The following is a 71,410-nucleotide window of genomic DNA, read 5'->3' on the forward strand; positions in this document are numbered from 1 at the left end:
CCCTGGTCCTGTGCATCTTCAAATACTCAACTCAGTAACAGATTACAAAAACATTAGGTTGAAACAGTCGTTCTAATTTATATCTTCACATTACAACAGGACAGAAAATGACCTAAAAGCTATATGAAAATGTTCTGCTAAAATAGATCTTAAGCAGACCAACACAGAACAGATTAAAATGCCAGCTCTTGGTTCATATAGACCACCTACTGATATTTAAATCAGTAAGCAAGATTCTAACAGATGTGTAGAGCATTTTTCCCCTTTGTGTTATACCAGATTGAGTCTAGTGTTATCCCTTGTTTTACCTCAAAACCTGGCAACATCAGAGATCTGACCTCTGAGTCTGGTCGTTTATCAGAGCATTTTCAGTTTAACCTTTTCTGTCTTTCCACTTCTCCTAATCAGTTATCTTATAATAGCTCTTTAACCTGTACACACTATATGTCATACAGTGAAGGTAATAATTGCCTGTTTGAATGCCAAATGTAGTCCGCATATTCAAAAGCAGAGGAGGGACTTAATGACAAATCTTGTTTTAATAAATCTCCAGGCCACTAGCGAGGCTAATGAACTTAGTAATTACTCATCACTGGTTGGAGGAGTTTAGCCCGGGTGAGATGAGAGCAGTGGCTGCTGGGAGCTGCAGGAACGGCACAACAGGCAACAATCAACACAGTGTCTGCACAACAATCAATCAAAACTGTCAGGCCCTAAACAGTCACAGTAATTCGCTGGTGTTTTTCAGAAATGAGTACACCTTGTAAAATGTAGCTAAGATCACTTTCCCAAACACCTTCAAGCACAATATTTTTAAACCAATGAGAATTGTGTCACATGATTTATCACTCTGCTCAGAGAGGAATTATTGTTTTTAGCTAAGCAACTGTTTCATGAGCTCAAATTACTTTAGCCAGTCACAAGTCACTTCCCTTTTATAGTAAAGAGGGGTTCAATGTTTGCATTTTAGTTTTTACAGTCGTTGGGCTGTTACAGCTGAACAGTCCCTGTTACTTGTTTTGCTTTATTTTTACTTTAAAGTCACACATTTGATGTCATAAGGATTCATTTTGGTAGCTCAAGCAACATTTAAATATAACATGCATGATAAACTATCTCTATATCGATAAATCCCCAATTTTTCCTCTGGGGATCAATGAAGTATTATCTTAAATATATATCTTTACCCATCTATATCAATAAATATGTATATATGTATCTAACTCGATAGAGATAAATATATATCTGTAGCCATCTATATCAATAAATATATATCTGTATCCATCTACATCGATAAATATATATCTGTATCTATATATAGAGATAAATATATATCTGTATCATCTACATTGATAAATATATATCTGTATCTATCTTTATCAATAAATGTATATCTGTATCTATCTATATCAATAAATATATATCTGTATCTATCTCGATAAATATATATCTGTATCTATCTACATCGATAAAGATATATCTGTATCTATCTATATCAGTAAATATATATCTGTATCTATATTTATTGTTATATAAGTACCTGTATTTATTTTGATACATCTGTATCTATATCAATAAATATATATCTGTATCTGTCACATCGATAAATATATATCTGTATCTATCTATGGAGATAAATATATATCTGTATCTATCTATATCAATAAATAATTATCTGTACATGTATCTTTCTCACACTATTTAAATATGAAAAGTGAAACATTTAAATATGAGTTGTGGTGTTTTAGTGAGCATGTGTTAAAGCAGAGTGATATTTAAATACGAGTCAGAGCAGGGTGGTGTGAGTAACACTGGACTATTCACAGATGCTCCTTTCTGCAGAGCTCTAAATCATGTTTCTTAATTCCCAGAGCCACATCTCAATCATACTCCTTGCTAATTTGAGAGTCACCCTCATTTCATTTTAAACGATTCATTTTTGGCAAATTTGTAAATGGCCCCGATGTGTTCTACAATTTAGTCAATTACTGTTTCAGCCAGCAGGACTCCGGGGACCAGGAACATACATCGCCTGGAGGTACCATCTCAATAATTGTTTCAGAAAAGTTGGGAATGGATTGCTAACGCTCTGTTCCACTTATTGAAATGTCAATTGGAGCCGAGACCCTTTTTCTTCTCTTCTCACTCTTTCTCGGTGCAGTGCAACCGCCTCACCTTTCCTGCTCTGTCTGAGTGCTAGCATTGCTGAAAAAATAGAACTGAATTTAATGTTTTATATTCAATGCAAAAGTGTATTTATTCTTGTGATGATTGTTCTCACAGAGATCATTTACAAGCAACTCAACAGAGTGGAAATAGTTTAGACCAGCTAAGTGCTTTTTGAATTATTCCATGACTTGCAGTTTTTTCATGTCATTTATAAAATATGAAATAAGTTGAACTGTACCATACACTAAAGTTGCAATTAATTACTAATTAGCTGGATAGGATTAAGAGATGATAACAATCCAAATTAGGTCTTAATGGGTGCTAATTAAGAGAAGAATCCTTCTTTATGGAACCAAACAGCCTGACCCGCAGACCCCAATTAATTGAGTTATTATTAGCCGTTTCCCTGTTTTTGGCTCATCTGGATACTGTTCAAATGCAGGCACAAAATCTGTGACAAAACTGTGGGAAAATGTGCTTCTGTTTGTTTTGACACAAGGTCCCTCACCCATCCTCTGAGCCAATTAACCTGTGATGAGCCTGTTGGTACGACGCTGATTAATTAGAGCCTGGGAGGGACGCTGCAGAGAAGCCCTCAAGTAAGTGTTTAGCTGTTATCTGTTGCCTTTGTGTGCACCGAAGCACCAGAGCCTGCACTGAAATGTTTGAGTAGAGTCCTCTAAGTGTGATGCAGGTCATGCTTGTGACATATGAGTCAGAACGGCAGATTTAACCAAACTTTCTCCCATAGTGTATATCACAGAATAAACGTGTGCGTGTGTTTGTGGGTCAGCTGCATGTGTCTGTTCTGATTACTGGATGGGTAATTCTGCACTTCTGTGTGTAAGACCTTCAGCTCTGTTCTATAATTAACTTTTGCCTGCGCCCATCAGGTTCCATTCCACACTTGATGTGTCCACAGTGACTGTTACATGCAGCCAGCTTGCCATTCAGTATGTATTAAGCTGTCAGGGTGGGCTGCTCTCCCAAGCCGCCTGTCTTCACTGAACAACCCAGCCTATTAACTCCTATTGACTGTGACACACATGTCCCTCCAAAATGAGCGGTTCCGTATTGATTTTTCCTGAGAGCTGCTCACTTCCCCCTTTCATGCCGCCGAGGGTGAGATCTTTATCCTGACTGATTGTATATGTTCATCGTATCACAGCGCTGTTGTGCAATTGCCATTTCAGAGCCGCCTCCCCCCTTCTCCTCCTCCTCCTCCTGTGTATCCTGACTCCTTGTATGCAGCCAAGTCTCAATGAGACAATTAGGAGGCCTGACTCCCTCGTGTCCCCCTGAAACACTGCGGTCAGACGGAGCTGCAGCCCATAGACTCCCTCCAGCACACAACATAAGACATAAGACATGACAGCTCGCTCCTCTCCCCCCCACTAACACACCGCCTCCCAATCGATAGCCCTGAATAGGAGGGTGCCATATCCTCTCAGTGACGCTCCCTCTAACTGCTTCGGCCAAAATGAACTCTGACAGCGTGTATCGACGCCATATCAAGCGCCGCCATTGAGAGAAAAATGATTATCTGCTGGTGAAATCAGTTATTGGCATGTTGTGGAATAGCTTCCCCTCCCCAAGGGATTTATTGATACAGTTTATGGTGTATAAATATTTATCTAATATGTGTCTGAAATAGATTTGTCTAGTTTAGGAATACAGTGCGTGTGTCTGGTCTGGTCTATGCTTAGCCCATGGAGGGCTATCAAAGCTTTCTCTCTCCTCTGCCACTCAACCATGACTCTGCCGTTCCCTCTCCTTGGATTCTGTTTTTACAGGCAGCATGAAATTGCTTTGGCTGTTGCGACTCCGTCTTGAAGTCAATAGTAAAACATGTTGTAATTACATTTTATTGCCTCTCACTCTGGAAAATCAAAATGGCTTTACAGCGGCCATCATATTGTAAATGCATGTAGAGGCGCTACGTGTTGAACAGTCAGTGGAGGAGATACTCACACCCTTTACCCAAGCAAAACTAAACATGTCTTAATGAAATGTAAGTAAGTAAATGAACTAGTTTTACTTATTTACAGTGATCGCCGAATGAGGTAACACAATGGTGATTGAGCCTATGGCCCAATGATGAAAGCCTTTGCATTTGCAGTATTACAGACTGGGTGTCTTTGGCGACTTCGGTGAAATAATCACAAGCAGTGCCCAGTTAGTGACGCGTTTTTCATCAGCCAGCAGTGGTTGGTCTGCCAGAGAGGGTAGGCGGAGCTAAGTGGCTGCTTTTTCCTGTCTCTGCAAGTGTTGCGAGTAAACAGTAATCTACTATGGCTGAACAAACAAAGAAAAGATCGATGACTACAGATACAACTTCAAAAATAAGTGAAAATCCAAAGAAAAAGAAACCAAGTCGACGCTCAGATGAAGGCAAACAGTCTGAAAAGGAAAGCGACCGTCAGCGAGGAAAATCAAGAGTTACAACCGGAGCCAACCGTGGACGTCACACATGCAACACTGTCTGGATATTTGGGAAGTGTGCTCCCACAATTACCGTTTATCGCCATAGGTGGCGCCAAAGAGAGCAAAACTGAGATCTTCGAGATTACAACTTTAACTACACTTTTACCTGCTACAGGTAGCAGCTTATAATAATACACAGGCATTTGACATGACACGATTTAGTCGTCATTTGTATGTTACTTGAACTACCCTCTAGTTTAACACTGATGCAATCGCAGAATCAAAATGTTCCTTATATGTGGCGGCCATCTTGGTTTTTGTGCTTCAATGGTGCTTAAACTCGCCCATGTTAGAAGAAGGGCAAATTAGCAAAGCGGTATTTGAAGTACAAAACATAAGCGAATGCATTGTGTCGTTTTCACACTTGGTCAGTGATGTTATTGATTAATAATTTTTCTCGTGATTGCAGAAGTTACGTAAATGTAGAACAGCAATGGTGGAAAAGATGGAAAGGACAAACTATATTTATTACTGCCGCTTTACTCTGCCAAGAGAGTGGCTGCTCTTTTCTTACAGGTCCTGGTGATTCGAAGCTTGATCCAAAAGGCAACTGGACTAAGTTCTTGAAGATGTTTCACCTCTCATCTGAAAGGCTTCTTCACCTCCAAACAGATCAAGCTCTGAACTCTTCCCTTCACCAGAGATTGAAAAATCACCACGGACACTTCTTTTGGTGACATCCCTAACTGTGTCATGGGGACTTGGAAAAACACCTTGTTTTCCAACTTGCAGCTTTTGTCAGAATGAGAAGAAACATCTCTAACCAAACAGATCTGTCATCAGATTGTCCCTCAGCTGCTCCTCGCTGGTATTATGGCTCTATTGTACAGCAAATGTTTTATTGATCCTCCACCAGCTGAACTTGAGGTGACCTGCTTTGCAGCTGGGATGTTTGGAGGTGGGGAGTTCTGTCCTCGGCGTTTCAATCATGGAAGTTGAGCATTTCATATCCTCTTTGTCGGATGCGTCTCACTTCTGTAAAAGTTCATTACAGGAAATGGTTGTAGGGTCTCCTCCGTGCAAGGCTGAAGAAAGCTGAAAAGATTTTGTTTCCTGCTCACGCTGTTGCAGGACTCTTGACATGCAGTGTTATTGTGTGATATTGATTTTAGCAGACAGGCACATGGCACGCTGACTTTTTCTCCTTGGTGATGCACGACCGCGGCCTCGTGAAGATGACAGGCAGTCTCAGGTCAAATACCTCCGTCTCCCATCCTCTGCTGTGTCTCTATCACAGTCTGCTGGCTCTCCGGCTGACTTATTGACCAGCTCTCATGCTCGTTACTCAACAGAGGAGTAGTTTGCTGTGATTGATACCACGACTACTCTAAGACCCCCCCCACCCCTCCTCTCCAAATCCTATCTGTGGTTTTAAAGCCATGAGTGGGTTTCATTAATGGTCTCTCCTGTTTATGACACCATAATTAGAGTTGAGGAAAGACACCTAACAACCAGCGGTTCCACCATACTGAGAAAGTCAATAATGCAAGCCCAACAACTTCTCACACAATTGAGCCCTGTGGAAAATCTATATACTCTGCTGCTCTCTGTCTTTATGGTGCTGTTTGAGAAGAAGCCTCCTGATTTGTTGCTGTTTTGTCTTCCACTTTTAACTAATCCCACAGAATTGATTATTAACACCGGCGATATCATTTAGCTTCCAGCAGCCTCCGCACAATATCTGTTGTGTGGGATGTATACTCTGCGTGCGACACTGTTCAACCCCGGCGCACCGGGTTTGAGCCTCGTGGCCATTTACCTGCTTTCTAATTTGTTTTGTGCTCCACCTCATGTACATGCAGCGACTCCTGTAAAAACCCAACCAGGCTGACCGCTACGCCTGGGTTATTTGTGTGGAGCAGGTCATGGGGGATATTACATTAGATTGCTTTCCCCGGAAAATAATTCTGCAATGTGGTCTATTGGGGTTTTTCCTCTGTGTGTCTGTCAGGCGGGATCGCATGCAGTTACACAGAGAAAGGGAACACTTTGAATACACACAAATACACCCTGTTTTTTTTTACTCACACATCTGTCTTTTTAATTAAAACAACAACAAAAAGCAGCTAAGGGATTAGTGGTGCTTGCAAAAGAGTACGTGCAGTTGCAGGCTGCACCTTAGATGATGAAATAATTATATTGCTTTACTTTACAAGCTAGTTTCAGCTAAAAACTTGATCAGTGTTTACGCAAAGTCAATCATTCAGGAACCACTTTAAAATGATGTCCCAGTCTGTGCTCTGCTGTCTCTTTAACAGGTGAGTTTAACACAGAAGCTGTCGTGGTCGTTAAGTGCTCTGCAGATGCTGTTCCTACAACTAAACACTTGATGTCTGTCGCGGCGTGTATCAAAACATGCCTCAAAAGGGTCCACAAACAAAAAAGATGGCCACTTGTCGGAGTTGGAATTAAAATAAGATTCGAGCTGTCGAGGTGGGTCGTCGGTGTTGGTAACACAGCTCCTTGTTCTCAGTGGGGTCACGACTGTCATTTGATGGCTGCTTTAGAAAGCAACATGAATAGTTAATGTCAGAGCATTGACTGTGGCCCAGGCTTGAATGTAAATAAGAAGCAGGTGACTGGGACTCTGTTTCACGGGTCAGGCTCACTACAGCTCCGTTTCACGTGGCGTTGCTGTTCGCACGTCGCCTGTAGGACCCAGAGAAACATGTTCAGACGAAAAGTAGCATGGAAAAAGTCAGACCTCTTATCATCGAGTTGGTCTGGCCAGGCGTCACGGATGCTAGTGTAGGAGGCTACATCAGACAACACAGAAAAAAAGTTCTAACAGGCTAAATTTGCTAATGTCTTGAGGTAAGCTAACATAGTTGTGATTGTAATGTCTTTTCAGTGTTGTAAAATCCTGTCCTATACTTTTATAAGTGAATGTCCAGTGTTTGGTGTCTGAGAAGCATTTAATCTCACTTAATAGTTACTCTTACTGGACACACACACTAAACGCCTACAGCCATGCTAGCTAGCGGCTCTGAGAGGCTTTAGATAGACACAGCAGGGCTTTGAGCTGTATGCTAACATTAGAATGCTAACATACTCTTAATGACAATGCTAACATGACGATGATGATGCATGGTAGCCACCGTTTACTAGGCTTTCTTTGACAGTTGTGCATTGAGAATGCTAACATTTGCTAATTAGCACATTAACACAAAGTGCAGCTGAGGCTAAGGCAATATTATGGTTTCCAGGTATTTGGTTTCAAGTATTATTGGATGTAAGATGGTGCTAATGTAAACATCAACATGTCAGTATGATTCATCCTCTGGGGATGAAGAATGTCTACCAAATAATTCCACTTAAACACTGCCGATATATTTCTGTCTGGAGCGACAGTAAGGCTAACATCATTCCTCAGTAAAAATGCTAATAGCAAGAGTAACCACTCCTGCAAGTTTTAGCTTCTAGGTAGAAGTCAGGATGCTTTATGAAAGCGGTGTTAATGAGGCCAGAGAAAACATGTAGAGATGACAGCAGTCTAATGACTTCAGTGACAGTATACAGGCACTGGTGTAATCACAACTAAATGTCAGACACCATAAGGCCGCGTGCATAATGGCTCCAGATTGATAACTCCCTCTTGCTTTAATTAAGAAATGCTATTTTTGCTTAAAAGGTATCGATTGTAGTTTAAAGGAAGGGCAGGCCATCAGAGTAAAAAAGTGAAGAGAGGGCGCTGAAGTCATGACAGACTGTGTGGGGAGGGATTCGCTCTGAGAAACAAAAGGCAGTCGGTTACTTACATTCCTGCATCTTACATAAGATGAAGTTATGATAGTTACCACTCCGCTGCAGACGCCGGCCATTAATCAAAGCAGTCAGTCGGGAAGCTGTGAAGCATTTTTCTGAGTAACTGAATCCCCCAGAGTGAGGTGCGTCACTCACTTTGCCGGGCAGCAGATGAACCGGTGCAGGTAGCAGGACAGTGGATAGTTATATATCATGAATAAACTAGGCCTCTGAGAGCAGAGCGACAGGCTCAGCCTCACCACGTTTCCCCCCGGAGACCCCGCACCCTCTGGCTGGCCTTCTGGGGCGATTAAATGTTATCTCCTCGGGATCCAGCATGTGCTTCTGTAAACGTAAACCAAACGTGGCTCATATCGGTTCACCCTTGACTGGAAACCTAACCTCGGTGACTGAATGAACCAGGATTATAATTAAATCATCAGCGCGTCGCTTTTACCGTGCCTGCAACTCTAACCACAGCAGGAGAGGGGTAAGAGGAGCGTTGGTCTGCGGGTCGGTGATGACAGCGTAACCTGAATGGTGGAGGATGGCAGGAGCTGGTGGGGCAGCAGTTCCCCACCCAACACCTGCTTAGACCTTATCTGGATATCTGTGCGATCGCTCTCTTAGTTACTCCTACATTACCCTTACTTACCGCACTCCTTTTAAACATTGTTCATTACCTTTGAGAGTGAGGGTGCAAATATAGTTATTAACCTGCAGATTCCTTCCACATTCTCCAGCCTCCATGTTGCCTTCAGATAGCGAGTGATCCTAAATCCCCAACCTCCCAAATACGGTGCTGTTCCTGGAGTCATGTCTCCTCCATGTTACCCTAATGCCTAGTGGCTTGTTGCACTGCATGTGTAATGACTGTGGACCCAGCAGAGCTTATCCTGTTCAGCAGAGGATATTAAGGGGGGTAGTTACAAAGGCCAGACTTTAATTTGACCTCTGCCTGCCCTCTTCTCCGGTGAGGTGGCTCGGGGAAGCAGGCCGGTGGTTTGGGCAGTTGGTGATGAATGACTGTATTTGGTGGGCAGATTGTTACAGTTCCACACTAATTGAGGGGTCAACACAAAGAGCAAACGTGGTAATTGAGTCACTTGACTGTAGCCGTGGAGCTTAGCGCGGCTCTTTTGACCCTGCGGTCTGCCCGCGAGTCGACAACAGAAAGCTCTACTTTTTTGCCTTTCGTGTGCCATCAAAAAGATATTAATCTCTTGTGTATTAGTTCTTTTTATACAGGTCTAAAGTCAGAGGTAGGTTTATAGATCTACAAGTGCTTCACGGTTTTTCATGAGAAGAGGGTCTAAAAGCTGACTGCCCTGCAGAGATTTGTTTTTCTTTTCTTTAAAAGATGGATTTTATTTCGACTTTATTTGGATAGGACAGCTGAAGACAGGCAGGAAATACTGGAAGGGGAGAGTGTGGATGACGTGTAGCAAAGGTCGTAGTGGAACCTGGGGTCCATCATCAGGTCAATGTGCGCTTTTGTAGGCAATGTATTATGAGGACTGTCCTTATGAGGCCGATGACGACGTGTTTGAAAGCAGGTGCGCGCTGCTGACGTAGGTGAGGACAGCGGAGGAGCAGCGGAGCAGCAGCCCCGCCTACTCCCCGAACAAAGTTTCCAGAGCTGTATAGACAGAGAGTCGCATCAGTGGAGGTCCAATATGCTCCATGATCCACCATTGCGATGTCGCAACTCTCTCTCTCTACGGCTGTGAGAGTACAGTCACTCACTCACTCACTCACTCACTCACTCACTCACTCACTCACTCACATACAGACCCATGTGTAGGGCTGACCCCGGCAGTCAGCCAAAACACAGCAAGGATCCTGAACGCCGGCATATTTAACAGCAGAGCAGCTTCTTCTGTTGGTCTGAAGCAGACGTTCACAGATATGGAAACTTCAATGACTGTAGTGATTGTTTTAGTTACGTCTCCTCTCGCCGATCTTCCTCTACTCTGTTGTTGCACATTTTAAAAAGCGCCAACTGAAGATAATTTTCATGATCAATTAATTTGCTCTTTCCACTTGTAAATGATTAACTGTTTGGTGTATAAAACGTCAGAAAATAGTAGTAATAGTCGTAATTTCCCAAAGGCTGAGGTGACCTCTTCAAATGTCATATTTTATTTACCCTAAGATACATTTCTGGCACAGATTCACCCACTCGCATGTGCATGGAAAAAGAGCAAGTCTGAGGAGGATAAAACTCCAGTAACACTTTCAGTGTAAGAATTTTATTGTGAGACCATCGTATATGAGGAAGGTCCTGATGAAGGCTACCAGCCAAAGTGTGCTGGTCTTACAATATGGTACACTACAAGTGTTGCTGGAGTTTTCAGTTCTTCAGGTCATGGTTTTAAACCCGACAGAGTACGAGAGAAGCTCGATACAGACAGTCGTTGGCATTTTTGATTGAACAAATACTTAAATCATTGATTGATGGTCAAAATAGTTGACGAATGTGGGTAATTCATTAATCATTCATTGTTTTGGTCCACCATTAGATCTAATGAAGTTCATAAGACTGTGTGCTTGGTGCTGTACAAACCTTTATCTGCATTATAACAGTGGTATTCTTCCAGAGTAGCATCCTTTGTCATGGCGACAGGAGCCTGTGTTTTGGATGGACTTTAATGGATCTGTTGGCCTCTGCATTCGCTTTGCTCCTGAAACCTGCTCTCAGCTGCGACCGGGGCGGAACACCATCCATTTACACCTAATGGCCATTGCCTTTGTATGTGGTGAGTTGTGAACAACAGTGTTTGTGTGAGTGTGTCTGTATCTCTGTGTGTGTGTGAAAAGCTACAAGGACAAATGCATTCTGCGTTTAATGAGTGTGGGCCAAAGGGAACGTGGGTAGTTAAAACTGAGAGTTGGCGAGACTATTTTGTCCCTTGTTACCTGACTCTTCTGTTGCACCTTTAAACTGCAACATGCCACTAAACTACTCTGATGGTCTCGCAGGACGGACGTGGATGCTGCTGCCCTGCGCGAACGGGATTGATGGAGTACATTAAACTCTGAGCTTCATCCTGCTTAGATGCTTTTGCACTCTAAATCTTTGCTGCCATATCACTGCGGGAAGACGGCAGACTGTGGAAGATTTATCCCCGAGATTGTTGGGCTGTCATTTAAACTGTATGTGTGGATGATATGTGGGTTAACGTGTGTGTCTGTTTGCTTTATTGAATGCATGAAAGCAAAGATGAGATTTCTTTGTTTCCCCTGCAAATCCCCCAAAGGTCCGTCTCAACGTCCACCGCTCTCCGCTCTCTCTCCTTGCTCTTGACTGAGATGGGATTGTTTTAATGCACAAAAATGTGGATGTATTAATTACCATTTGCACAAACAACACAGCAGCTTCATTGATATGCTGCCGCTGATCAGGCACGAGCTTGGCAGCGAGACAAAAGGCTGAGGCCACCAGGGGCTCGCCGGCACCGGGGACACGGGACCGTCCTGCCTCCTCCGTCAATGCAGACGCCCAACAAAAGCGGCCTGTCATTCACCGCACTCTAGCGTTTTTAATTAATTTTCACTCGGCTCTCCTCGGAGTGCGTGTGCGGTGATTTGACCCCCAGATCTGCTCATGAATGTAGCTTTCTCCTCAGCCCGGGCTGTCAGGAGGTCAGCGGTGGCGGCTCCCTGAGCAGGAGCCCCTTTTACTCCAGCGCTGGACTCAGGAGGTTTTGACCATTGTCCCGACCAGGAGAGAGCGTGTGTGTGAGAGCGGTTGTGGGATAGAGGTCAGTAAGGGAAATGGCAGTTCAGTTGGACTTGTAATAGCATGCTAAACATGATAAACAGTATTGATTCTGAACAGCGCGGCCTTGTGTTAGCATTTAGGAGTATGTGACCCTTTTCTGGCAGGTACCAATTGTCTTCATCACGGCTGCATCATTTAGAAATCAACCTCTTGAGCTTCAGAAGGACATAATGTGGTGCTTTAAGACTCCACAGTGAAGAGTTTATGCATGAGTACAAATCTGTGCGGCCCGTGGATAAGCCGGATCAGAGTTGATCAAATTGCGCTTGTCTTAAAGCCGCTCTGATTTGGATTAATCCGCAGGAGTGGTCACACGAGCTTGTTCTGTAAATCTATAGGTCCTTATGTCTCCACCTTGCACCCCCTTTGGGCTTTGTGATCCTCCGAGGCTTTCCAGGATGAAAAGGAAGTGGGACTAGTTATTTTTGTTGAATGTGCCAACTGTGTTCAAGGGGGCTTTTTAAATAAGTGCCCTTGACCTTTTCTTAGGTTTATCCCAGCCTTCTTTTTACCCCTCTTTTGTCTCCGTAGGGGGCAGAATTTAGTCTGATTAACTAATGGTTACAGTGTTGTTAGAAATGAGGATTTTTTTTGGATGACTTCAAAGCCTCGTCATCATGCTGGTTGAGCTTTGTCATGGCTTTTCTAGGAGGAGATTAGACCCCTAGTCCACCTGATCTGCTCGCTTACATCTCAACGATGACCGTACAAGATCTGCTTTCATCATATCTTCCTTGGTTTCCGCTTCCATCCCTTTTTCCAGACTATCCACTGAAAAGTTGTTTCGTTGGTACGAGATTTTATCCAGTCTTAGATCAGAACAGATAAAAACAGTAGGTACAATTTTGGCTAATCTAAGAAGGCATTATTTCAGCGAGCGTTTGAATCTGGCCCTTGTGTCTCGCTAAGATGTCCTCTGGTCTCTGGAAGCATTAGATCTAATGGTGGACCATTTTGCTCACAATTAATAGAGCTCCCCGAGAGACCAGGAGCCTATAGACTTGTGGAAATACTGTAGCAGCCTTCAGGCAGCTGGCGAGATGTGACTTTCTTCCCCGTCACTCACATTTGTCGTAATGGCACGAGAGCCTCGCTGGCTATTCCCCGATGCTGTGTGTGTGCACGAGTGTGTGTGAGCCCACTGCCCCAAGCATGTCTCATTTCAAAGTGCTGTCACTCCCTGCTTCCTGGCATCTATTAACACCCACCATTATCATGCTAATCTACATTGTATGATTACATAAAGTAATTTATGCACACTTCTTTTGCACGGCTGTACAGGGATGCATGCTTCTATTGTTGAATGTTTCAAAAAGGAGATTTCGTGATCGTCCGCTTCCTTCTTTGGCCTCTCTTTCTGCTTTCTTGCACTTTTCACACTTCGTCTTCTTACTTTATCAACACAATCTGCGAAAGCTCTCACGGAGTCGAAGGCCTCTGCCTACTGAGAAAATAATAGCTGGAATCACCGGCTGAGCCATGCTGCTTTGTTCATGAAGAGGCGATGAGTTGAGATCACTTTCCTCACAGTCCTCTTTAGCTCCATATCGGAAATGGTGAGAATGTGTTTTGTGTTGAAAGCGCAGGGCAAGAGATGAGCTCTCTTCCTCATTTATTCACAGCTAGTGGAGTAATTAGGAATGCAGAGGGCTGTTAAATTAAAACTGAATTGCACTTATTAACATTTTAACTACCAACCCCACCCTCTTTAGACACTAAACAAGGACAGTTTCAGCTCTAATATGCCTGAAGAATCCCGCTGAGGGGACTCTTTATGCATCTCTAAGACAAAGACGTTCTTTAAAGTAAGATCTCCCTTTTGTTTAAACAACCAAGCATTTAACATTCAGTGTAATATGCCAAGGCTTCCTCCATGCTGTCAGGAGACGCACCAGCAGAGCTTCTCAAACTCTGTGCTTAATGGAACACTATTTGTGGTCAGATTGGATAGCTAATGGTGGTCCCTTTGAGGGTAACTCTCCAAATTAAATAGCATGGATTCACATCTGTCAGACAAAACCAGGAGGCTCTTTGTAATCAATGACCCAAACCAAGAGAGGCTCCACGGGGGGGTCCTCCGCTATGATGGCAGCGAGCGTAAGGAGCCACCAGGGACGGAGGCAGCTCACCTGCACTAACAGCCACTGTGCTGGGCTCGTGGAGCAGCCGAGAACCTGGGAGGGAGCACCAGCAGGGTTAATGTACATTTATAGAACAGGTCAAACTACTTAAGCCAGGCACTGATTTATAATGCGGGAGTGCAATGTGACTAAACTGTAAAGGGAATTCTTGTTTTTCTGTGCAAACATTGCCGTCGGTGTTGTGTTAAAATGTTGAACCCCATTAATTTTATCACTCCCCCTCTCTTGTTTCTCTACGTCTTTAAATTTTGTTTGGAGGAGAGACTAGCAAGGCCTCCCGCTGTTCTGGAGAATTTCCTCTCGTTGTTAATTTTCCCCGCTCCATATGGCGCCACAGACACTTCACCTGCAGGCTGTAGCAGGCCGCGCGGCAGCCAGCAGACATCCTCGGGCTCAGGCTGTCATTTACACAGGCCTGTGCATCTGTCTGAGCAGAACAGAGCGCTACGGAGAGGAGACAGCTCTTCCCTTCACCTCACAGCCTGAGTCCGGCACCATCCACCTGACACACAATCACATGTTATTTCTGACATACAGTGAGAGATGAAGGCGGTGGCAGGTTAAGACAACAGCTCATATCGTCACCACCAGTTGGAAAAACAAGCTGGAGAATCGCCAGAGAGGTTGTGCCAAATGTGTGCGTGCGTCTCTCAGTTTGTCTTGGAGCGTGTGCATGCATGCGTGCACACGCGTGGGTGTGTGTGTGCTTTCAGGGGGCTTGAAGTTTGCCTATGGCAGAGCCATGGAAGAAAGGGTTTCATCCTGGCTTGTCATTGATTAGAGAAGGGTCTTTAATTCCATCCCACCCCATGTTGTGATTCATTTGCATTCTGTGTCAGGAGGTAATGGAGTTTTGCTCGACGGTTTGCTCTGAAAATCTTGAAGATGTGGTCTAATGTGCATGCAGCCGCTAGCAAAGAGCTTTCTGATTTATTATGTCTCTTGTGTGAGCTCGTTTTTTTCCCCCTTCTCTCTTGTCTTAGGGTAGGACTTGTGCTTCAAGAGAGAGGAGAGGTGCAAACAGTGTGAGGACCCCCGAGATATTTGTCGAGGTTTTTATTCTGAAGAACACATTCACATCCAAAACTGAGATGAGTGTGACACGGTTGCTTCTGATCACCTGTTCACTGTACGTGTTCAGCAAACAAATTGCTTCATGCATTAATCAAACAATTAAACCATCTAATGCAAGATTCAAGATTTAGATATGTTTAAGTTCCAGAGTTTTATGATTGTGGAAATTAGACATTGTTTAATTTGTGCACTTTTATTGTTGAACCCTGATCATTCTTTGAGTCTTCATTCTAATTTCCAGCAGCAAAGGTTGTGACTCTCTCCCTTGTCATTCCAGCACGTGCCCTTATTTCCCATGAATCCTCACAGATTCCTGCTCGCAGAGGTCTGATTTTCCCATTATGTCTGAGATGAGATGTGAGGTTAGGGGAAGCTGCTGGTGGCGCTGGATTGGCTGCGAGTGGTTGAGTTTTTCTGAGCAAAGTTGGGAAAATGTGGTGATAAAATTTGTCAACCTCTGGGGGAGGCCGCGTTCAGGGTCACGGCTAAATCTGCGCGCCGCGGGCAAAAGGCTCGCCCATAATTCCAGCACAGACGAGCGGAGAGCTGACCTCAGTGCAGCTGAGGCCGAGACACACCGATTCCTGCCCACCTGCAGGATCGTCAGAGGGATAACAATGAAGGCGAAGGGTTCTTTCTCTTCTTTTTCTCCCTTTCTTCTTACATGTCTGTGGAGACACACGGACGTCCTTGCGCGATGACCGTCTAACATCTTCCCTTCATTCCTCCTCAAAAGAACGTAGCTGTTCACATAACTGTGTGCAGCTTTTAAAGGAGGAAATGGAATTTTTCAAGGCGTCCCCTCAAATACTTCTTCCATCAGAGAAATAACTCAATAAATATCTAAGATGACAAGCATCGCACTCTCACAGTCTGCATCCGTTTTAATCCCCATATTGATTTTCTATTATATTAAAGTGTTGCATCAACATGCAATCATGTTAATACATCTTACCTATTGTGAGTCACGGCTCATTCACCTGATAAATATGTAGATTAACATGTTTTATAGTTGATAGCCAACATTAATCTCATTTGGATGTCTTAAACCAAATGAAATGAGAAAGTGTGGCGCGTCGCAGTTTGGAAAGAGTGCCGTGAATTCATCTCTGAATTAAAAAGGAAATAAGCAGGGCACAGGACTTTTTTTTTTTTATTACAAATGTTAATGAAAAATGTTATTGACTTGAACAAATGGAGAATACACCTGGAAATGTATATTAAAACCGCTTTCCAATTTCTCTCTCTGTGTAGTTTGCAATTATAGTTATTTCTGCGATAGTGGGGGGATTAATTTTGCGTGCAGACTGATAATGTTAGCCGCGTAAGAAGAATGGATATTGTGTTGGATAGGGGGTCTCTGGGTATTTACAAGGAGTGGAGAGAGCAAAGCTTTATTTAATTGAGAGGATGAATCAATAACAGCTGTGGCGCTTTGTCAGAGGAGGCCTTGTGAAATGAGCAAGTAATTTACTGCGGACAATCCGAGGCAGTGGATAGCTGATTGAAGGAGTGCATTCTGGGTATTAGATGCAGGTGGGATATCTTAAAAGAGGTACAAATTACAAGGACAAGCATGCACGGTTAACTGCAGGAGTGACAGAAACTCTGGTTGTTTCTTTGTCACTCTTTGAAGTGCATTAATGCCTTTAAATCCATAATTAAGAATAAGGGCTTTCAGCACGCGTGTTGGACTTCACACTGATTCATTCTGATGCAGCCATTAACAGCAAACCTCCAGTGTGTGTTCGTGAAAGTTTTTTCTTCTTCTTATACTTTGCAGAAACTCTGTTGTCTCTTGAGCTGTGCATCAGTAGAGGCAGAACTGGCTTTTCCCTCACTAGTTACATCTTACAATCCAGTGTTTCTGCTGCTGCTGGATGTTGTTAAATGTTTCCTCAGATCTCACTTATGCATCATTGCTCCCACGCCATCGCAAAGATCTTTTTTTTTTTCTTTTTTATAAATCAATCTTTAAGGTAAATTAGTCTCCCTGCACTCTGGCAGCCATCCCAGTATGTAAATTCATGTGCTAATTCACAACATGATTTCATTTCAACTTCCAAGCAAATGAGATTTTAATTGAAAATGAGATCTTCCATAGAGTCTCTCGCTGGAGATGTGCGGCAGGGGAATGATACTTTTCACCGATTGTTTTAAGAGACAAGGAGACTTTTTTTCTTTTTCTTCTTCGAGCCATTTACAAAAAGATTGTGTGTTTTATTTCATTGTTTCCCCCCACAACCTGCAGGTTAGTGAAAATGCTCTGTGAAATTAACATTTAGCTTCAGCGTCCGCGTGAGGAGGCGGGCTATTAACATGTGTGTATTTTCATTATGTTAATGGTGTTAACACATGCCCACAGATTGCCACCAGTGGTGCAGTAATTTTGTCTTGCTGATCATAAAGTGTCCGAGTGGGTCATTTTGATTATGACACGCTAATTACATATTGCCATTCCCCTTGTGTATCCCCCCCTCCTAAAAAAACTCAGACCTCCATCTTTAATGGTAAGCTTTTATGAGTTGGAGGAGAGAAAATAGCAGGAACAGATCTGCCTGTGTTCCTGTCGGCTATGCTGCACGCATGCTTCACTGCTCCCCTTTAAACTTCCTAAATTGTGTTTCACAATAAATAGATGCCCAAGCCTTTAACTGCCAGTATTAGATTAGATACCATTAGATGTAATAGAAAATTCTCCCCCTGTAATATTTCCATAAGAGTTTGAGGCATTTGATTAATCTGACCACATTTTATTGCATTAATGATTTTTTTTCCTTCCCACTCTGCTGTAAAGACATTGTATACAGGCTAATGCTGTTTTCTCTCTCCCCTCTCTGCTCGCTCTCATTCATCCTCAGCCGTTATTGCAATGCATTGTTGATGAGGTGAGTCGGCGTCTTATGTGCTTTCACTCCTAAAGTCATTCCTAATGGAGTGGAAACCTTATATTTTGTTTCCTAATGAAGCACAGGAGTGGCAGACAGCTCCGCTTGGGCTGTCCTGTGGCTGCCTGCAGGTTGGAGCCACCGGCCCGAGCCGAGCTGCTCTGAGGGAGCCAGCAGGGGATGCTGGGCCGGGGCAGCAGACGGCATACACGTGAACTTGTGCACAGGCAGCCACAAATATGTGTACAAAAGTCTAAAAATATGTAGTGGAATAGAGGTATGCAGATCTGTGACGTTAGCAAGCTAGCAAGACAACACTTTAAAAATACTATAAAGACTTACATTTAAAACCTAGTGGGAAAGAATTATTAGCAACATGTTTTTAAAGTAGCAAAATAACAAATCTTATTATTTAGAAGAAGTAAAGTTTTGATGTAGCTGGGTGAAGAGGGGATAGCTTTTAGCTAATCAAGCTAATCAAATTTGACATTCAGGTACAAATATGTATATTTGTTGTATTGCCAATAGTTAGACGAGTACAAAGTTGTCAGGTACATATGAAGCTGCAGCCAACAGCTGCTTAGCTTAGCCTAGCATAAAAACTGGAAACAAAGAGAAACAGCTAGCCTAGCTTGTCTGGAGGATGACTAACACCTGTAAAGTTTGCTCGTTAGCATTTTATGTCTCGTTTGTCTTCCTCGTTTAAATACTAAGGTGTAAAAATGACAGTTTGAAGTTTTACAGTTGGTTGTGTGTTGTGCTATTTCTTGTTAGTCTTGTTTCTGTATTAAGAGGGAGTCAGGCTGTTTTCAGTTCTACGGCTAAGCTAAGTTTTGCTAGCTTTAGCTTCTTTGGAGACATGGGGAGCGGTCTTAAAATCCACATCTAACTTCAAAAAAAGTATATCAACAAATTAAGATAGAAGTACTTAATTTGTTGATATACTATACTATATACTGATATACTAAGTAGCTAGATTAAAATTGTACTTGAGTGAATGTACCGGAAAAAATGTTAGCATCTGCAGGCTAGTTTTTTCTACACTAAAGTGTAAGAAAAGTGCACTGTTGCGGTAGCCTGTATAACTATATATTACATGATTACAGTAAATTAAATGCTTCTAATCAGCAGAAATGAGAGGATTTAAAGGCCCCTTTCACTGCGTAAAGCTCTGTCTAACCTGAACCTGCAGTGATGGGTCTGTGCGCACTGAGTCCATGGAAAACTATCTGAGCTATTCTGAGCCGAGGTTTCACAGCAAGGTCACTTTTAAAACAAAATGTCTCCTCCGCTATCTAGGTCACAGCACATTCTGCCACTTTCTCCGAAACTTCCTTCCTTCCTCCCTTCCTGCCACGGCTTATAATTAAACACACACAATTATCCCAAATTTAATGGGATTCCAGAACCAGGCTTTTATTTAAGAGGTAATGAATAATATTTTAATTGCATATGTAACTGTGAGTTCGAAATGTGCTTCTCTCATCACGTGTAATTACTACGCTACATGTTTCTACTGTGATACTCCAACAATGCGATCAATAGCACACGAGTGTCTTTTATTCTGTGTGTTTGAGGTCAGTGTGTAACGGTTACTAATTGTGAAATTATCCAGCAGGGAAAAGAGGCGGCATAAGCACACTTAAAACATATGGGCAGTGTCCTATTGTTTATTGATGTCTGTAATTAATGATATAATGCATGCCGCTGAAGTAGTTTGACCTCTGAACCGATCATTATTCAGAGTGTAGCAGCATCAATCAAACTGTGCTTTTCTCACATCTATTTCTGTACACCCCCTCAGGGACAGACGGGGCACCCACTGTATCCTCATTTGTATTCAGCTGACCAAGGCCTTAGTATGAATGATTTAGAAGTCTGTATCACACATAGATGACATGAGAGGCAGTAATGTGAGATTTAACAAGCTGCTAGTGCTGAAGTTTATAAAGTCTACAGTGTCTGTTTCTCTGCCTCCCAAAAAAAGCCATTTTCTTTATTGGACTTTGGTGTATTTACTGACTCTTTTTCTCTCAGTTGCACCACAGAAGCGACATGTACTTACTCGTCTTTGGTCGTTTTCTGTGTCATTGGTGTGTTTCACCCTCTCTACACAGTATTATAATGACCGTCTGAATGTGTGCCTCTTTGGATGGAGTGCCGGCCAGATTGTTTGGGCTATCTGGAAGGAGCGACATGCATCGCTGCCCCGCCTGAGGTTTCTAGGCAGTGTTGATGTCCCACTCCACCCAAGCATCCCCGGTCTCTCCTCAGGACGGCCGTATTAGAATAAGTCATTCCATTGTTAATTTAAATGGCTTAATACATCACTCTAAGGTAACAGAGTGATGTGAGCAGCAGAGGGAGAGAGTATGAGAAAAGGTGGGAGAGAGATGCCAAGGGGTGTTTCTTTAATATCAAATGAAATTGAATCCTTGCGTCACCTCACTCATGCCGTTTCTCAAGCAGCTCCCAGGCTATTAAAGGAAAGCCGTAACAGGATTGGTTCGGTCTTTCGGTTCTTTAATTTCACCGCAGCTCCCAGATGTTAGGTCTTTGTCTCATTGCCGATCCCCGGCTGATCTATGGTGTTGTCTCCATCCCGCCTGCAGTCCATTGTGGGGCCCTGTGTGTTGTGTTATTGGGTCAGGTGAATCTATCAAGGACAGAGAGTTGGGCAGTTCACACACCGGGGGGATAATTACAGGTTGATTGGTGTCCTCACGCTCTCTGCTCTCACTATCTTTGTCTCCTCTCTGTTAGAATCACCCTTACATAAACGCACACAGCAGGTCTGGCACTGAAAGCTGCTCAGTCCCTCGTACCTGTTCGATCTCCGGGGCCCCGTTTTGAACAGCTGTGTTTGTTTGATAGAAAACGTGTGCACCATTGTTTACAGATGTTTGTGGACTTATTTACACCAGCGGCTTGACTGGAACTCCGGAGACAGCCGACTGTGATTCTCCACCAACACATCTTCTGCTATTATTAACCTAACCTCCTCTCAAAGATAATTCATCACACTTACCGTCTAATCTCCCTTTTTTTTCCCTGTCTCACTCAGCCCTGAATCCTTTCATCTGCGTGTCCTTTCTGGGTCATAATGACGCACTCTCACAAGCTGCTGTTCAAGTTCACATGGAGGGAACATCAGTTGAATTAATTACTATGTAAAACCAGTTCCAGTTCTGTACCTTTAAGGAATAGTGTGACATTTTTAGGAATACCCACATTCGCTTGCTTGCTGTGAGTTGGTTAGAAAGACACACCACTTCTACATCTGCCTTTGAATTTGAAGCTATTGGAGTTAGCTTGGATTAGCTTAGTTTAGCATGAAACTGGAAACCGTTAGCTTGACTCTTTCAAATGGAATTAAAACCTGATTTTGTACAAACAAACTAGTCTCACATTTGCCAGACCAATCTCCAGACAGAAGCTCTGGTTGAACCCACCATGATTCAGTCGGAAAGGGAAGCCTATCACATTCATCTTGGGCGTGGCGAAGCCCATGATTCAACAGAAAGGCTTTATTTTTGTAATAGTTTGAAACATGGCCTACCAAAAAATATTTTCATTTCATAATTTTGTGTCTTCACTGCAGTAAGTGCTAAACATGCTAGCAGATGAGCTCACCAGCGCTGGCTCTGCTGCCCCTGACGGTCACATGCCTCTCACCTTGCAGCTTGTAGTGGTCTGTCAAGAGTCTCTTGTTTCTAATCTTTATGATTAGCGTGAGAGCGATCTGAAGAAAGCAGGGAAGTGTGTATACACCCAAATAAGAAAATATTGAGCTTTGCTGTACATCTTTACTACATGTAGGATACGCCTTGTTTTTAAAAGTTTGTAACCTTGAAAGTGCAGTCTGTTAGAAGGGGCTTTTATTTGTTTGTTTGGCAAGGTTTCCCTCCAATCCCTGGTGATGACAAGTATGTTGCACATGTGATCTTGATGGAAATGTCTGGTCCTGTGTTCACACACGCACACACACACACACACACACACACACACACACACACACACACACACACACACACACACACACACACACACACACACACGCACTCAGAGCCCTAGCTATTCGCACTTCCTGACTTTGAAAGCTGTCAGCAGAGCAGCAGCGGGCTGTTTCAGGACTCTGGACAGTTCCTCCACAGAGACCTGCAGTGGCTCTCACCTCACCCCCAAGTCTGACGGGGGACACCAAGACCGAGTCCAACACTGAGATTTACCACTTGCAGACTGTGTGTGTGTGTGTGTGTGTGTGTGTGTGTGTGTGTGTGTGTGTGTGTGTGTGTGTGTGCACAGATGAGTCCACTGAGTCACCCAGCCCTCCCCCCACACACACACACACACGCACATCATCCACCCAGAGCCATTTCTATCTGTATGGAAATTTGGGCTCCACAGCTGGAATCCCACAAAGCACTGTCATCTACTAATAGTTATTATCTCTTTGGCCTGCTCCCTCACAAAAAGCCTGCAATACAAACACATCACATCTTTATGGTAATGCCCTGCAATACAGCCCCAAGCTATGGTGCAGAGACCTTTGTTATCATTACGATAATTCCCATTCTCACTTGACTCCTCATTACACCAGTGGAAGAGCTCGGGGTTGGATAAAGACAAATTCCTGCATCTTTCTTTATTACACTGTAGCATACAGTATTAGTACACCAAACTTAAACTCCCTAAATACTCTGCAAACATCGCGAGGCCGTCCTGTAATGACAATTAAGCACAAGCAGTTGTCCTTACAGAGGCCTGTGTGCTTATTTGTTGTACATGGGGCAGGAAAAATCATCTTCATGTTATTGTATCATGACATTATGATTTTATCATCTTAATTTGGCAAAACTTTGTTGTCCTTTTGAAGAATATTCGAGCAAATTGTAATAAAAACGGACAAAATGAGTCACAGTGGAGCTTGTGGGCAGATTTTTTGTTAAATATTGTCTCAAAGATCAAGAATAAACTTTAACTCATGACAAAAACGTTTTATTTTTTATATAATTAGAACAAATATTATCCTCGTGCTTGGTTTCAGCCATATTGCACAGGCCTAGTGGTATATATAACTCGATAAACCAGATGTCAGATTAAAATTCAACACTTTTACAATTATTTTATTGTACTTATTTATTTATTTATTGCCCAAATCAAAGAGACTAAGCTTATTTCTATGATCTAACACTTTTGGCCTTATAGCACATTGTCTTTAGCGCATCCTTTGCATTGGAGACAAGGTATTTATGTAAATGCATTGTATTTTTGCATTTGTGAAAATTGAACCATTTTACTTTTTAGATCCAAATATTTTCTGTCTTCACTTCACTGTTTTTTCCTGCTCTTTCAACCCAACATAAGGAGTGCACATATACCTTGTGCTCATGAAAAACCTTTCTATCCTTGCAAAGTAAAACGTTATCGTCCATCTTCTCCTCTGATGGGTATTTGCTCCACAGTGAAAAGAGAAAAGAGACAGAATTTGCCAATGGGTTTTTTTTTTTTCAGCTTTTCAACATTTAAATCCTTGGACGAGCAGGTGATTTACTATACATCTCTGCCGTGATGAGCGAAGGGGTCAGCTCTATATAAGAAGAAGCAAAGTGCAGACAGACACGGACCTCGCGCTGGCAGCTCGTGTCCTTGCGTCTCCCCATGAATGCCCACACAAGGCCTCTGGATCGCACAAAAAAGTAATTGCGGAGTGATTGGCACAGCTTGTCCCGTGCAGCCTGCGTCCCACACTTGAAGGCTCTCCTCGGAGCACCCTCATTGTCGCGCAGCCTTTTAGCACCTTTGTTCCTGCCTTCCCCTAGGACCTCACAGCTCACCATTGGCAGATGAGTCCCCCTGTCTGTGACAAAAGGGTCCCCGCGCTCAGCCTCATTTGATGCAGTGATGAACTCCCCCCCCCCCCCCACTCTCACACACACACATATTGCACACCACCTCCTCCTGTGAGAAGAAATGTTCCGTTTAGCGGTGGAGGATGTGGGGGTCAGGACCCAGGGGTGGGCTTTTAGGAGACAAGTAAACATCGGAGCAGGAGAGGAGTGATGTCTTGTTTACACATTAGCGACCATTTAGCAACTCTCACTGTTTCCTCTCAAACAGCTGATCTTTCTTTTTGCTGTCTTTCCAGCTCAGAGACCCTCAGGATCAACACTCAGATTGATCTTTGACAAGATAACTGACACTGCGTCTGCTCCAGTAAGTCATGTATCATTCTTATGAATGATTGTGATTCGATTATTTACAGAAAGATCCAGAATAATTAGCCATGCAACACTTTATCCTCTCCGCATCCTGCTCTGCTCATTTCTTCTTATACCCAATCAAGCAAACACACACACACACACACACACACACACACACACACACACACACACACAAACTGCATCTTCTCATACCATCTAATGAGGTGATGACCAACCACTTGTTATAATTGCTTCAGTCTCCTTTTAATTTTCAAGCTTATTAATCATATGTAGAGTTATTTAAGAATGCATAAATTAATCTTAGATTAAAAAGCCTATCAAAGCCTCAAAACAATTAAAGAGTAAGGTAAGATTTCCCCCGGGCTGCCACTTTTATTTTAATAGAGTGTTCAGGTGATTATCATACTATGATGCAGCACTGTGATTAATGCAGACACACTTTTAAATGAGCTGTTCTCTCTTGCACAAAAAGGTGGAAGGAGCCTGATAATGACCTCACTGACTTTTTGAGGTACTTTTCCCGGTTTTTTTTTTCTCGCCTGAAGGTTTGCACTCAGAAACCATTACTGTGAGTGAGGCTGTGAGTAAAAATAGGGATGTCTGTGAAGAGGTTATTTGCACGCTTTTTTAAAAGTTAGACGTTATTTATTTATTTTCTGTGTGTGTGTTTACACTGTCAATAAAGCTTTGTATTTACTCATCACAATAGTGGCTTTTAATTAAGCGGATGACAATCGAGGTGTAGCAGTCCGTACCCGTTCAGTGATCGATATATAAGCAGATGGAGGCGATAGATTCTTCAATACGACATTCATTTTAGTTTTTAAACAAAATGCAGGCATATCAGGGAGTTTAAAATAATATTAAAAATATGGTCAAACTGAAGAAGAAATTTAAAATTTTAGATCAATAAAAATAAGAAGTAAAAATATTGTTCCAATTAAATTTGGTTTCTGCTTTACGAATAAATAATTGCATTATTATCATTTTGAAATAACTCGCCAGCTACTGTTATTCAGGTTATTAACGCCTCTTCCTCTCTAAATATGAGGGAATAATTACGGACAAATTGTCCTGATCGCTGTACAGCTCTGTCCCTCAGGACTCAGCAGCACCAACAGGAACGTGTCCTGTTACCTTCATCAATATTACATCAGCACCGGCGCCGCGCGTGCTGCCAGGCAGACGCGATAAACCCCCCCAAAGCTTTACCGACTTTAAAAACTTAAAGGCCCTTCTCGTTTGTGGCGCGAGGCTGTCCGCTTTTGTTACTCTGTCTGACTTTTTTTCTTTCAGCCTCAGTTTAAAAAAAAAAAAAAACACGCAGTAAGCGCAGATCACAGTGACCTTTGGAGCAGCTGGTTATTGTCGGAGCGCGTGAGGGCGAGCTCGAGCTTGTAAACGATGAATCCGTGGGAACCGCGCACGTGTTGAAGGCCTGCACGCGCTATTCATCAGCGGGCCCTGAGTCTGTGCATACAACAATGTGTCTCTGCATGGGTCCCTGCTGTTTGTAGCCGAATCCCACCGCAGCCTCCTCCGCGCATAATGTCAATAACGCTGCGTGTTTTTGAGGAGAGTAAAAGAATAAATTAAAGGGACACAAATGCTTCAGAGTAAATTTAAACCTATAGACTTAAAGTAACTGTTTTTATTTCATAATGTAACCACCCTTGTAGACAAAACCTGCAGGCTGCTACAGAACCAAACAGTCGAACCTTCATTGCTCATGAGTCCATGTTTAATGCAGACTGCCTGTGAGAGTGGGAGTGCCTCGCCATAAGTTTTGCCGTCACTTGATTGCTGCCGGTGTCGTAGAGGGGGGCTGTGCTACAGTCTGCTGCCATGTGGACACTGATGCTGCTGCTGCTTCACGCGCCACACAACACCTCCGCGCACACACCGAGAGAGGAGGCTGCAACGGACAACTGCGTCCCCCGCTCCTGACGCCAACAATCTTTACATCCTCCGACACGGAGCTGACTCCTGATCGCGCGCACTTTCACTTCATCACAGCGTTTGTCATTCACAGCGGAGGGGAGCTGCGCGGACGTTCGAGGTGAGTTTGGGAAACTGATTTTAGACTGTGTTTGTCAGTTTAAGCCTTCAATCAAACCGGTATCTATGATCAGTCTGTGGAAATTATAGCATGAAAATATTTAGACTTTAATCCTGTAGACGTGTGCTGCAAAAAAAGCGGATGAAGCAGCCACATTTTAAGAATTTATGTTAAGTTTTAAGCGCAAGAATTACCTCCATAATTTGTCCTTCATGTGTCACAAACACTGTTTAGTAATCTGCTTTTATTCTGAAGGATAAGCCTAAAAAAATATGCAACTTTATTATAACAAAAACAGTTATTGTACTATTTTATACCTCACTATAGTAGATCTACTTTACTGTTATTTCTTTCTGAAAAACACATATTAATACCAAACCTCGTCTCCGCAGCTTCCAGGCCTCCAAGGATGGACTCCATACCTGCGGGACGAGACTCCAGCTCCTCGCCAAGCTCCAAACAAGAACTGTCCTACCCGAGCACCAAGAACCTGAAGCCCAACCAGGTGGGAGAGACGGTGCTGTACGGAATACCCATCGTGTCTTTAGTCATAGACGGCCAGGAGAGACTCTGCCTTGCACAGATATCAAACACCTTGCTCAAAAATTACAGCTATAACGAGATCCACAACCGGCGCGTGGCGCTGGGCATCACGTGCGTGCAGTGCACTCCTGTCCAGCTGGAGATCCTGCGGAGAGCCGGGGCGATGCCCATCTCCTCACGGCGCTGCGGGATGATCACTAAGCGCGAGGCCGAGAGACTCTGTAAGTCTTTTCTGGGAGCTCATTCGCCTCCGAAACTTCCAGAAAATTTTGCCTTCGATGTGTCTCATGAATGCGCGTGGGGGAGCAGAGGCAACTTCATCCCGGCCAGATACAACAGCTCCAGGGCCAAGTGCATCAAGTGCTCCTACTGCAACATGTATTTCTCTCCTAATAAATTCATATTTCACTCGCACCGCACGCCAGAGTCCAAGTACACGCAGCCGGATGCAGCTAACTTTAATTCTTGGAGGCGGCATCTGAAGTTATCAGATAAAGGCGGCGCCACTGATATTTTACACGCGTGGGAAGATGTGAAGGCCATGTTCAACGGGGGCAGCCGGAAGAGGACTCTGCCAGGCAGTGGGTCAAGCTCCGGCTCTCCCTTAAAACCACAAGGACACAACCGACCCCGAGACTCACCCGAGATACCTGCAAAGATCCTCAGCTGCGAGGACTCCAGAGGTGGCATGCCGAGCGCGCGCAGCTACCCGGTCATCCCCGTGCCCAGCAAAGGCTTTGGGATGCTGCAGAAGATCCCACCGCCGCTCTTCCCTCATCCGTACGGCTTCCCAGCTTTCGGCCTGTGCCAGAAGAAAGACGAGAGCATGATGGGAGAGCAGAGCAAAGCGGGCCTGCCGGGTGTGCTGTGGCCTGGTACCAAGGACAGCGCCTATCACTCCTTCCCCATGTTCTGGCCCGCGGCGGGCGCCCTGCCCCTCCCTCCGTACCCCCACACTCAGCACAAACCCCCGCCAGAGCTGCTGTGTCCCCCCAGACAGACTGACATGGACATATCCGAGCACAGCGACCGCAGCACCAACACCTCAAAGGACAGCATGGTGGAGAACGAGCGCTGCTCGAGCACTCAGTCCACGCGGAATGAAGACGACAAGTCCGGGGACGAGGCGAGGCCGCTGGAGGGCATGGCCCTCGCGCCCCGGAAAATCAGCTACGTGTCCGCGTTCAGGCCCGTCATTAAAGACGCGGACTGCATCGCCAAGCTGTACGGCAACAGAGGCGCTTTTATCGGCTCTCGCACCGGCTATTTATCGCCTGACTTTTTAAGCGAGAGCTCGAGCTACCGGTCCATGTCCCCGTGCGTTGACAGCGAGGGCGAGCCGGACGTGGACGTGGAGACGAATAAAACAGCAGAGGAAGAAGAGGAGGAGGACTCCCGGCCTCTGTCCTCGGCGTGTCCGCGGACTCCTCCCGGCCTGCCTCACAGCGTCTCCCCAAACGGGTCAGACTCCAGGAGCATGCACGAGAGCAGTGCGGTGGAGCCCCAGAAACAGAGCCTGCACGTGGGCCAGTCCTGTGACAGGGAGATGCACAGCAAGCAGCTGACAGAGAGCCACATAGCTGCGACTTTCACTGAAGTGAGTGACTTCTGACTGAGAAACACTGGCGATAATACAAGCTGTAATATGTCACTAATATTTTCTGCTTGGTTTGTGTTTATTTAAAGAGATACATTTCTTCTTCTTGTGCTGGAATTTGTTGTTCTTGTTTAAACAGTGTCACAACAGCATGTCCAAAAAAACACTCCTTTAAATAAAAACATATACTTCAATTAGGAGTTATTTTACAATTATTAATTTAATTGTAATTATTTGACAAAGCTAAAAGAAGTGATTGTTTCTCCTTCAGGTGTTCACACCGGAGAGAGCAGAGCTGCAACAAAGGAACAGTCCCTATCAGTTCAGACCTGCCAGTTACCACACTGGAGCTCTCGCAGCACATGGTTCGACCTTTTCCTGCTTTTATTAAAACATTTCGCTGTATTTAAAAAAAAAAACAATGAGGGAAAATTTACATCGATTTATTTTCTCTTAAGATGAGAGTTCGAGTAAAGAGGAGCCGTCTTCCACTGTGGAGGAGATCGAAACCAAATCTGTTCACGAACAAAGCAGCGAGGAGAGCACGCGCGACCCGGAGGAAGGTGAGTTGCACCGAGGTCACACAAGAGGTTTCTCAGTGTTCTGAGCTCTGTTTTAAGAGATGCGGATCTACTTTTCTTCCGCAGAAAAGGAATCTGATTTATTTTCTGTGTGTTCAGGTGAAGACGCGCCAGCCAGAGCTCTGCCAGCACAGAGAGCCATAGAAACTCTGGCAAAGGGTGAGACGGTGTCTTTATGTCAAATAACATGATTGACAGATAACAAGGCTCTTCAATAATAATAATTATTTTTATTTAATACCCTGTATAATGATTAAAAATGTACTTTATTTCTTACTGAAATTAAATTCAATGAGACAACAATGTTATGGCCTTTTAGGGCAGATTTTTTAAAAGTTGTGTCACCCACAATTTACTATTATTATCTTTATTATTTTAGTGACTCTAGGCCCGTACATGTCTTTACTGCAGGCCCACAAAGACCTGCTCTGAATTGTCAGTGTAAAGGATGATGATGTCCTCATCACTGTCCTTTAAAAATAGCAAAGTGTCCTAGAAGGAAGCTGTCCCTGTCCTCCTCAAACCTCCTCCTCTATCTTTTGTCTGCTTCTAGAAGAACTACAGAAGCAGCTGCTGGAGCAAGTGGAGCTCAGGAAAAAGCTGGAACGAGAGTTTCAGAACCTGAAAGGTAAGCTCAATTCTACAACAGTGCTTTCCCCCTTTATTTGGATTTTCATCAGCAGCACAGATTTGAAAGTCCCACTGGTTCATGAATAGTGAGTCAGCTTGTCATGCCATGAGCAAGTCCACCTCCACATGTGCTCTCTCTCTCTCTCTGCAGAGCACAAACTAAAAAGGTTTTAGAGCATTATGATTTTAACATTCTGTCCAAATACATTCATGAATCTTTAGGAACAAACAGAATTACCAATACGTGTAGCTGAATATACAGAAACAATGAAAGTGAAATATATGATATATCACTAGTTTCAAACGGCGACACATAGAAAGTTTCACCAAAAGATCTCCAGACTGGTGCTGTAAAGATCAAAACCCTTTTTATAGGAAACTGTCCATTAACAGATCAATCAACTGGTGAGGTTCATGGTTTGAGTCCTAGATGGATTACAAGACACAAAAACTCCTTACTCCAAAAACTTAGTAACGTAGAGAATTCTAGCTTGTTTTTAAAATTTCATTGTGTAAAGCTCAGATATCCAGAATGGAAAAATCAAGTGACTGTCTGTATGTAAAGGCAATTTAAAGTATTAATTAGTGTAAGTGGTCCAGATCAGCCTTCATGTGTTTTGGGGGTAAATAAACATTTCACCTCTATACAGAACTGCTGGTAGAATCCAGGTACTGATATTTTTACCAGCAAAAATGTCTTACAGAGGACCTATTATGTTTGTTAAACTATTTTTTATTTTGTCTCACTTTGGTGTGATGTCACAAATTGTATGTTAAAGTTAAAGGAAGTTGGGAGATTCATTCAGAACCAAAAAATCTAGTCGATGAATTCTCTACAAAAAGCAGGAAACTCCTCAACACGTCATCTATAAGCTGTATTCTGGTTATTATAATTATTATTATTATTATTATTATTTTTATCTTGATTTTATCCAATCCCAAATCTGATATCAGTTTCCACTGATGCATCTTCAAAGCTCGACTTCACATCCACAAACTGGCCCACATTTTGTTCTCCTTCATCATTTGGATCCTTTTAACAGGACACTGATGTACAGTATATCAAGCATTACATAACTGGTTTATCATTTGGTGCAAATGCCTGATTTCTAGATTTCTCCAAAAAATGTTTCCACTTGTCTTAAATGCCACTGAGGTGCTCTTTTAATGGATCAAAACCAAAGAAAATCGGATAGTGTGGTGATGACAGAAGAAATAAACATTTTAAAAAGGACATTTTATTATTTCTCTCGTGTTAAAATAAAAAAAGATTAGAATTATTATTTTATCATTTACATTTTATAATTAAACCCCTCAGCCCATTATCCTTAATGTTCTGACAACAGAAATGATGTTAATATTTATATGAAGTACAGATAATGTGCCCTAAATTATGTTAAAACATTTAAAATCTTAATCTCAACTGTAAAACATAATGTTTAGTATTTCCAGAGTCAGAGAGTGTTTGCTTCATTTATGAGCCTTTGAGCTCGTACATAAAATCGGTACCTGGTTTCTCGCTTTGTCTTGACAACAGCGCCCTCTAGAGGCGCGTGACTCCTCGGATCGGATCAGTGTGATGCATTTAGGGGTTAACAGTTGTACCAGTCTCCTTAAAGCAGGACATTAAGCGAAGACCTCAGCTATTAAAAATCCCCATATGCTTAAATTTTATGTAAATATTTATAATTTCAGGACAAACAACAAATGAGTGCTGACTGATTATTTTCCATTGTGTCTGTGGACTGTGTGATTAATTTATTCTGGGTTTTTTGTTTGTTTGTTTTTTAATAGAGTCTCGGCTAACTGGTCTCTGCCTGCCGTTTGTTCCTGCAGATAACTTCCAGGATCAGATGAAGAGGGAACTGTCATACAGGGAGGAGATGGTTCAGCAGCTTCACATCGTTAGAGGTGAGAGAAATAAAGCAGAGGGAGCGCGAACAGCCGCGTGCGTCCACTCTCAATGTGGATTTACAGATTCACTGTGGCAGATTTGCAGACGTGATTGACGCCTACTAGGGCTCAAATGGTCTGCGTGCACAGGATATCAAGGATTTGTCTATCCGATCATCATTAAGGCTACTATTTGATACGCAATGTAGCCTGTTAATTACCGTAAATGACTTGCACTAATTGTGGGATGCACTTCAAATTGGACCTGATATTTCTCACAATATTTTTAATTTCCACATATCAGTAAAGTACAAACTTGGGTCTGTATTAAGTGTTTAATTGGTGAAATTAATATATATGAATTTCACCAATTAAACTGATCCCCAGTGCCCGTAAATTCCTCGGTTATCCGGACACTGCACGCTGCCAGTTGGACCAATAAAGAGATAATTATGACGCATGACAATGCATCAGTTTTATAATTGTGCAATATCATTATGGAATATATTATGATTTTAAATAAGGCTGGTTTATACTCCCATGCTCGTACACTATTGATGTTGTATCTCCTTCCTCTCAGAAGCTCACGACGCTTTACACCACTTCTCGTGTAAGATGTTGACTCCTCGCCACTGCAGCGGATCCTGCTCCTTCAAATCCCCTCTGCTCCCTCCCTGACTCCCACCGCGTTTATATGAACAGAGAAACAGAGGATCAAACCTCCAGGGACACTCTGATGGATCCACATGAACGAAGACTAACTTGTAATTACTTGTAATATTTAAAAATCTGTATCTCGACCCTCAGCATTTATGTAACCATCCTGCATACGGTGAAATTTGTTTTACTGAAATAATAGCCTAACATTGATGATATTTATTATTTGTGGCAAAGTGCAATGACAATGTATGTATCTTGTAATAGTTCTAGGTTGTTATTTGGGTTTTTTGTTGTTAATAATAGCAGCTTTGAATAGCCAATTCGTTGCTCCTACTCCTCTCAGTATTGTGTATTAGCCTACTACTTTTGCTGTGCTCGTCTTTGCAGGTCAGTAGCTTACTTTCAATGTAATGCACTTTAAACGAGTGATGGGAATTCCCTTAAAAAGCTTGTGCATTGAAAAAGACCTACAATATAATTATTAGGCTATGAAGCGATCAAACCCTGCCTGTTTGTTTCTGAAGACTTAAAAAACACAGAAGTTAGTAGGCTAAACTAGTACACCCGCGACCTTGTATTATAGCGACATATTCTATTAAGAACAGCCTATTTGTTCATGTAATATTTGTTTTCATCACTAATGAATAAAACATTTTATTAAAACTACAGTGGATTCTTGTCATGCATATTTACTTGTGATTTGTATTCTTAATACTCTTTCTATTCCCCATTCATAGCAGGACTTGCTCTCAATGTAGATGTGAGCATTTCCAGAGCCATACCATACTTCTTGTGTCGAATATTAAGGCTATTGATTAATCGATTAACGGCGTAGACATATATTATAGAATGTCAGAAATGGAAGTAAAATTTCCATTAGCCAAAGAAGACGTTGTTTCTGTCAGACCACAAATCCAACAAATTTAATCAGTGATGTAAAACAAATACAACAGCAAATCCTTACATTTAAGGAACCGGCAAATGTTTGCCATTTGTGCTTTGAAAATGACTTTAATGAGGAATTAATTAGCAAAAGAGTGGGTCTTTTTTTTTGTCAATCAATTAGTCCCAAATTCGATCAACTGTCACAACCCTAAATTAATAATAAATAAAAAACGAAATGCTAGCTACATCTTAGGCCTTACGTGCCCAGTCGGTTTTTATTGTTTTATTTTATCCCTAAAAACAAAACAAAAAGGGATTTTAGTATAGCCCATGTTTGTACACCTGACGTTCCATCTGTAGTTTTCTGCGATGCGGCAGCGCCCTCTGCTGTCTGCTGCGAAGAAGTGAAGGACAATTTTGAATTCGGTCTGTCCCCTGAGGACGGCTGTTGCGCATGCGCTCCTAATGTAACAAGATGGCGGAGAGTGCGGAACTGAAGGTAAAGCGAGCCCCTGTATTAGCTTGACAAATAGACGTTTCACACTGTGAAATTTGCATTTCAAATCATTGCACCATTGTCATTTGACAGTAGAGACAAGAGGGACATTGTTATTAAAGTATATAATAATAAAAAATAGCAGAAAAGGGGAGACCGGACAAACTCTTAGCTGGCTGGCTAGCTCGTTAGCATTAGCTTTGTTATTGTTGCCGACGTTCCGTTAGGCTGCCTTTGCTGTGCGGCTCACCTGCAGATAAGGCCAGATAACGTTTTAGTAGAAATGAAAACCCCGTTTTTGTCAACGTTTTGAACTGAACGATACTGTAGTGTTAGCCTGCTGACATTATGAGTACATTGCTAAACAGCCGGGCTGTCGGCCAATGTCTGTTTAAAAACGGGCTCTGTCTATTCCCTGGAAGACAGGCGCACTTTAGCTTCCATTAGCGTTATTTCTGATTGGACATGATCCACAAAATATAGTAACTATCCTAACTCTTGCAAACGGAAACTCATCTTGGTGATTTTTGGTCAAACGGTCGAGATAAAGCAAATACTGCAACATCAAGTTTTGTAAGGGGCAGATTATACCAGCTTCATACAGGCTCTGTTCACTGTTAGCTTGTTGATGCTAACGTTGTTCTTCCTCCCTTTCTCCTCTAATGTTGGCAAATACTACCTTTAATTGACTGACAATCGTTAATATAGTGGTGAAACGTTTATGTTGAGGTCTAATCCCTTCCTAACAAATATTTGCACTGTCGACGCTCCTTATTTGCCCCACTATAACCTGTGTTGATTAATTCCAGGGAATACATTTGAGTGTTTTACAGCATAAAAGACAGTCAGAATATCAAACTTAACTTCTAAATGCACCAACTCTATCTATTAGTAGCTATATGTTATGGCGCACACCGTATGAACAACTCTGAAGCATCATAAGGATGTTTAGACATATTTAACATTGAGTGCCAAATGGGCTCATCAACTGACACTCAGTTGTCAATTGCATTTTCACTATATAATTGCAGGGGGACTGTCTGTTGCTAATAATGTTTTACTTGTGTGTTTGGCCACACTGATTGCACCTTTAAACTGTTTTTCACAAGAGACTACTGTACCTGGAGAGCATAAAGACATGGTTACCTGTATAATGTAGTGTAGCGTAACACAATGGCCTTACAAGAAACACTACCTTTGTGGAGTCTCAGATGTTATTGTTTTATTGGCTCTGTGACAGAAAAGTGCAGATCCAATCCTAGGATATATATGTGATCTGTGGTGTTCTTTATTTGACTGCATTACACTGTAGGGTGCATGTTATTTTGTCTGGATAAATTAAGATGTAAGTCATTAGTGTGTAATGTTGTATGTTTGTTGTACGATATGTAACTAAAAGGAATATATCATACTATAATGCAGACAAATGAACCATCATGAAATACGTCCTCACAGAATCTCTGAGTTGAGTTCGCTCCTCTCAGACACGGTGTGTTTGGTGTACTGGATAGCGTTATTTTTGTACATGGTATTGTGTCCACACTCACCCATCACATGAAGCATGTGGGGATGCCTTATTGATTAAAACTTAGAAAAAGTAGATTGATTCTAAGAAATGTACAGTCTGTGCTTGTAGTCTGAAGGCTTTCTCTGCTGAGGTCATCTCAGAGCGACTGTGTTTGTTTGTTAAGTGTTGGTCTGTTATTCAGCTGGACAAAGGCCAGATAAATGATGTACCTTCCTGTTTCAAGCTTATCTCAGAAATGAAAATGTTATGGGTGTGGACTATTTGCAAGCCTCTGAAGTATTTTAAGAACCTGACTCAGACATGTATAAACAAAACCGTTTTAGAGCAGTCTGAAATCAAAAGGTGAAAAGAAAAAAGGTTTCCTGTTGAGGAAAAAGCTTGTTCCACAGTGTAACACACAATTTTCTCCACTCTTTATATTTCACCAGCAAATGGTAATGAGCCTTCGAGTTTCGGAGCTCCAAGTGTTGTTGGGGTATGCAGGACGGAATAAGCACGGCCGCAAACACGAACTCTTGACCAAAGCTCTCCACCTACTCAAGGCTGGGTGCAGTCCTGCCGTGCAGATGAAGATCAAAGAGCTCTATAGACGGCGCTTCCCAACCAAAATGGTTTCGCCAGTGGACCTGGCTCTGCCCGGCGTTCATTCTGCCTCTAGCCTGCCCGCTGGCCTCGCACAGCTGGGATTTGACAGCCACGGTTCCCCGTCGCCTCTGCTGCCTGTCACTTTACTCGGGCCTAAGCATGAGCTGAGCCTGCCTCACCTCCCCTCCGCCCTGCACCCTGTGCACCCTGATGTCAAGCTCCAGAGATTGCCATTCTACGACGTGCTGGACGAGCTCATTAAGCCAACCAGTTTGGGTGAGTCCAGCACTTCCTGCTCAGCTGTGTTTGTAGTGATAACGCTTCCCCCTTGTGTACTGATGGAGCATGGTGACCACAGATATCTAAACCACGTCTTGTCAAAGCCATGCTCTGTAGAAGTTCATTATGAGTTGACACTAGCGACTAGTGTTTCCGTTCTCACTGTAATTTTCTGTTTCTGGTTGTAGCCTCAGACAACAGTCAGCGGTTCCAGGAAGCATGTTATGCCTTTGCATTGACACCACAGCAAGTTCAACAGATCAGCAGCTCCATGTGAGTGAGAAGCTCTTCAGCTGTCACAGAGATAAGGGTGCAGGAGAAACTGTAAAAGCATTGTTACTACCAAACCCTTTTACAATGTACTATTTACATGATCTGGACTTCTGTCAGACAATGAGAGTAACCTGAGTTATTATTATTGAAGTGTTTTAAGCAGCCTGACCTGACTCTTCTAAATCTTTAGGGACATATCTGGGACCAAATGTGACTTTGCTGTTCAAGTCCAGTTAAGGTATGTCTGACAAACTATTCCTCTTAAAAACCTCTTTTAATCGCTATCAAGTGAATAGAGAGTTCGTGTTTGGCTTTTGCCAGTTCTGAAGAAACCAGGAATAGCCATGTATTATTTACAGGTCTTATAACTTCAGTCTTTCTTTAGTCTTAAAACTCAGATTCAGACTTAAGAAATTAAACCTTCTCCCAATGTTTAACTTTAATTATTAGTTAGCTTTCCGTTTATAAGAGATGATAAAGACAGGAATCAGAAGAAAGGACTCTTTCTTCTAGATGCACAAACTCCAAGTGTTTATTCACAATGAAATTGAGCCATTTTTAAAAGCTAACACATTTTACAAGACACTACAGGCAAAAGTGCAGCGTTATTAAAACCTCAAAGTAATGGGGGCATTTTCACCAATTTACGTAACTACTGTTTGCTGTTAAACTCATCCCATTACCTCCCTCACACACCAAACAGGCACCCTTTGTTAGCATTGTTTCACTTCAAAAGGAACACTTAATGACATCAAGATAATGGTTTGTTGTTTTTGTAGTTACGGATTTTAATATTTATGGTATGAATAAATAGCATCCTATAAAAGGTGCTGTCCTGTATCACAGACGGAGATGATGGTGCTGGACACAATGAAAAAAATTGAGCTTATCTCTTCTGTCATTAATTTTCTTCACTTTTTTAGATTCTGTTTATCAGAGACGAGCTGTCCCCAGGAGGATCACTTCCCCCCAAATCTGTGTGTGAAGGTGAACGGCAAACCCTGTAATCTCCCGGTGAGTCCAGACAGTTTGTTATTAGTCTGTGCTTTCTGTGTATCACACCAGCTGTTAGAGTATCAACGTCACTGATGTCTGATGTTTTGCAGGGATATCTTCCTCCAACCAAAAATGGAGTCGAACCAAAAAGGCCCAGTCGCCCCATCAACATAACCTCTCTTGTCCGACTCTCCACCACAGTCCCTAACACCATTGTGGTGTCGTGGACCTCAGAAATTGGGAGGGTAAGAACATCCAGACAACGTTTTAAGTATCAAGCTTCGATACAAACTTATGCTGTTCAGACGGCTTTGGTGACCTCAGTGTGACTCGTATTGTTCATCATGTTTCTCCTCCTTTTGTCAGAGTTTTTCCATGGCTGTTTATTTGGTAAGACAGCAGTCGTCTGCAGTGTTGTTGCAAAGACTACGGGCCAAAGGAATTAGAAACCCTGACCACTCGAGAGCTCTGAGTAAGTTGACTTGGTTTTGCAGAATAAACGTGTCGTCACTGCATATGTAAGAGAGTAGGAAATGGTAAAGATTAGCAGCTTAGCAGTCACTTCTTTCATGCAGTAGCTTGTGTTCATTTCTCGTGGCTTGTTGGCAGCTTGGAAGGCCCCATAACTCAACTAAGGACCTAACAGAGGAAATAAGTTCCTGTTTATATTCCTGGAAAGGTGGTTCTGCTTCTTTGAAGCGACCAGCTGTTCTTCTAATACAGTTTTTGTGCATACATGTAGATACTGCATTCTTCTCCTTCATATTTTTGGTTTCACTTTAGGATCTGGAGCTGATGTTTCTCTTCACGTCTTTGTTTGCTCTGTAAATTACACAAGGATTCTTTCTGAGGGACTTTTTGGGTTCCTGTTAAACACTCCTACTCCAACTATTTCACACTTGTATTTAATCCTTGTCTTTTTGTTTTTTTCCTTCTCACAGTCAAAGAGAAACTAACAGCTGATCCAGAGAGTGAGATTGCCACCACCAGTCTACGAGTCTCTCTCCTGTGTCCTGTAAATACTCCACTTTACTTATTAATGATTTAACTTAAAGTCTGTTTAAAACTGCATATTTAAATTGAACACATTTACTTTGTTAAGGGCCGTCAGTATTCTGGTGCTGTGTTACATGCAGCACAGGAGTGTGTCATTTTATTGAGTGTGTTTTTGTTTTGTGTTAAAGCTGGGGAAGATGAGGCTGACGATCCCTTGCAGAGCGATGACGTGTTCTCACCTTCAGTGCTTCGATGCTACACTTTATATCCAAATGAATGAGAAGAAGCCGACCTGGGTGTGTCCAGTGTGTGACAAGAAGGCACCGTATGAGCACCTCATTATTGACGGGTGAGCACAACACTGAGTCATCTGGTGTTAGGCAACATATTATGATTCCGCTGTGACAGTTTTCCTTCCAGCATGAGGAATGAAACAAACTGTAAATATTTGTCAGCTTTGCCTTTAAGCTACATCGGTGCTGATGAGATGGTATCAGTAGTAATACCAGGGTTTAACCTGCCTCAATGCTTGATGACATCACACATTCCTGGTACTTTCTGACAGGATTAGGCAAGTCACCTGGTGAGTTTTGAAAAGAGGTTAAAAATAGACTGAATCTTCTCATGGTATTGTTTTGTAATGTGTGTTGTTTTGGCATCAGACTTCCTGCATCTCATTTGAGTGGCTCATTTCTACCTGAAGCCAATGCCTAAGCAGCCCTCTGTATTTTAATATAGAGGGGGGGGTTTTGATCAATAAAAGTGCCAATTAAAGTTTGTTTAAAGGATTTAGTTCTGTTTTGTAATTTAGGTTGCCAAACTCTGTTAACCTGTTTTTTTGCTCATAGGTTGTTCATGGAAATCCTGAATAGCTGTTCAGATTGTGATGAAATCCAGTTCAAAGAAGATGGAAACTGGTCTCCTATGAGGTCAAAGAAAGAGGTGCAGGAGGTGCCTGCGTCCTACAATGGTGTAGACAGCGGTATGTAGCTCGCACAGTTCAGATTCTTTATATGTACCCCTCGTTGTGATCTGTGAGCACAGTGTGAGTTCGCTGTTTCTTCTTAGATTCGTCGCGGACAGAAACACACGAGCCGAAACGGGGATCTCATGACAACGGCAAGAAAGTTGATGTGATCGACCTGACTCTGGATAGCTCCTCAGAAGATGAACTCGATGATGAGCCGCCTCCTAAAAGAGCCTGTCCCTCGCTCTCACCCGTCTCTCCGCCTCCAAATAAGGGGTGAGTCTTTGAACCAGAAACAAGATCGTCACGAACACGAACGCTCTTTGGTGTTCTTGTCTCTTACCTGATGTGGTTTTGTTTCCTCCAGAGTACTGAACCTACACAGCCAGTCCTCACCCGTGACCAGAGCTCCCAGCATGCCGCCTGTGGAGACCAGTTACATTCCTCCCCCTCCACCTCTCATCCAGGACTACCGCCACTATTATCACTCAACTAGTGACCTGCCAGGTAGAGCTGTCACTTGCCTTAAAGGGCCAGTTTGCCGATTTCAACCTCAGTCCTAGCATACTATCATGGGGAGCTAATGCCATTGTGGAAGGGAAAAAAATGCAATTTCGCTCTGGGCCTTCAGAGGACGCTATTCGCTTCTCCAATGGGCCCTGGAAAACCTCCGCCAGACTACGTAAAACGCGTCATCTGGTGGAGGCCAGGGAGCTCGCTAAATTACACTTCCTCAATCTAGGACGCCCGCCTCCGATGTCATGTCTCGTTCAAAATCATCAGGTTTGAAACGTAGACTGCAGACCTGAAGATTTTTTAGAAGATCCACCGGTATATTCTCGTCATATTTCTGTAGCACTCTGAGCCATTGCCTGCAGCGAAACTGTAGTATTTCACTCCAGCGTCTCTCGCTGGGCTTTTCCTTTCAGAGGATGGGGCGCAATGCATGCTGGGTGTTGTAGGAATGTAGAATGGGCGAAACCACGAGCTGTTTGTACAACTTTCTCCACAGCTATGGCGCCAATTTCAAATATTATTGCTTCTATTGATTACAGAGAACACCAGCTTTGACTGACAGTGGCTTTTTCCAGGGGTGAATTACTCCTTTAAAAGGACTAATCATTTACTGTTGAAAATATCTTATCAATGATTATAACAATGAAGGCCACCCATAATTCTTTCTATGTAAAAAAAGGCATCAAAGTTCTGTATTAAGACATACTAGACAAAATCCAAATGATCCTTTTTGTTGGTTGCTGTTTGTATCTTTAAATATTGGGGGGAATGTATCAAGTGGACTGAGTCTTCTTCCTTCTCTTACAGATCTAAACTTCTTCTCCTTCCTCCAAGGCGACAATCAGGTATGTTTACTCAAAACCCCTCATATTAAAGCATCAAACTGCCGCATGTTACTCTTTGGTTGTTGTGCTAATATTCACTCTTTCTGTCCTTTCAGCATTACAACATGGTGATGGCTGCAGCAGCAGCTGCGTCGGCGTCAGAGGACCACGACCTGCTCCTCAACCGGTTCCTGCCCTACGGGTCCTCTCAGATGTTGCGAGAGCAGCCGGGCACCCCTGGGAGCAGCACGCTGGTGGCCACCAACGGAGGCAGCAACAGCGGCAGCACCAGCAGTTTGGTGTCTTCCAGCAGTCTGCGGGATCGTGACAAAGACAGGGACAGGGACAGCCACTCCATCTCAGGACTGTCGAGGTCCTCGGTGGAAGCTGCAGCGGCGGCCATTTATGGCTCCATGTCTGACGTTATCTCTCTTGACTAGATCCACACAGAACTGAAAGACAAGCGAGACCTGGAGAACAGGAGCTCTTTGTAAATAAGGACGAGGAAGAAGAAAGAATACAGTGCTATGTACAGAGAGGAAAATCTATTTTCAATTTTACTTATCATATGTATATAAACTTAGGACGCTTCTTGTCCGGTGAGTTTCTTCAGTTGATATTTTTCTGTGAATACTGAAGACTTTTTCACACCTCTTCATGTGGTCCTTTGATTATATTGTACCTTTTGTACCTGGTTTTTACAGTTTTGTTTGATATTCCATGTCAACGGCATTATTTCAGTATAATATGTGCACAGACCCCAATGAGGTGACACCTTATGGAACATTATCTTTAGAATATAAAGAAAATGGGCATTGTTATAGATGTACAAAGGCAAGTCACAGCACACGGGAACGTGTAACACTTAGTTTATTTTCAAAATGGCACCATTTCTGTCATATGTTTGGACAGCAGAAAGTCATTTTTGCCATCACTGTAGATTTTTCTGTACGACATTCATGCTGTGGTCATAATATTTTTAAAGAATTATTTATGATGTAAGTTATGTTGGATGTATGCTGTTTTTTTTAAAGAAGCATTCCCTATGCCTCTAGGAACTGTTGCCACTAGAAATGCAAAAAACAAACTCTAGATCCTTCTGTTCATATTCTTCATATTGCTGCACTCTTTTCGCTTGTTTCAGTCTAATCAAATATGAACAATAGTGTATAGTTCAGACTGTACCTGAAAATGCATAGAAATTGGAGGTGTATCAGTATTGTAAAACCAGGCTTTTTCAGCGTGTGAATGAACGGCACTCGTCCAGCAAGCAGCCTTCTGTTGTCATGTGACACAATTTGACCTTTTCTACACATCTACATGTGTATCCTTCTTTTAAACGACATCTGATTTATTTTACTACAACACTTAAAAAATAGACACAGATGACGTTTCTGCTCCAAAGTCAAGACAAGGCTAGTTTCTGGTCAACTTTAGGTAATTGAAAGGCTTAAAACTGTTAAATGAGTACAAGTGAAGCAACATTTCATTGTGTCTTGTTTGATTTAGCACTTGCTTTTTTTTTTTACACAAAGACTGTGTGGAGCAGTTGCAGCAAACACTTCAAGAGCAGTTTTCAGCTTTGCATGTCTCTGCTAATTACCTGAAAGCTCACATGTTTGAGTGCTCTGTTGTTCCTTAGTGAGGCCGCAGGGCGAGTAGCTTTTTTATTTTGTTAAGTGTATTTGCAACAGCCTATAAGTTAACTGTGATGGCTTCATCTTTGAGTGTATCACAAAACGCATTTTGGCCCAGAAGTTAAAACTATTGAAGCTATAACGGACGCCTCCCCTTCCCTTTACTTTTCTTGACTTGTGCTTACAATTAGGATTATTTATTATCATATATATTTTCAGCATCTGTTTGATTTGTGGATATGCATTGCTGTCATTGTATGTGATATTTCTTTTGTAATTATATAATTAATGCTATTTAAAGATGTCATTGTTGCTTGACATGCATTGTAACATTTTCTGTTTCTCTGTCCGTTTTACTATCAGATGATGTCAATAACTCAATAGAGGCTTTGATCATTTTGAACCGCTTCAAGGTCTACTGTGCTGTTTGATATTTGTAAGAATTAAACAGATATAAGAAAGTGCACCTTTGGAGTTGTTCTAAGCACAAGATTTAGATGTGTTCTTCTGTTAAAATGAGCAGTGAGATGTCTTTTCAGACACTTTAAATACAGGACATGCTTAAAATACAATATGTCATCGGCGTATTTAAAGATAGCCGGTACATTTTGAGAGCTGTCCCTTGATAAGCGAGAAGTTTTACCTTCTTTCATACATATTCAAATTTGGAGACTAGCATGCTCTCTTATGGGGTTTGTATGCCAAAACTCTGGGACAGTTTTTTCCGTTTTGAATGCTCAGATCTTGACACTGGCAATTAAATGTATTGACTGGCATTATGCAAAGATCTAATACATTGCCTCTCTAGCCGAGGACCACATGGTGGCTCAACAGTTGTTGCTTTTAGTCTTAAGATTTATTGATTTGTTTGTCCTTTACTTAAGTGTTTGACAGGGAGCTTGATGTAGTTTTCTTTTTTAAGTGCTTAGAGTTAACAACAAATTACTCACTTCTGTTTTTCAACTTCTTTGGCAAGTCAGCATGTCTGCTGTGCAAAGGTCATATCAATTCAGAAACTCGTACCTTAGAAAATGCTATTGTATATCTTAAATTAGTATTTAAATCATCCATTAATACAGTCAAAAAAAATAGTTTATAACATTTAAACCCCTGTGAGTTTTTTACTGGTTAGGAAACAGACTAAAATGCAGGGGGTAGGTGACAGATGAAGCAATTCACTGCACGCTGCCTTTGTTTAGATTTTCCAGGGCAAAAATTTAAAGTGATACATATGACTGTTAAAGAAAAAGGGGATATAAGATTTTTGTTAAAACCACCACTTAAGCAAGTACAGGACAAAATCATCAGAGATAAGAGGTATGGATTTGTCCACAGGGGGCGCCAAATTTAATTATTAATATAATAATTTAATACAAACTGAAAGTTCCTCACAGGAGCTTTAAATTGTTATAAATGAATAATTGATATGCCAGTTTATCGTAATTCCCTTGTATTTCTTTATTAAATGGAAAATTCAAATAAATCTATGTTTAATTTTGAATTTTCTTTCAGGAATCTGTTGATCAGAATGACAGAATTAACAAACGTGTTCAGAAATTAGAAGAACTAGTGTCAAAGGTTTCACCCGTAAATGTTTAGTTTACAAACGACGATTAGAATAACACATAAGAAAAAAATACATATTCTTAAGAACAATTGTGTAAACCTAATGTCCAGAGCTTGGCATTTCATTCAGAGCTTCAGAGTCGCATCTTTGGTCGCGCAATTTACACGTCATCTCATTGACTATGACGTTGTTAGATAGCGGCGCCGTTTCAGACTGGAATGGGAGCTAGCGATTTTTCCCATATTTTGTTAGTTTAATCCGTGAATGGCGCCGAAACAGGACCCGAAACCTAAATTTCAAGAAGGTAACAACTTGTCTGTTTTTATTTCTGAAAGCTCCGTGGTGTCGGTCAGTGCTGAAGCCGCGCTAAAGGTCCATAACGTTAGCTAGCTTTAACAGCACTGCCGCCTTGTAACAGCTAGCTTTGTTAGCCTTCATTGTTGTTGCACAAAACAGGTCTTGACCTTTTTATTCGCCACGTTTGTAAAAGGTTTCTAGTTTTTCTGTACAACACATTGTAACTTTAGTAGCAGCATAATAATAAACCCCATGTTTTGATTTTTAGCGATGCTGTTGTTGGACAGCTAACTAAAGGCAGCGGCTTCATTCATGCAGTGTTAGCTCCTTATTGGTTTCACCGCCCACCTCTCTGTTCTACAGGCTACTGTTAGCCGAGTCTGTTCGGCCTACTGTATGACTAACTGCTGTTGTCACGTTTCCCTTTCCTCTCTCTTTAGTATATGCTGAGCTCATTGTGTATTTGAGGGCCTTCAGAAGTCCGTCTTTCACACGTTCAAGGAAACAGGCACATTCTTTTAGGAATTATTTGTAACATAAATAATATTGATATACATATTTTAAAGTTCTTATATGAAGTAAGTTCCCTTAATACCTAAAGTTAAGTCTGATTCAATTATTTATATTTATTAGTGACGTTGATTCACGTCTGACATCACTTGCATTGGATGTGATTCCCCACGTGTCTGACTAAAACGCTTTAATAAACGTTGACATATTTATTGTTCTCAGCCATCAGAAAGGAATCAGTGTTAGTTGCTTTAGTGCCAGACATTCAATAATTAAATTTTAAGGTATAATGGTTGTTGAGTTTACGCTTTAATTTTGTTATACCTCAACTGCTCTCATGCTGATTTTAATTGACCAACACTCTGTTCAGGTGAAAGAGTGCTGTGTTTTCATGGGCCATTGCTCTACGAAGCTAAGGTAGGCTACCTTAGTTAGGCTGTCTCTCTAATCATGAGATCCACTTCTGTGTCTCTGATATTAAAGATCATTAACTGGGAATTATGTGTCTCTTTGCAGTGTGTTAAGATAAACATCAAGGACAAACAAATCAAATACTTTATTCATTACAGTGGCTGGAATAAGAAGTAAGTTTTTTTTATTCAATCAAGTCTTTACATTTCTACAGTAATGATTTACCAAATGACTGATTTTATTCTTGTTTTATCTTCCAGCTGGGACGAATGGGTTCCTGAAAGCAGAGTGCTTAAGTATGTGGATAGTAATCTGCAGAAACAGAAAGAGCTTCAGAGGGCCAATCAGTAAGTCATGTCATCTCTTTTTTGTGGTAGATTTTATTTACTTTAGTTTTTTTACAAATGCCTCTAGGATGAGCTATTTATTCAAGGAGATCAAATTAAGACAAAATATTGTCATCATGTTAGTTATTATTAGCAGACCATGGTGTTCTACATGGTAAACATGGTGTATTGTCTTTTAACAACCGGGAAAGATGACCTTATTTTGTACAACGCACTGGGACACAGAACATTGCATTATATCTCGAAGCACTGACAGCCCTTCTGAAACAAATACCACAATTTATATTTGCCAAATAAGCACCCTAGTAAGACCCACAGTAGTGTATGTCCTGAAATCTCCTAAAACATGTAGACAGACAGTTAAATGAATGATGTAAATTCTTAAATAATTGAACTTGTTTTCTTTTGTTAATTCAGAGACCATTATGTAGAAGGAAGAATGAGGGGTGCTGCGCCGAATAAGAAGATACCTCCTGTACCGCAGAAAAATGATGTGTGAGTGAAAGTGATTAGTTATTCTACCTGCTGTGATGTCTCCTGCTAGACTGTTTTACACTTCATAAAGGTTAAAGGTTATTTAAAGTTAATTAAAAACCTGTATTTTTTTCTTTTGTAGGAAAACCAAAAAGAACAAACAAAAGAGTGAGTATCTCATGATATTTATTTGTATGTGTATTAACTGTCATCTTTACAATAGGCTGTGAAAATAACTTTGCATGAGTTGACTTAATAAGTTAATTGTGCTTTTGTCTGGTGCAGCTCCTGGTGCAGGAGAAGGAACTAGTTCAGGAGGAGAGCCAACCCACCCTCCTCGAAAGAAGAGGGCACGTGTTGACCCAACTGTTGAAAGTGTAAGAACATAAATCTACTAAATTGCTTCTAGTAATGTTTTTTCTTTTTGGTTGGATCTTTAATGTACCATTAATGTAGCATAATACTGAGCTGAAAGTAACTGAGCAAGTGGTTGTATTCTCTGTAGTTGCAGCTGTATATTGGAAATACTCTTAACTGTGTAAACATTAAGCTGAAAAGTTTCCTCTCATGGCTTATTTCTTAAATCTGTTCCTGTCTGCTCAGGAGGAAACCTTCATAAATCGAGTAGAAGTAAAAGTAAAAATCCCAGAGGAGCTGAAACCGTGGCTTGTGGATGACTGGGACCTGATAACACGGCAAAAACAGGTGAGAAACCAGGGACCAGTGTTTCACTGCATGTATTTACACTACAACATTATAACAGTTATTTATCGGTGCGTTTCTTGTTACCTTTTTGTTTCCGGTCTTCAGCTTTTCCACCTACCTGCCAAAAAGAACGTTGATGCAGTCCTTGAAGATTATGCAAACTACAAGAAATCAAGAGGAAACTCTGACAGCAAGTAAAAATACCTCATTGTTACCTGTCATTTTTCTCTGTGATGTTTTTTTCTACCCTTACTAAGCTTTTCCAGGTCACACAGGGAATGCGAAAAAATGACTTTGTTCTTTATCCATGTGAAAATAGAGACAGAGAAATAACCAGTTTAACCTTCGCTCCTCAGAGAGTTTGCTGTGAACGAGGTGGTCGCTGGTATCCGAGAATATTTCAACGTCATGCTGGGGACGCAACTTCTCTACAAATTTGAGAGGCCGCAGTACGCAGACATCCTCGCCAACCACCCAGATACATCTATGTCTCAGATCTACGGCGCTCCTCATCTACTCAGACTCTTCGGTAAATGCAAAACACTATTCTGCTGTAGTATCTATTATAGGGAAGTGCTGCTTTATAGCTACCAAGTGAGAACAGGAGACACATTAAGGCTACATTCACACTGCAAGCCTTAGTGCTCAGTGCTATTTTTTCTTTGGCTGCATGTAGCACGCTGTTGTTTGTAACAAACATGGGTGCCATGGAAGTCAGTAATTACCGTTTCCTGTATAAATTGATGTGCCGACAGCAGGTGATAACGAGGATGAGTAGAAAGAGAGAATTTTTTAATCATGGCTTTTTGAGGAGCAATGGCTGCCACTTCAGTACAGAGGTGTGTGTGGACATGGAGTCTGAGCCGTCTTCCATGTTTATATTTACAGTTTGACTCCCACCAGCGCAGAATTGTGACCAATGTCGATCGAGAGTGACGTAAAAGTCGCATAAACTCCGATATGACGGCTCAGACTCAGGTCACATTGCAAAAAATCTGACCTGCATCTGATTTAGGACCACATATGAAAGTGGCCCAAATCAGGTTTGAAAAGATGAGATTCCATGTGATTTGTGGTGTTCGCACTGTCAAGAAAAAACCCGACCTGAGTCACATATGAGCAAAAAAAAAGGCTTTGGGCCACATTTGTCTGCAGTCTGAACGTAGCCTAAGTAACTCCAGTCATAAGCCAGAATTGGCTACGTTAGGTTTCTCATTTTGTTTTGTACAGTAAACAAGTTAAAAGTGTAGCTGTAGCATTCAGTGGGATTTCTTTATTAGTATCAATAATCAGCGCAAGTCATGTAAGAAAAGAAACAAGATCAATAAATCAGCTAGGTAGGTTGATATTGGCTCACATCTTGGATAAAACCTAAATATCAAAACTCCAAAAAGAAACACTTTAGATCTCTGCAGGAGATGCAAGTGCACACACTCATAATAATACAGACTCACAGCTTGTTGAGCTGATGTTTGACCACCAAGTTATGATAATGGTACTTTAAAAACATGAAAGACTCTTCTAACATCCACCAGAGCTACATGCAGATATTAGAAAATACAAGTGAAATGTTTCCTTTTTATACAGATCAGGATCTTTTCAGAGCACCGTGGCCTCAGTTCTGTGATGTCTTGAACACTTGAATATCCTCCTTGTGAGGTTGGCAGAAGTGGAAGATAGAAATATTTCTATAGTAGTAATAAAATAAGACAAGGTCATGGTGGCGTGGTGTTTGATATTCTACCTTTTGTTTGATTTTCAAAGTGAGGATTGGAGCCATGCTGGCGTACACTCCCCTGGATGAGAAGAGCCTTGCACTGCTGCTCAGTTATCTACAAGACTTCCTCAAGTGAGTATTCACAAATGTGTTAAAGCCTTTATTTAAACCTTTTCCTCTACAGAAAAAATGAGATAAGTGTCTTTCCATTCCAGGTATCTTGTAAAGAACTCGGCATCGCTCTTCAATGCAAGTGACTATGAAGTCGCCCCTCCAGAGTACCACCGAAAGGCAGTCTAAGGTTTTGTATTTTAGGATCTGGAGCCTTTGCGTGCGTGTTTGAAACGACTTTCTTACCTGTTGAAAACGATGCGATTTCACAAAAAGCCTTCGGAGAACGGATTGTGCGAGATCTGTTGATTTGTGGTGGAAAAATCAGAGCGAGATGTCACACTAATCCCCGGACAAATTCATTTTCTTTCATGTGGAAAGCTGCTGAGTACGCTCTTCCTGTATTGGTATGTTTTTGAGTACCACTTTTAGTTTTTATTACACTTGTTTGGTCCCTTGTTTACAAAGGTCTTTTGAAATGGAATTTCATCATGATTATTTTTTTTGTTCCTGTTTGGTTCAGATGCTGGCTAAATTTGTCTTGTAGGCTGTCATCATTTTCTAATAAAAGTCACTCATTCTCAAGTGGTTGGTCCGCCTCCTTCTCAAGTTCATGTGAGACTGTCAGGATGAGAGTTTACTGTCCTCTCTGTGTCTGTTGTTACTGGCAGCTGTTTGTTCTAATTTGAGCCTTCTTGGCATAAATGCTTGAATCTTGCGGTAATTAAAATTTGTCAAAGTGGATTCAGACAAGAGAACATTTTGCTGGAAACGCCAGATGTTTCCAGGCTGTGTTTGGTTCAGTTTCAACACTTAACATTTAAATTGTCACTCCCACTCTGATATCAGTTTGAACCTTTAACACTCACCGCTGATTTTGCTTTAGTTCTAGATTTAGTATCACAAAGAAGCAGAGTAAAACATTAAAGTGCAATACTGAAATAAATTTGCATTTGATATTTGAAACTGATTAAACGCACGGTGGTCTCAAAAATTGCCTGTGAGTGTGAAAGTTTGTCTGTCTCTATGTGTCAGCCCTGTGATTGACTGGCGATCAGTCCAGGGTGTACCCCGCCTCTCGCCCACTGACAGCTGGGATAGGCTCCATTTCTTTAAATGGACAAGACTGGATCTGTAAGTGTCATCACTAGTCAATGAACATGTTGTCATGCGTGGGTTCCTCCAGGTACTCCAGCATCCTCCAACAGTCCAAACACATGCTTGTTAGGTCACTAATGACTCTATACTACCCGTAGGTGTGAGTGTGAAAGATTGTCTGTCTCTGTGTAGCAGCCCTGTGATTGACTGGTGATCAGTCCAGGCTGTACCCCACCTATCGCCAATGACAGCTGGGACAGGCTCCAGCTCCCTGCGACCCTGAACAGGATAAGCGGTAGATAATGGATTGCTGGATCAGCCCGTAGCCCGTTTGGCTACATGAGGCACATTTACACTATGAACTAAAGTTCTCAAATTCACTCTTTTAATTGTCACTTCTGATATAAATTAAACAAACATTATTTGTAATTTATTCATTAGTATAAACCCTTTGAGATGTACCATCTTGTTTTCAATGGGGTCCTAACAGGAAGCACATTCACAACATGAGGAGCAGCTGAATTCAACATTAGACCCACTATTCCACTGTAGAAATCAGTCACCACTGCTGAACAGTGTTACCATTTGAAAAAACAGGAAACTGCACTGAGCCAGCAGAAGTCAGCTGCTGGGCCCTGCTGTGTGAAATGTCCCTGTAACTGTGTCATTTGAAGTGATGAAACATGTTTTTAGTTTGAAAGAACCATGGCAGGTGAGTTATACTTATTCTTTTTTTTGTTTGTTTTTAGTCGCTTTAAGTTGACCAGTTTCTTCTAACCGTCCTGCCGTCGGCCTGTAGTCCTCTTTGTTACAGTTCTGCAGGTGCTTGATTCGTTTCTCACTCCGTCGGCTCATATCCCGTCTCTGCCTCGCTCTCTGCCTGCCTCTTTTAGCAAACGTAGGCTGTTTGAATCGTATCCACACACAATCTGCAGCCTGCTGTATTTCACTTAATTGTGTTTTATTGACTGCAGCCAAGATTCCAACCTTAAAAAACATGACATATGACTTACTTTCTATGAATTGGACATGTGGTCTTTATTTAAACATTCTTTGGCCTGTGCTGCAGCTCTGCTTCAAATCTTTTATTACTCCACTTAAAAAATGATTCAGGCAAAGTGGTGAATGTGATCAGGCTCTGTGGTTACGTCGACACCTGTGAACTTTTTCCTTTTACTCTGGCTGAGATGATTTTCCTGCTCTGATGGTGTTGATTCTCCCGCTGCCAGAGGTGGAATAACATCCCGCTGATGGAAAGCATGTGCTGCAGTCTGGGTATATAACTCTAACCCTTCCTCCTCTCACCTCTCTGCACTGAAATGTGTTCAGCAGAGCTTCTCCTCGCTGCTGTGACTTACTGAACATGAAAACGAGAAGCTAAATATTACTTACAGGCTGATTTGTGGTTTCATCTGTGTCAGCTGCTCTCAGTTGTTCTGGCAAGAACAATTCAGGCAGTTTGAAGAGGAATTTCTTTAATCCAATTTCCCCCCGCCTGAACCAGAACCATATGTGTTTTCACTGGAGTGTGCTCTCAGATCACAGCGCCCTGGTGGCTTTTAACGGCCTAGCAGGAAGGCTGACACAAAAAGAACCCGTCTGCAGATGTGTTCAGGGAGACACCTCAGAGCTGGCTCCCTTATTGGCTCCATTTACTGCTGAGATTAACACTTTACCCTCCGAGATACAGACGGGGTCACAATGAGGCCTTCCTCTGGTGTGGGGGCTTTTATGCGACCCTGGTGACATGAAACCTTAGTGCTGTCATTACGCTGCAGATGAGAGAGACATATGCATGATACAGTTATGGATAATGAGGCTGGGTCCAGTCTGAGTGATGGTTTCAGCAGGTTGTCCTCCACATGGGTCTGTTCTGCTCTGCCAGCAGAAAGACACACTTCAGACAGATCTGCAGGAAGCGCCTGATCGGGCATCAGAAATGTGCTGAGTTCATTGCCCTTTGGGGATTATCGCAGACAGGATTTCACCGGATATTTTACCATCGATGTGCGGTTCTGTTTTTTATATTAAAGCAAAGAAGCTTTTGTTCTTTTATGTAAGAGTAAAAGAATCAGTGGTGGAAAGCTTTAAAGCACCATTAGCCCGAGAGGGGCTGCAGATTCTGGTGATAACTCTCTGGGTTCATGACTAAAGGGTAACCACTTTCACATGGTTACATATCTTTTTACACATACAAGATATATACAAGATATGTATTTAAGCTGCTTTAACTAGAAGATCTACACTTTAGCTTGTTGCTATGTTGTGTTGGAGCCACTAGATGGCAGGATAACAGAACAGCAATAAAGCCGCACAGTCTTGCATCTGTGTTAGCTACATATTTGGTTCTCAGAGTACTGTGGTATTTTTGTGAGAGGCTGGGGAGTTTATAGAGTCACACTTTCTGCTCCACCATTTTTTGGAGACTATTTTCTTATAGCAGGATGAAATAAGACACAGCTAGTCAAATAAAAAGGTTGTCACCGAATCCTTTTAGACCGTAAGCCAAAGAAAAAGTCCTGCAAGGCCCGCTGTGAACCCTCCTCCTGTTAGACAACAAATGTTATCATTTTCATTGACTGATGAAAGCCATTTGTGCTCCATCCACAGAGCATCCATCTGCTTCAGGCTCTCTTAGGTGAAAAACCGTCAGTGTTTAATGTGGTCGTGAATGTTTCCCCAGACTAGGAGTTAGTGGTAGACTAATTACACAGTGGGCACGCAGCCTCAGTGGCACACTGCTGCCAGAGCCTTGTGTGACTGTATGTCATTAGCATTGGAAAAGTGCATTTACCACAAAGGGCTGCGGTCACTCGGAGCCATTAAAACATGAAAGAACATACCCCGCTCTTCTGGAGAAGGAATTTGCAAGACATAAACAGCCTGTAAAATGGAAAACTACATCTGTGTCCATTTGTTTTTCTGAAAGGCGGCCAGGTTTGGTAATTCTTACTGAAATTCTTTCCAATAACAGAGAGAAGTCCAAATAAAGAGGAAGGACTGTTTGAGCCATCTGTTTGCAATGTGGCGTAGTAGCGGTTTTGTGCTCAGGATCTGGACTCAGTGGGAGAAATCATGGAGGCTTCAGAGCATGTTGGGTCCTTCACTCAATTTACACCCCGAGTTGGTCATGTGTGTGATGAGCTGCTCTCTCAACTGACACAGGAACAAACTCAGCGTCAGAGACCTGGTAGAAAGTGACTGTCCTACATTTTAGGAGCAAACCACTTTTGGCCAGAACGGTTAGAGGTTGTTTACTCTCTTATAAACATTGTATTTGCTTGTCTTATTGGGTTTGAAGTGAAAAAGAAATTAATTATTTCCCTGTCATTTGTGAAAATAATTGAAAGTCCCCCAACTTGACCGAGAAGCAGCATGTTGACCTAGTGTCAGCATAAATCACCATGTTCAAACAGTGACCGACCATTTTTCTCTGACCTCAGGCTCAGGGTGGGAATCTCAGAAGCTGCTACAATTATAGAACCGCTATTTTCAAGGTTAATATAAATCTGAGGAATCTGACAAATTGCTATAATTTCACTGCTTCCCATTTATCCACAATTGAAGAGACAATAGATAGCGGCAAATCCAGAAGGACATATTTCAGATTTAAACATTTTCTTTAACTATTTAGCTATATTTGACAAAAGCTAATTATAGCTTTCAGCCTCTTCTGAGCAAACAACACCATTAGAAAGTATGACACACTAGAGAGGAAAGATGAGGCATAAAATCCAAGCTAACGATGATGTTAGCTAGCTAACAGTACTGGCTGACATTAGTGTTAGCTAGGAATTGGTTTAACATACTGCAGTTTGCTGTTAGTTATAAAATATTTTGTTTTACCTTGAAAAATGACTAACTATTTAAATATCGTTATACAACAGCTAACTACATTTTTCAGCCACTTCTCAGCTAACAGTACTGTTGAAAAGTATTGCACAGTGGAGAGGATAGGAGAGGCTTAAATTCCTAGCTTATGAAAATGTTAGCTAGGTAATAATACTGGGCCGGCTGACATTTGTATTAGCTAGGAATTGGTTGTTTGCTAACATTAGTTGTTGTAGCAAAGCTGTCATTAGCTGCTATCTGAGTTATAAAATATGTTGTTTTGCCTTGAAATTTTACCCAGTTTACCATCTATTCTCTTTTCTGTTGCTGGTCAATCCTTATATTCCTTATATATTTAAACAATTAGAAATGAAACTTGGTAAATGGCCAACATCTGAATAAGGTGAATGATAATTTTAGCCAGCGAGTATATCAATGTCAATTTTCTTTGAGTCTTGCAAGAAAAATTCGTTTTGCATGTATTTTTTGTGGGAAAAAAACAAAATAATGAACAAATCAAATTTTTGACCAGATACAGCTCTAGGTGTAAAGGTGTAAACAAATCTTTTACAATTGATCTTGCCGGACACATGACTGTAAGATATTTCACTAAAATCCACAGGGTTCAAACTTGTGATGGTGCAAGAGGAAAAGTCAGAGGATCGTCAAAGCCAGTAGGATTCATTTCCCGGATATAAAGAGGCTTCATGGTAAGTTGACCAGTAGTTGTTAAAATATTTATCCTTAACCAAAATGTTGGACTGACAGACTCATAATGCCATCCACTGAGCCACATGGTTAATATAGCGAAAAAAAATGAAAATATAAGAAGCAGAAGTGTAATTTTTTTCTGATTTTATGTTTTTTTTATGATAAATGTTCTTCTTCTGAAATCAGTGTCTAGACTCAAAATTCACACCACCAACTGTGAAAGTGTTGAGACCCACCTCAGTGAGCCTGTCAGTGAAGTAGTTAATTGAATCCACAGGGGCCTCACTGTTATTAAACAGCACCCTGTCAGAAAATGCAGTTTTCTTTTGAAGCTGAGCAGTGAGGTAAGAGGCTGTGAACCTGCAGCTCTGGATGTCTAATAAGGTAACCCCGCGTCTCTCTCGCTCATTAGGCTGAATAGAGCTGAAACACCTTTTCATGTCACCTTAGTAAACAGCTTAATGTGTTCCTCTTTCATCTGATGTTCCCCCGTGTCTCCTCACAGCTTTGATCCACATGAGTGGTTGGCTATGATTGCAGCTCAGCGCTTCAGATTTGTCTCTATGTTAATTGAGATTTCTGATAAGCCTTTTTTTGAAAAGCCCTCTTGACGTAATAAATGCAGGGCAGAGGTGTCATTTAACCTTTGACACCTCTCGACAAAACCAAACACGTGTAATAACTAACAGGGGGCTAATAAATAAGTTTTGCTGTGTTGTATTATATTTTATTTATCGGAGGATAAAATTTGAAAAAAAAGTAAAGAAAAAAATAAAGAATCAAATCTCGAGGTCATGTAAAAACTATAATCATTTTATATATTGTCATTTTAAATGATGGTGAAAATATTTTCGACTGATCTGTCATTAGGTTTTAAGTTATACATAATTTTGAAATTTTAGCTGTGGTTAAAGAGAGTAATAGGAAAAGTCAGAGCTGCCATTTTTAATACAAATCTCTGATATTGTGATCATAACCTTTGAACTTTTGGATCGTTTGGTTAAAGCCAATCAGTGTGAAGGTAATTGTCTATGAATGGGACAGGTGTTGCTTTTGTTAAACTCATGTTCTTCAGTTACCAAGGTGGCAGTAACCAAGCTTTCTTTTTGTTCATGGTTGAGTTTGGCTTTTATTCTAATCTAACTTTAATCACTTATTAAAATATATATATGTTTTACATTTAAAAAAGTCATAGTAAATAAATCAGTTTCCAGAAGGGATTTCAGGTTGTCCCCTTTTTCACCAGCAGAGGGCAGACTTTGCTTTAAAATGAGCAGTTGAACTGAGAGCAGAGAGAGGCAGTAGCTGCACTGAGTTTATTATCATCTAGTTTAAACTTATTCAGTCTAATACAACAGCCCTGTTATAAATATTACCCGTGTTAACATATTTATGGGCAGTTAAATGGTCAACCCATGTGTATCAGAGGGTAGACTAAATATTATAAACACTTCTCAATGTAACATATCCAAAAGGCCTTTAAATTGTCCGGAAAATGACATAAGTACCTTCCTAGAAAGTTGCGTCATAACTGGACATGAACGCTTTAATGAAGGTCTGATTTATTGCAGGGATGTTTTATTGCATTCATGATGGCTAAGGTTTTTACACAGCTATCAAGCTAAGAAAATAATGTTAACGGATACATCATGGATTCGGCTTAAAACTTCATAAATAGAATAAAGCACACGGTATAACAGATGTTCTGTAAAATCAAGCTTTTTTTGAATGAATTTCTCCACCGGACAGGCCTCCGCATACTTTAGCTTTGCAGAAATGTGCTGGTGATATCTCATTAGGAGGCCTGAACCATGACAGTTACATCTCCTCCGTCTGAGCTGTTGGTCAGTTCCTGGTTGAGTGATTCCCCCTGACCTCGGCGTGCCACAGCCGCTCCCTCGCTGTTCAAACTATCCGTGTTGCTTGTTGACAGCAGCTCCCTTCTGGGGCTGCCAGAGATCGGCCTGCTGCTGACCTCCTGCCACTCCGCCGGAGGAGAGGAGGAGAGCGGTTTGCACTGGGAGGAGAGGGTGAAGACGGGAGGAGTAATGAGGAGGGGAGGAGAGTTTCTTGACAGCTTTTTGCCTCTCCTGATACACACACACACACACACACACACACACACACAGACACACACACACATTTGGCACACAGAGTTAATCTGAGGTTATTCTCGGCTTTCCACACACACGTTTCCACTGTGTGAGTCAAGGTATTCATTTATTAAATTACTGCTTTCTCTTTACTTCCTGGTACTTTTCATGCACTATAATTAGTTGTCGGGTGTATAATGACAAAAATATTTTGACGGTTTGTTATTTAATTTGCAAGCTGATATAATGCAGACTGAGCGTGCTGCATGTCCAGCGGGGTGTGTTGACTAGGTGCACAGAGAGCAGTGTATTATTATAATTTTAGAGGAAAATGATAGGTTCCCTCCACGCTCATAAATAGTCAAGCTATCATCACACAGGAGCACATAGAGGAGCAGAATTAGCCCAGAATGTTGTGCTGAAGATCAAACAGAAATGGCAGAGAATCAGTTAATGATTAATGTATTAATATGCCATCTGTTGTTGGTGGCGTTTTGAATATCAATACGACTCCCCTCGGATGTTTAATCACCTGATACCGTTGTGTCGGAACACAACAACAGAGCTTTTTGGAAGTGCCGTAGTATCAGCGAGCTCAAATGTTTTGATCCACCTCCACGATGCTCATAAGATATTCACGGCTCCAGTGGAGAAACACGTCTACAGGGGCCCCACATTGAGGCGTGCAGGCAGATATCTGCTCTGTGTCTGGGGCTGTTTTAAAGATCCCACCCAAGGCAGGGCTCCATTCATGCTGCAGCATGGAGGATGTTATGGATATGGCCCTGACAGCGCGCTCTAACCCCTGAGGCCTGAAGAGGGACAGGAAACAGTTGGCTCTTGGTCGACTGAAGTGGTGCCTGGGACTTTCCCACACGCCTCAGGATCCTCCTCATTCAGCCCGGCCTGTGGTTGGAGCGTGTGTCTGCACCACTTCACACCAGGGAGAGGAGAGAGGGGGGCTTACTGTAGAAGTTGGAGAAAAGTTTTCAGGGGGGATTCATTGCCCCTTAACTGAGAGAACAGCATAAATTATTTGTGCTGGCAGATGTTCACAGACCCAAATATGCATGAATTTGTAGAGCTGGCAGGCGTCCCTCAGCCAAACGTACTGGTTTTCACGATGCGTGCAGGAGCAGTTGTTATTCTGGCTGTTTTACAGAGAGCATTAATCTGAGCTGTCAGCACCAGCAACCACTTTGGTGGAAATTATTTCACTCCTTAATAAGGGAACTGGGGTGCTGTATTACATATGGCGGTCAGGGCAACATTCTTGGTGGGTCTGTCATCATGTAGCTGTTCTCCAACAGTGGGCCTTCTGTGTTTGGCCTGTAGCACACTCTGTAAGCCAGAGATGAAAAGAATACACTAACTAGACATTAAATGAAACCACTGCCTCTCACATCCTCTCTGCTGTTAAAGTTGAAGAGAACCTCCTGCCGGGAAGTGGGAGAAATCCAATATTACATTGGCTTGTCAATAATTTTCTGTTATTTTGACAACAGGCTTTTTGTCTTGATGTGTTTGCAGATCTTTGCCAACCTGATGTGCCACTATGTGAGACTTGGAAAATACGTAAGTGATAGGTGAATATCCTCCAAACTTAAAACACATGGACACAATAACATGTAGACCTTACAACATAATGATGTACACTTTAGCACAAACACAAACTGTAGCCTCTAAGTCTACGTTGCGCTATGTTAGCCTAACTGGAAGTGATTATTTCTTTGTTCTATTCAGCCTATGAAAACAAAAAAAAAATCAGGTAATTTATATCATTTCAACACTTCTGAATCATTAAGCAACTGAAAAGACATTTGATAGTGAAACTGTGGAGGAACAACCAGCCATATTTCAAAGGAAAACAACCTGCTTTATAACCCATTAGCTACAGTTAGACAGCAGCTAACGTTAGCATTCAGTCACTTCATAGCTACAATTCTGTAAGCTAAGAACTAAATTCCTTGCTAACATTAAATGATCAAGTAATTTACACATTTCCTGTTTTATCAAGTAACTCTAGCAAGCGGTAACATCAGCTTCCAGACACTTCCTAGCTATCGCTACTATTAGCTAGCATGTGGCTAAATGCTAACGTTATCGAATATGTTGCCTCCAGATATTGCTGCTATCAATCGTTTTTTAAGTCATCAACCAATAAAGAAGCAGTGAGATAATAATGTTAAAACATTATTATAACATTATTTAAGCCTCATAACCTGAACGTGACATTAAAGGAGAATGGCCGCCGTGTGAATATGGCCACATGCACATTCAAATAAATCCACACTTCTCTGATACAGCCTCAATAAATATTAGGAATTACAAGCCTCACAAATGTAATACTGTATGTTGTTTATATTCCAATAGACAGCAATGAGTGTTTATTGTGTTTATTACTTTAATGAGTGTATGGAACACGGATCAGGAAACTACCTGTCTCAGTGTGCTCTGTGGTCAGTCACGCCGGCTGTACTAAGCACTGGTCATTATATCTGTTCTGGATACACGTGTAACTAATGTTTGTGAGACATCTTGTAACTATTTTTCTGTGCCTTTTATAGGCATGTAGTCATAATTACCTGTGTGTGAAGCACATAACATTAGACATTGTAAAATCAAGCTACCATCAGAGCTCCAAGATGCAAATAACAATAATAAGGGTGAAGTGAGACAACCTGTAGCTGTCACGCTGTAGCTAACTGCAGAGGGAGAAGTGACTTACAGCCTTTCCTGCAGGAGGGCTTTGGCAGACTGCCACTTAGTGTGGTCCCCCTGAGGGCTCTTACTCGTGAATCAGAGAAAATGGGAATTACACATATTAAAGAGGGTAAACGTCAGTAATCACAGCACTGGGAGGATGCTTGAGGACTCATCAAGCCCGCTGCTGCTTTTTTAGAGACACTTGTTTCAAGGAGCCACCTTGTTTAGCAGCTGACAGCACGACTGCTACGGGCCAAATGACACGTTTGAGGAAGACATCCACCTATGGGATTCACCGTCAGCACACCTGTATTTACTCTCTGCTGTGTACTGCAGTGATAACACCGCCTGACCTCCTGATCCATGAGTCACGCAGCAGCCAGGCCGGGTTACAGCATGTCCTCTCCGTTATTGTCTTCTGTCCATTGATATTTCCGGCATGTTTGTCCTGTATTGACTGCTTTGTGGTCCCTGACAGAGGCCGGCTGGGTAGTTTTGACACGGAAAAGTTTGTTTGTTTGTCTGTCTGGTCGACAGAGGTCACGCAGCATGTATGTTTGTTTGACGGGTCAATTGAGTCCACTAACAGAGGAGGCGAAGAGACGGGAGGAGCAGCACTCATTAGTGGCCTTTCCTCCCTGTGTGTTCTTCTTTTGGAGGAGATGGCCAGACCACCGGGCCCTTTACCTCGACTCCCAGATAAGATGTCTGGAGTCGCTCCACATGACTTAGCGCTGTTGGTACTTTGACAGAAAACAACCCTCAAGGGAAACTCAGGCAACCATAAATATTTAGGCACCAAAGAGCTTTATGGAGTTTGTTGTAAAAGGATTTATAGCAGCCTGGGAGGCGATGCATCAGTGTCAGAGGGCTTGAAGCAGCAGTGTTTACAGCATCACATGTGAATCCTCTTACAGCTCTCGGCCTGGCCTGCAGAACTGAACCAAATAAGCACTTCAGCTGCAGGAATGCAAACACCACAACTTTTCCAAACAGGTTTCAGAAAACAGGTGTGAGCAAGGCGTCAGCTCGGTGCAGATATTGTAACTGCCTGAAAAGTTGATTCACAAACAAGACCAGTCAGTGGCCTTATATGGGCTGATTTGGGAATGGACGTGCTGAGCCTAGTGATGAAATTATTTGCTCTATAAAACTGAAACTAACAGCTGTAAAGAGAGTCAGCAAGCTTGTTATGGACACATTTGAGGTTTAGCTTATTAGACTTTTAAAGAGAGTTCAGCAGCACACTTTAAAGTATTCCTTTAACATTTTTGGAAATATCTTTATTCACTTTATCGCTGAGTTAGCTGAAGAAACAGATACCATTTATATCTAACTGTGAATCATTCAAGCTAGCAGTCAGTTAGCTTAGCTTAGCTTAGCTTAGCACAAAGACCGGGGGGAAACTGCTAGCATGCCTCTATCTTAAGGTCAGAAAAATCCATCTAGTGACCTGAAAGGTGCTGCTAGCTAATTGTTTCTGCCATTTCCTGTTGGTTTTTGTTATGCTAAGCTAAGCTAACAGATAGAGGACTTCATACTTGATTGACAGATATATCTTCTTACTCGAAAATGTTTCACAAAACAGTTGCCTTCAACCTACCATACGTTTTTTGGGGCCCTTTGTCAGCCAGCAGAAGCTAGTTGTCAACACAAACTAACAATGTGTTACTTTTAACTTAGCAAACTGCAACTTTTTATATCCAATTCTATTCGTCAACAGAGCTGTCAATCATCCTTTTCATAGCGTCATAGCATCTGGCTTTATGACCCATACTGCAGCCAGTCAGCAGGGGGCGCTCAAAATGTTTTGGCTTCTCTTTTAGGGAGCTGCCATGTCGTCCATCAATGCATCCAACAGACACTAGAGCGACATTAGCGCTCACCTGGAGTCATGTCTCTGGACACATGGCAAATATAAGACTAATATTCACTCTCCTTTTTGCTGTGTTTTTGGTCTCCACCACTCATGGCCCTTTAGCTTATAAATGTTGCATGTTCCGTAGCTAGTCGCTAACTTTGTTGTCTGCACAGTGGCTTATTAGAGCCTTTTGGCTAGTTGATGAGCAGAGTGACACCTAGCTTAGCCTTGGATAGCTGTGGCTCACAGTGACAAGCTGGTCTGTTATACAAAATTAATCAATTTATGACCATATGCTCTGTAATACCAGCTTACATAAACAGGTGTAAACAAACAATCTTCCTGCGTAGCTGATTAGTAATTAAATCCTCAGTGGCGATCTATTTTTACACTGCAACATCTGCACTCTGCACAAATCACTTGTAGCATCAGGCTGCACCAGCAGGCTACTCCGTCTTTAACTTTGGTCTCCTCATCAATGTTGCATGAGGCGTTATCTACATCCCTCTCATCTCTGCCTTCCACCCCGGGTTTTATCCGCCCCGTCTCTTTCATCTCTCTCCTCCGGGGCAGCCGGACATCTCTGAGTCCACCATCCACGCCACCACCGCCTCTGCTGTCCTCCCCTCCTGCCCTACTTCTCCCCCCGCGGGGTCACAGGGCGGCTTTGTCCCAGATTGCTGGAGGATCAGGATTCCTCATCATCCTGTTAACTGTACATTTATCTGACAAGACAGAGGAGAGAGAGCGACCCCCGGCATCATTAAGCTTTAATGGACAGCCTAGAAATGAGGGAGAAGCCATAAAAGCGGGAGCCGAACCAGAGTCTCTCTTTAATGTCTCTGATCGCCCTGACAGGATTATTAATCAGGAACTAAAGGAATTTAAAACCTTTGCTCTTGGCTTCCTCACTTAGAGTCTTTAGCTTGCACCATTACATAGCAACCCAGGGTCACAAGGTCTGCAGCTAATTGGTTCTACAGGGTTTTGAATAACAATGAGCTGAGCCCAATTACTGAACTACAGAGAGGCGGAGATGAGAGGAGAGGGAGGGGGGGACCCAGAGGAACAGGCACACGGAGGGTGGAGGGAGGAGGAGGAGATGGGGGAGGCTGTTTCACGGCTGCTGTCTCTCTCCTCCTCAGAGTCGGGATATTAATGAGATCAGTAAATGAGTGCTGGCAGAGACGGGGATGTGCTGCTGTGGAAAAACAGCCGCCCTGCCCCTGCAGGACAGCAGCAGCAGCAGCTCCTCATTCGCTATTCCATTTGACTCGCACAAAATCTGTGCGCCTCGTTCTTTTTGTCCCAGATTTTCCTTTTTTTCCCCCTCTTTGTACCTCATGTTCATTTATTAGTGATATATTTTCTTTTCTTTCCTTCCACACAGGGGATCTGTTTCCGCCGTCCTTTGATAGCTACACTGTGTTTCAGTCTGCCTTGTAGAGCTTTTAATGCTGTCTTCAGGGGTTTGTATTCAGCGATGGCTAATATAGTGAGTCCCTGCAGTTTAGAGGCAGTAAATTTGTACTCACTCTGAGGCATAGAGGCCTCTGATTGTTTCTTCTTTCTGTGACCCCTGCTGCTCTGTTGGACATCAAGGCTTTGTTTTTCATCCTCTTACTCATCCTTCATTACACGCACATACAGTCAGGCTGCACACTATCTGCACAGTGTCATGTAGCGTCCCCCTCGCCCTGGCGGTGCTGATGAAACTGCTTTGGATGGAGGCATTATCAGATTTAGAGAGCTAATTTGTTCCAGCAGCAAAAAGCTTTTCAGGCCGATGAAGAGATTCTTTTTTCCCCCACTTGGTCGTGCTCAGTAGTTTTTGTGCCCTTGAAACATTGCGCACTGTAGGACTTTCAAATTGATCTCTGCTTAAATAATCTCTCTCGAATTCATGAATTCACATCGAGCAATCCCCTCTTCTGAGCATTCATCACTTTCAATAAACCCCCCCCCCCCTCGGAGAAGCTGTCATTATGCCTCAACCTCCTCATTCGGCTCTAAACTGCTGTTCAAGGGCTGCAAATTGGAAATGTGATTTAAATATTGCTTGAAATGGATCGCTCATATTCACCTAAGCCCTCCTCCCCGTGCCACGCTCTGTCATGCGATGAAAGCCGGGGGGGATGTCGGCTGATGACGGCCGCACTTCCTGCTCCAGACGCTAATTGCCGCTAGCGGAAGGTTTAGCCCTGACCTTTCCAGATCACACGGCAAACAAAATTCTCTGCAGGCCCCCGCGACTCGGCACGCTTTTTGTCACTTGTTCTTCACGGTTGGGTTTCTGCGAGATGAGAAGGATTCTCTTTGCTTACACTTTTAATCGGCTATAGAGCAGCGAAATACTCCAGCTGGAATGAGAAGGAGATAAATGCCTTAACTCGAGACTGCAAATGAACTACAAATCCTTGAGCTGGATTGCTGTTCATTCTTCAATTATGTAAGCCTGCCATCTGTTTTTTCCCCTACTTAACAGTTTCAGTGTGTATATACAAATATATTCTTGCCAGAGAAGATTTATAATCTCTTTAAACTTTCAAATACACGCATTAATAAGAGGCCATTTTGCCTGGAGTTTTTTAAGCAATGCAAATATTAAGTGAGCAACACATTCTCTGCTGATGAGCCCCGCTCTGAATATTCATCGCCGCTGATTGATTGGCTTCATATAGATGTGTGTCTTGCAAATACACTTTAGAAATTCCTCCTCAGCGGTGCGCTTGGATGTGGGATTATGTGTTGACTCTCATCATTCCTTTTTAAAAATGGCTGCCTACGCCGTTCATTCCAAACAATCCTCCGAGCCTGTAAATGTATTCTGAACTCTTGAATCTGCATATTTGCATACTGTAACAGAGTTGCAGCTGTGGTCTCAGAAGAGTTTATCATTATTTCACATTTATTTTGTCTCCCTAATTACCTAATTAATTCTGTTGTTTTGATTGTGCTGTTTACCGTTTGCTTTGTGGAGGCGTAATCCTGTTCTATTTGTCTGTTTGAAGAAGGAGCAGTCTCACTGAATTATTCATGCTGCGCTCCAGCGACAGCACAGCCGTTTAAATGATGAAGGCATTCGTGAAATCCTCTCTCTCTCTCACACACACACACACTTTCTCTCTTTCTCTTTCTCAATCTCGCCTCTCTTTCCCTGCGAGAGCCCGAGGCGGTGAGAGTGGGATGTAAGGAGGGGAGAGGATTTCACGAAGCTCACAAGCGCACCTCAAATGAGGCGATGGGAAAACATGTCCCTCTAATGTGTCTGACCAAAGCCTGGACTCAAAGCCATGTCTAATCTGACACCATAATGTGACCTTTCATCTCTACTTCTCACAGGAAACACTGCTCCACCCTGCACAGTGTACATGCCTGTCTCACTTTGTGTGTGTGTGTGTGTGTGTGTGTTCCAGGCCCGGGCCGAACGCCCACCGAGCAGGAATGCGGACACTTGAGTCGACGCAGCCCCTCTGAAGTGCTGCTGATGTGTCATAAACGTTGTTCGCTGATTGGATATCGCCGCGTCATGTGGTGGCTGGGTGTCCACTTCACACCTTCAGCTGTGACTTTTTCCAGGCTGGAGGACACTTGAGAGAGCACAAGTCAGCAGAACCGGTGGATCTATTCAAAGATTACTGGCATCTGGTTTGACTGTTTTTAAGAAATGCTGCGTCTTCAGCCTCCGAGTGGTCTTGACGGTGTTTCTCCTAAAGAGCAGAGACGCTCAGAGACACAGGAGGACGAAGAGAAGGAGGGAGGTGATGGGCCTCTCTGGGGATTGTCTGTTTGTAGTGTTTACAGCCAAACCCTTAAGGACTTGAGGCACTTTCATCAGCATTAAGTAGAACATAGTACACACTTCCCCGGCTGTGTTCCTCAGCTTTTAACGTCTTATTTTCCTCTCACGCTTTATTTAAAAACTATATCTGACACCTTTGAGTCCCAGGCATCACTTATCTGCGCCTGCAAGGACTGATTGCCATCTCGTCATAACTCCCATTATACATTCATTTCCATGAAGAGCGTCCTACAGCAGCCGTCATTTGTTTGCAGCTTCCTTCACGGCTCCCCCTCAGGACGCCATTGTCCTTAAAACGCACAAATCACAAGCAGTCGCTCTGCTTTTCCCGGACGCCTGTTCCTTTTGATGATAGCGGGCTTGATGGACGTTATCAGCAGCCAACGACTGCAGGCTCAGACAAAAGCCCCGAGCACATGGTATGTATGGTTTTATTTAAAATCTTTTTTAATGTGTTGTTTTCTCTCTGTGGGCCTGTGGATTCTGCATTCTATTTGATCTGCCCTAAACATACATCTTTAATCTTGGCTGCAGGCTGTGTGAGAGGGAGTGTGTCGCCGCCTCTCTGCCGAGGCTTCAGGCCCTGCTTTCATGGCGCTGCAGTCCCGGTGGGGGGCCTGCAGAGGGCAGCATACTAAACCCAGCATCATCAACAATCAACACACCTGCACCAGCACAGCCACCGCAGCTAGCTTTATTAACATACATCTTCATTAAGTCACTGGAGGGAAAAAAGGAGGGAAAAAATAAAAACAGGCTGAGAATGAAACCATCATGGGCCCGCGGGGTGTTCTACTGTTTGTACTGACACAGAGGACGAGTTATGCTAATTGAGAGTTCTTTGCATAATTAGAGAGAAAAAACTTTATCATTATTATTAGTGGAGAATAGCCAGACAGAGGGTAATTTCAAGTTTCCCAGCAGGGTGCTGCCAGAGAACAGAAGAGAGAAAGGACACACTCTCAATGTTACGCCTGCCGTCTTTTGATGCAGGGAGCATAATTCATCTAAGATACTTAGCCCGAGTACGCTTTAATGATGATGACTTTTCCCAATGTGATTTTTCAAAGTGTTTTAATGCATTGTCTTCATAGCGGATGTGTTTGCCGTGCTAAACTCGAGGAGTGCATATTAAGTTATCCACCTAAATGAGTTTTGTCTCCCTTGTTTAATGAGCCTTCTCTCTGTGTTGCAGACGTCTTCGCGCTGCTCCGGGTCGGCGTGCGGCTCCTGCGCGGGAGATCATGTGCGATGGTGCTGAGAGATGACTGGCTCGGCCTCGCAGAGCCGCGAGTAAGCAGGCCGCGTTTATAACAGGGCAGTCACAACAGAGCGCTGAATCCATTAGTCCCTCAGCAGGGTGCCAGCAGGTCATTAAGGTCCAATAAGATCCTGCGATATCCTGTTAGACACTTTTCCTCTCCGCCTAAATCTGACGAAAGCTGCAGGCACAGGATGCAGCGTGCAGGAAGTCGCCTTTCCCTCAGAGCTTGCTTTGAGACGATAGTTTATGCCGCAGTAAGTATTCCTTTCAAAGGCTTTACAAGGCACGGGGGATTAAGAGAGTGTACCACACTCATCTCATTTGTGTCATGGCGAGGAAAAGGGAGCACTCTAAACACACGCCGCTGCACCAATAAGCCGTATGGGGTAGAGTGGAGGCGAGGGCTCTCACATGTGAGGGAGAAACGTAGCACCTGCCCCAGTTGTTCTCCACCAACATGGCCGCCTGTGCAGCCGCTGCTTCACGAATGCAGAGAACATTCCCTCGCTTCAAAGGTTCCAGCCCACGGCCAGAACCACGGATTAATATTTCAAAACATGTTTCTAGCTCGCACCCCCCCCCCTCCTCTCTCCTCCCTCCTTTGCCCTCATGATTCCCCCCCCCTCAACATCATCTCTCACACACACACAGCCCCATTCCCTGTTCACCACTTATTCTCCTCTATACTCCCCCCAACACCCCCCCACCCCCCCAAAACCTGCCCGCCTGCCTGCTCGCTCGCTGAAATGTGTGATATTTTTCCATATCTCATGTTTTGCTGCTCCACTGCTCCCTTCATTCCAATCACCAGCGCGGTATGTTTTATGGATTAATAAGAAATGATCCTGGAAGGTCCAGTCAGGCAGCTGAGGAGCCAAAAGCAGGAGGATGAAGCGATGAAACGGGGGGGGGGGGGGGGGCAGGGTGCCGTCTGCAGTCGAATTTTAATGAGTACCGAGGGGAATATCCTTTTTTTTTTTTTCTTGGGGTATCCTTCTGCTGCATCGCTCTAAATCACTGTCACACAAACAAGGTATTTCCCATCATGCCTCTGGTTTGGCTGGGTAACTGTGTCATCCGGTGGCACAGGCGGCGTACCGGCACACCTGCTCTGCTTTCCTAATTGAACAGATGATCTGCCAATTTGTCATGTTTATCTTCAGAGGCGTTCTGGCGTCAGTGCCCTGCTCTGCTCAGCCCCCTCAGAACACAGTGCAGATGTTAGCAGAGCTTCTTTTTTTTTTTTTCATGACAGATCTTGTAGTCATTACTGAATAATTCATCAGCGCATTCATGTCTTTAGATAGCATCTCCAGCATCTTGCTCGGCTCTTTTGGCTCCCTCTCTCTTCTCCCCTCTCCAGCTCCTCACAGGGGAAAACTTTATTATTCTCTCCGCTGACAGCAAAGTATACGGATAAAAGATAATTGCCTGGCTTGACTCAGCCATTGATATGAAAATAGGATTGAAATTATTCACTGTGGTTTAAAGGTTAGTTGAAGGTTATTATTCAGGGAGAGGCGTGGAGGAGAGGAGTCTGTGTACAGGCTGGTGGCAGGCCTGACAAGACGTTTGTGAAAGGCTAATATGCTGCGCGTGCCGCAAAGGCCATTCAGTGAATAAAGCCACAGCGTCTCCTGAGATCTTAACATTTCAGAAGTCAATTATTTAGCAGCAAATTACGGCTCCCTGTGCATAATATCGTATGCTCCGAATGAGATCAGCGCGCTCTTTTTTTATTCACATGATTGTTTGTGCTTCCATTCAGCCTTTCATGCACGCTGGAATCTAATATGAACGCTGTAATGAAGAGGGAGAGGGGCTCGCTCATCCGCTTTAATGTATTCGATCCGTCGCATGCTTATAGGCTTGTTATGGTTCAGATGGACTTTGAACACGGGCTTAATAAATCACCTCCGCCAGCAGCCGTCTGATGTTTCTGCTCGAGAGCCGCTCTGATGTCTGTGGTTGGCCCGTCACTACTTACGCCAGTCTCTATTACCATGGTAACTGAGGGGGGACGTATGCAGGTAGCGTGCTGGAAGCTGGAGGAAGTCATGGCGTGCTGTTTGATAGCAGCCATACAGCAGCAGACGGCTCCCTGTCTGCCTGCCTGTCTGTCTGTCTGCACATCTGTTCCAAATATTCTGACCAAATATTCAAGTGTTTCTTTACAAGGATTTACAGCATAGCTCAGCATACTTAGTTAACTAAAACACATCACATAGAGTTACATTTAAGCTAATAGCAAAACCAATACCCTCCTTTTTCAAGTGTTCCTTTATTTTGTGTAAATTCCTCCCCTTCTTGTTTTATTTATTGGAAGCAAATGAACAACTAAGCTCCTTATTTTATCACTATCATGTTTCAGATATTTAAACCTTCATTTGGAGGCTCTGCGTTGGCGACACTTTCATGTGAACACATCAAAGAGCAGCAAGATGAGAGGCAGAAATGATCACACTCCTCTTGGGAGAAAGCTATAGTTCACACCTCCTCTTCACCTGTTTCCTCGCTCACTCTCTCACTCCATCCTTTTTCTGTCCGTCGAGGTTCGTCGCCATCTTCTAAAGATGCAGGTGTGATCATTCACCCGTCGGTTGTTAGTCAAATCCACCTCTTCTGCTCCCAAAATAGACAATTATTCAAATTTCCATCACCATCTGAAAGCCTGTCATTTTTTTTGCTTCACTTTTCACAGAAATTCTCAATTTGTCGAAGCCATTCAGCCGCGCTGATCGTTTTTAATAGAAAGGCTCGAGTGCACATTCAGAAGGCATTCTCTCGCTTTGAAAACAGGAGACGCAGAATTTCAGGAATGTGGCGTCTCATACCTCAGTTGGTTTTTATTTATCAGAGATCTGCACACTCTCTGGTGCTCCTTTAGAAAATACTCTGACCTATTCTGACATCAGGTGCTTTTTCTGCACTTAACTAATCGAACCAAATAGAATTGGAAGCAGAAAACTGCAGGATTGGTTATCGGACAGTGTGCTAAAGGATTCAGCGGTGTTGAGGTCTCACAAAGTGTTTCCAGTGGGGCGTTCAGGTGCATTCAGGGGCCTCCAGCGCTGATGATAGACATCATGCTGTCGATATCTGTCTGCTCCTCTGTTTCAGGCTTGTAGTAAAGATCACTGACACAGAATCTCCTCCCTCCTTCCCCCAGTCCTCTCCTGCCCGCTGCAAAGAAATTGGATCCTGCCCTCAGAGCTAAGCACTTCAGGATGAAGTTTTTCTGAAGCCCAAACTGCTGCTGTGATTACAGACGGATCGATACCTCGTGGTGTCCCCGGCCAGCTCACCCTGCTGGCACAGGAAATGATGCGATCCATGCGGCTCTGACATTGACAGGCCCCAGAGAGGCGACAGCTTCACTTACTAGAAAAATGCTCTCCATTAGCGCGGCCGGGTGGCTCTGCCCTGTCATTGTTATGCTAGCGAGGCTGTGACATTTGTGTTATGTGGACGGCAAATGCCTTTCTAATCATCTGCCCGCAGCACAATTTGAATTTTCATCAACTTTGATGGACAGCTCCCCCCGAAGAATTATCATCAAGAAAATGAAATCTTCGCTGACCCTAAATGCCACGTCTCCTGCCGCTCCCTGACGGCGTCCCACAGAGCAGGGGGACAAAAGCTGTAGACGTCTGCCCAGCGTCTCCCTCCGGGCCGCTGCCCTTTAGCTGTGCTGCTGCGGCCCAGAGGTCAAAACTCATGACTTTTCTCATAGTTGTGGAGAGACCCGGTGATAGGCCGCGTCCTCTCTCAGACCTCACAACACTCGGCCCAGGAAGTGGTGCTTGTATCCCTGTCGGAGAACAGCAGCACTTTAGGCCACGTGTTTTTTTTTATGGCTGAGGCAGCGTCTCTTAAACCCAAGCACTTGTATTGACCCACCTCCCATCTCTCTCCTCGCTCTCCTCTCATCCCCCACTGTTTCCTTGTTTGAAACAATATAGCCTGCCTGTTGTTATTGATTCCAGAAGATTGGGCCCCGGTAAGTGCTCCTTTGAGTCTGGTGTTATATTAAGCAATTGTTCCAACAGCAGATGACAGGGCTGGGAAGGTTCGGGCTGCCTCTAACAGGCCTGGTATTACCCGTGTGTTAATTGATTGGGCAGCAGAGGGAGGAGGAATCGGCTGCACTGAGAATTGAAGGCTAAGCAGCTGATAAATAAAGACTAACACTGAACATTCACTTACTTTAAATGGGGAAATAGCTGTGGTCTGATCGGCTAAATGTAGCCTCATCATCCTGCTCCTGAAAGCACACGATAACAACAAGCAGGACTGCGAATATTCATGCGAACAATACTAATCTGAACGTTTGCAAGTCCTGCTCTGAGGATAGATCCATTCATACTCTGCATTTTCTCTGCATTATTGTCGCCTATCTTCTTTCAGTGCGCCCTGCAGAGTGTATTTTCCGAAGTGTCTGAGCTGCACAGTCAGTAGCCAGACATTGTCAGCAGAACGAGTGCAGTATTGCATGCAGGGCTGTTTTATGGAAGCCACCCGAAGTAAACGCTCCATTCATCCTGTCTGTCTGCTCTGGCCTCCATTTCCTCCTCTGTCACACGCATGATTAAGACCAGCTTGAAGCATTTATCACAAGGCCGGAACATGAGGCGGGTGTTTCTGGAGTTCAAGCAAAAAGAAACAGAGGCCACACCTCGCTGTTTGTTTTTCTAACAGCCAAACACGTCTCACTTCTCAGACGTTACGGTGAAACCCCCCCTTCCTCCCCGTCAGCGCTCCTTCACGGTGATTCAGCTCCGTGACTGCGCAGGTGATGACACTATTTTGACGGCCATAGAGCGTTGTGCATTTAATCCGTTAGCGGTGAGTGGTCATTAGAGGGTTTGAGTGTGTGTGTGTGTGTTGTTATTTTGGTCAAGTGAATCCCATTAGATTCCATTTCCAATAACAGCGTGTTCTGCTGCGGTTGCATTTCAGCGGAGAGCTAATTTGCTAATGGCATGGCCCTTATTAGAAAGCAATTATTATTAATTACCAGTGGGTGATACAAGAGCTGATTTAGTCCTTAAAGCTCGCTGTTTTCCTGCCAGTGTGGCCAGCGTGTGTGTGTGTTTGCGTGTGTGTCCGTGCTGCCTTTCTCAGAGATGATTGCCAGCCCCACACCAGCGCCCTCACCTCCCGCTGGCCTGCTGCCAAGCGGCGACATTGTCATTATCAGCGTGCCAGAGGGCCGGGTAAATGTCATTATTGTAGCTGGTGGATTCCTCCGGGGAATCAGCAGCTACCCGACTAATTTCTCTAACAGCCCGGGAAATATTTGTTGCCTCACCAGCCCGGTTCACAGCAAACATCTATCGCTGCTATGCAATTAACGACATAGATCATTTACATAGTCGCAGAGCTAATTTTCATAATGTTCCCTTTATTATCAGAGGAAGAAATTAACCCAGGAATTTATTTACACACCCAC

At 42.8% G+C, this 71,410-nt stretch overlaps 3 protein-coding genes across 3 annotated transcripts; all 3 read left to right on the plus strand.

The window, feature by feature from the left end:
- Nucleotides 1-26,976: 26,976 nt before the first annotated feature.
- On the plus strand, nt 26,977-32,489 carry skor1b (SKI family transcriptional corepressor 1b). The gene is made up of 7 exons (XM_069687026.1): nt 26,977-28,707; nt 28,979-29,072; nt 29,166-29,270; nt 29,388-29,447; nt 29,842-29,916; nt 31,755-31,829; nt 32,392-32,489. The coding sequence occupies exons 1-7, from the start codon at nt 26,977-26,979 to the stop codon at nt 32,487-32,489; spliced, it is 2,238 nt and encodes a 745-aa protein (XP_069543127.1).
- Nucleotides 32,490-33,810: 1,321 nt separating this feature from the next.
- On the plus strand, nt 33,811-42,911 carry pias1b (protein inhibitor of activated STAT, 1b). The gene is made up of 14 exons (XM_069686844.1): nt 33,811-33,855; nt 35,809-36,241; nt 36,433-36,517; nt 36,708-36,755; nt 37,441-37,531; nt 37,624-37,758; nt 37,880-37,985; nt 38,455-38,528; nt 38,698-38,858; nt 39,358-39,491; nt 39,578-39,752; nt 39,844-39,983; nt 40,800-40,837; nt 40,933-42,911. Exons 1-14 carry the CDS (start codon nt 33,832-33,834, stop codon nt 41,254-41,256), a joined length of 1,968 nt encoding a protein of 655 aa, XP_069542945.1. The 5' UTR covers nt 33,811-33,831; the 3' UTR covers nt 41,257-42,911.
- A 1,301-nt stretch (nt 42,912-44,212) lies between these two features.
- morf4l1 (mortality factor 4 like 1) lies at nt 44,213-49,180 on the plus strand. Its single transcript, XM_069686588.1, has 12 exons — nt 44,213-44,324; nt 45,198-45,244; nt 45,344-45,411; nt 45,499-45,585; nt 46,003-46,080; nt 46,202-46,227; nt 46,345-46,436; nt 46,663-46,764; nt 46,870-46,958; nt 47,121-47,293; nt 48,529-48,613; nt 48,697-49,180. The coding sequence occupies exons 1-12, from the start codon at nt 44,285-44,287 to the stop codon at nt 48,779-48,781; spliced, it is 972 nt and encodes a 323-aa protein (XP_069542689.1). The 5' UTR covers nt 44,213-44,284; the 3' UTR covers nt 48,782-49,180.
- Nucleotides 49,181-71,410: the final 22,230 nt, after the last annotated feature.

Source organism: Semicossyphus pulcher, unplaced genomic scaffold (genome assembly GCF_022749685.1).
Source record: "Semicossyphus pulcher isolate SPU_LCO1_2020_fin unplaced genomic scaffold, fSemPul1.0.p SCAF_8, whole genome shotgun sequence".
In the NCBI taxonomy this organism is placed as follows: Eukaryota; Metazoa; Chordata; class Actinopteri; order Labriformes; family Labridae; genus Semicossyphus; species Semicossyphus pulcher.

What these genes read in the sequence shown, in the direction of transcription:
- morf4l1 (XM_069686588.1), top strand. Translation starts at nt 44,285, where the DNA reads ATGGCGCCGAAACAGGACCCGAAACCTAAATTTCAAGAAG. An exon ending in TACAGTGGCTGGAATAAGAA is followed by an intron (nt 45,412 to 45,498) that starts GTAAGTTTTTTT and finishes TTTATCTTCCAG; the next exon opens with CTGGGACGAATGGGTTCCTG. An exon ending in AGAGGAAACTCTGACAGCAA is followed by an intron (nt 46,959 to 47,120) that starts GTAAAAATACCT and finishes TTCGCTCCTCAG; the next exon opens with AGAGTTTGCTGTGAACGAGG.
- pias1b (XM_069686844.1), top strand. Translation starts at nt 33,832, where the DNA reads ATGGCGGAGAGTGCGGAACTGAAG. An exon ending in GCTGTTCAAGTCCAGTTAAG is followed by an intron (nt 36,756 to 37,440) that starts GTATGTCTGACA and finishes TCACTTTTTTAG; the next exon opens with ATTCTGTTTATCAGAGACGA. An exon ending in GGACCTCAGAAATTGGGAGG is followed by an intron (nt 37,759 to 37,879) that starts GTAAGAACATCC and finishes TCCTTTTGTCAG; the next exon opens with AGTTTTTCCATGGCTGTTTA.
- skor1b (XM_069687026.1), top strand. Translation starts at nt 26,977, where the DNA reads ATGGACTCCATACCTGCGGGACGAGACTCCAGCTCCTCGCCAAGCTCC. An exon ending in CACGCGCGACCCGGAGGAAG is followed by an intron (nt 29,271 to 29,387) that starts GTGAGTTGCACC and finishes CTGTGTGTTCAG; the next exon opens with GTGAAGACGCGCCAGCCAGA. An exon ending in AGAGTTTCAGAACCTGAAAG is followed by an intron (nt 29,917 to 31,754) that starts GTAAGCTCAATT and finishes TTGTTCCTGCAG; the next exon opens with ATAACTTCCAGGATCAGATG.